The sequence below is a fragment of the Pinus tabuliformis genome, chromosome 8 (genome assembly GCF_031772625.1).
Source record: "Pinus tabuliformis cultivar Carrire ecotype Pingquan chromosome 8, CPIR1, whole genome shotgun sequence".
Lineage (NCBI taxonomy): Eukaryota > Viridiplantae > Streptophyta > Pinopsida > Pinales > Pinaceae > Pinus > Pinus tabuliformis.
In genome coordinates, this window is record NC_142294.1 from 572,887,809 (window position 1) to 572,959,897 (window position 72,089).

Genomic DNA, 72,089 nt, shown 5'->3' on the forward strand with positions numbered 1-72,089 from the left:
AAAAAATATAATAATAAATATATTATCATAAATTCATTTTTTAATTTTAAACTTTTAATTCAATAAGGAAAAAATATTTTCTTTCTCTTTATTTATGAAAAATAAATTTTCCCATATGTTATGAGGGATAAAATATATTATAGAAAGAGTATTCTCTATATTCTCTTTCTTTCATATATATATATATATATATAAATAGTATCTCTCTTTTATATATATATATATTCTTCAGATTATATATAAATTATATATATAGATATAAAAGAAAAAAAATACAATTTTATTAATAAAAACAAAAATAATTATATATTAATTTTCAAAATAAAAAAAACTCTTACACCTATATTTTATTATTATATAATAATAAATAAACTACCACAATTTTATTAATAAAAATAAAATAAAATATAAAAACTAATAATATTTTTAAACATAAATTTCATTTAATAATTTTAAGAAAAAAAAACTTGAACAAATATTTTTTTACTGATTTATTGCACGCCAGGCTATCCCATCTGTTTTTAAAAGACATTCACATCATAGATCATGAACATATTCTAAAATAATTCACTTTAAATGTTTAGAGACCACCCATATTCCAACTTTATTTTATTTAAAAAAATCTAAAAATAGTCTTGTTTATGTCGCTTACAAAAAATAATTCACTTTAAATGTTTAGAGACCACCCATATTCCAACTTTATTTTATTTAAAAAAATCTAAAAATAGTCTTGTTTATGTCACTTACAAAAATAGAAAAAGAAATGTGTAAAAATATTCCTCTAATCGATTATCATTGTAAAAAGATCCTACAACTAAATTTAATTAAATATCATTGTAAAAAGATCCTACAACTAAATTTAATTAAATATCATTGTAAAGAGGTCCAAATTCTAAAATAATTCACTCTAAATGTTTGGAGACCACCCATATTCCAACCTTATTCCATTTAAAAAATCTAAAAATAGCCTTGTTTATGTCACTTAAAAAATGGAAAAAGAAATGTATAAAAATATTCTTAGAATCCAAAAATATCATTGTAAAGAGGTCCAACTAAATTTAAATATCATTGTAAAGAGGTCCAAATGAAGTTTCTGAACAATTTCCTTTGGCATTCATTAAACTATTAATAAAAAATCTCTAAATATTTGAGACTTAAAATGTGTTATTGTAAAGGGTTCCAATGTGGTTTTTTCGGAGACATCCGATAAAATTGGAACGATACAGAGAAGATTAGCATGGCCCCTGGGCAAGGATGACACGCACAAATCGGGAAATGGTTCAATTTTTTTTGCACTTGATGTGCATAATGTGGGCGGTTGGTTTTCGCACCCCCACCCATGTTCAATTTCTGCGCCCGGTTGCTGTAGCAGCATCGATGGTGTCGTAATCTGCTTGATGATGTCGTATTTTGCTCGATGATGACGTCCGTATTTTGCTCGATGATGACGTATTCAACTCGCTTTGGCGATATTGTATGACGAATCTGCTCGCTTCGGCGATATATGTTGTATTATGATTCTTAAGCAGGAATTCTCTCCCCCACTGAAAAAAAAGTTCCAATGTGAAATTTCAACACTTCCTCTTCACATCTATTAAATTATTAATAAAAATTATCTAAATATTTAAATATTTGAGATTTTAAATATGTGAATATAAATTATTTGTTCATAATTTTTTTTAGCTAATTAACATTTTTGTAATCTATAAATCGATATATATAGAGGTTCCAATGTGAAGTTCCAACAATTTCTTTTCACATCTATTAAATTATTAATAAAATTATCTAAATATTTAAATATTTGAGATTTTAAATGTGTGAATATAAATTATTTGTTCATAAATTTTTTAACTAATTAAAATTTTTGTGATCCATAAATCGAATATATATATATTGAAAATCATATCATAAAAAACATGTGTACATGGTGTGATTTATCTTGTCTTAACCACATAAAAATCATGTGGACATAGTGTGATTTATCTTGTCTTAACCACACCGAAAGATTGGAAAAAAATCAACATATTTTCACCTTATATAAAATAAATATTTTCACCTTATTATAAATATTGTTTATATGTCTAATTTTTAGTATATTAAGAAAATATATAAATATTAACTTCTTTCAAATATTCATTTAATTAATTCAAAACTATAATTTTATATATCGTTCACAGAATCTAAAATAAAAAGAATAAGAAATGGAATATTGGACCTGTACGGGAAATAAAAAAATAAAATTATTATTTTACCTATAAATAACAAACTTACAAATAAATTGATTGGTATGATAAATAAACAATTTAAGATTTAAATATTTTATGCTTTATTTAATAGTTGTTTCCTAAAATAAAAAGATTAAGAAATAGAATATTGAACCTGTACAGGAAATAAAAAAAATCAAATTATTATTTTACCTATAAATACCAAACTTACATATAAATTGATTGGTATGATAAATAAACAATTTAAGATTTAAATATTTTTATTGTTTATTTAATAGTTGTTTGAGATGAATGCGGAGATCGTGGTAAGAAGTAGCATAAAGATTATGCCGTGCACGCCGTGACCACTCGGCTCCCTAATGTGTGATCATTTTTTAATTTTACAACGCACAGTCAGTGGCGACGATTTTGGATTCACAGAACAGAAAACAAGATCGTCAATGACGTATTGTTTTAAATTAAGAAAGCCGGATTGATCTGTAGTTGCCTGCACAGTCTGTTCAGACGATTTCAAGTGCCAGGAGGCATGGGAACTGCAGGAAGTCGGGAGATCGAGTCACAGGATCCGAGATCTGCGACTTCATGCGTTCCTCGCAAGGGTTTCAGCTTTTAAACTGCGAAATTCAGTCCAGAAACACATCATTGACTGACATTTTGGTTTTTCACCGAGCCATTGCCGGCAAATTTTGAGAAGATTTGCAAAAGGCTCGGGAACGAGTGAATCACGATGGGATCCAAGCTTCCGGCCATGAAAGGGAGGCTTTTTACCTTCGGATTGATATCGTCATGGTATTTTTCGAACATCGGGGTTTTACTGTTGAATAAGTACCTGCTGAGCAACTACGGTTTCAAGTATCCCATATTTCTTACAATGTGTCACATGACTGCGTGTGCTCTGCTGAGTTACGTTGGAATCGCGTGGTTAAAACTGGCGCCGATGCAGACGATTCGATCACGGTCTCAGCTTTTGAAAATTGCGGCTTTGAGCGTGATTTTTTCGACGTCAGTTGTCGGTGGGAATATTTCCCTGCGATTTCTGCCGGTTTCTTTTAACCAGGCTGTGGGAGCTACTACGCCTTTCTTTACTGCGCTCTTTGCCTACCTGGTGACCTTCAAACGAGAGGCTTGGATAACTTATGCCACGCTTGTGCCTGTAGTGGCAGGAGTTGTGATTGCCAGCGGAGTAAGTTCATTTCTTTTATATTTTAGGGACAGTTTGGCAATTTTGTTGATTTTCTGATAAAATAGGCATTGGTTAACTGCAGAGCATTTTTGTGTGCACATCACTGTATTGTATTTCTTCTCTATGCTGAAAATTTGGTAAAATTACCATATTATTTGTTAAAAAGTCTGATCTTCGCGCTAAACCAATCTACTAAGCCTAGCTTCTGTGATGACGTCTCGATCCAGTCAATATATAACATAACTTTAGGGCTACTTAATCCTGGTTGCTAAATTAATATGAAATTGATGTGATTCAGATGCTGCATTTGGCGTTGTTCCTTCAAGAAAGGGAAAGCCTAATTTGTCGAGCGACTATGCCGTTTCCGTGACCCTTTTCCTCTTTTATCAAGTTCTTTGCAGTCAGTCATCAACTAATTCGTCAAAGCAAGTTATCAGCTACTTGATCCACAATATTTTTACATAACGTTAGGGTTGTTTTAGATTGCTTACTAAATTAATATGAAATTCATCTGATCTAGGTGTTGCTCTGCACCATATTCTATCACGCAATTGGTTGAGACGGTTGAGACAGGGAAAACTAAATTTCTTCGGAGGTTATGCTGTTTGTTTAATCCTTTACTTGAAATAGCTGATGAGTTGCATCGAAAAATTAGTTGATGATTAGTTGCTATTGGGATTTTTTGTATCTGAAAACAATTGTGATTTAGCTGTAGCAATTGTTGCATCAATTTAGGGTTGCATTATATGAAATTTATTTGGTTTACATGCCGCTTTGGCCTGCTTTCTGTCAAGCAGTTTGTTGAGACGGGGAAACTAAATTTCTTCAGATGCATTGCAGCATTCGTTGATATTTTCTTTTGGGTTTTGTTTTGCCTCGCTGTCTCTTTTGCAGAACCTCTTTTTCAGCTTATGCTCTCTTTCTGCTTCTTTTCTTGGAGATACATTTAGCATTTTAATGGACACTATTATTTATTTTATTTTTGCAGTGGTCAAGAGGCTCGTAACACTACTGTTCACTTAGATCACTGTATTTTTTTTTCATTTGTAGTTTTAGTGGAGAGGCTCTTACCACTTGCGATGTTCACTTATATCATTTCACTTTTCTAGTCACTAGTTGACATAATGTAAATTCAAATTGTTTAGTCACTAATTGACATAATGTAAATTCAAATTGTTTTCTTGAAATAGCTGATGACTTGCTCTTCATCTGACGGAAAATTTAATAACTGCAATGAACTTCAATTTGCTATTATAATTCTATCATTCTGAAAATAGTTGTTATAATTTATTCAGATATATATGATCATACAAAATTTGCCGATCATGCAAAGTATGGTATCAGGTCCACTAAGCAGGAATTAAGTACTTTATAGACGATCACATAAAGGTCTCCAATCATGCAAATTTTGCCACCTGGGTCACCAGCAGCAACTAAGTGTTTGTAGTTGTAATAAGTTAAGTTGCCAATGAGAGTCATCGACATACTTTTGATCATTTACAATTGTTGATGTAGGGAGAACCAAGTTTCCATTTGTATGGATTTATTATGTGCATAGGTGCAACGGCTGCACGGGCTCTAAAATCTGTCCTCCAAGGCATACTGCTTTCTTCTGAAGGGTGAGTATTCTTGCCCTGGCCCAAAAACCATGTAAAATGTTTTGTCAACTTTTGGTTACAAACCTTATTTACTTTGATTTACATAGTCTCAAGTTAGGTTGTCATCTTCTTGACAAAGTTGTCAACTTAACAAAGTTAGCGATATATGGCAAATTGGCAATTGATATGAAGGTTATACAACAAGCCAACATGGGCTAAGTTAGATTTCTTCTCAGATTGGTTTGTTCAGTTAAGATTTGCTAAACGAAGGCTTCAAATCACGTGGTAATTTTTGTTGCAGGGAGAAATTGAACTCCATGAATCTGCTGCTGTATATGGCCCCAATAGCAGTTATGGTTTTGTTACCTGCTGCTCTTATAATGGAACCAAATGTGATGTCAATCACTGTGGCACTTACGAGACAGGACAAATTCATGGGATTTTTGCTCATTGTGAATTCTGCGATGGCCTACCTTGTAAACTTGACCAACTTTCTGGTCACCAAACATACAAGTGCACTAACCCTTCAGGTTTGCTATAATGTTTCTTTTTTTGTAGTAATTTAGTCCAGATAACATTGCATTGAATGGAGGAGCTTTGTTTATTTTTGGTATTCTTGTTTCAGCTTTTACATGTTGATTAAAGACAACTATTTAAATCCTTCTTGGTTTTCTGAAATTTTCCTTTGATAATAATAACTTTATTTTTTATTTATTTTTTTCGTTCTAGTTTGAATGCTTCTGGTCAACACAAGCAACACCATCCCACTTGGGATATTACAATGAAGCAGATATATCAGATATATATCCCTTGCTACAAAAGCTCCCTTTGGTTAAGTAGCCGTGGTTTGGGGGTATACCCCTTTTGCCAAATTCCCTAGGATTTGCACCTAGCTCCAATTGCATTAAACGGCTCACTTGTGATGGGAGATTGGCCTACTTGTGGGGATTTGAACTTTGGTGGAAGGAGTGACACCCCCCCACGCTACCAACCACCCAAGATCCCATTGACATAATTTGTAATAACAATATGGAACTTTAGTATTACTTAACTTTCTCATTTACATACTCGTTATTGTTTCTGATCTGTAAGTTGCATTGGATGCTAATGAACAGTTCGTCACAATAGATCTAAATGATATAACTGCAAATACAATGATGCTATATTATGCTGTGCTGTGATTTTACTCATGTATAAGTTTTTAACATATTTATTTTAGGGTAAAATACTGCTTCTTTAAAACTCTATTCATAAAAAAGATATGGTCAACATTTCATACAAAAAAGGGTGGGCTGCTGCACTGCATAGCATCATCCACAAGCCAAAGAACTGGCACAGTCTAGCATGCCTTGGGCTGATTAAAATTAGTATAATCCAGGCCCGCAAAACTTGTACAAAACCAAAATCATATGCCATATGCCAGATTTCTAAGTAATTGAAACGAAACAGGTGGCTCGAGGGCCAGATTCAGTAAAGACATTAATACTAAACAACAATGATGGCTCTTGTGTTAGGTGAAGGGTCTTGATATTCGGGATGGGGGCCCTTCCCAATGACATGTGGATCATCATTTTGTAGGTCAAGTGTCCCATCCACCCTTTGCTTGTTGCTCCAGGCCTCTATGCTATTAACAATATTAAAAACACATCAACTTATATTTTAAACTAGCTTAGAAATAACAATAGAACTACAATAGTAAAAACTCACCATAGATCACCATGGAAAGACGATATATCCTTGAGAAACCTGTGGGGGAAAACTCCTAGAAATAAAGGGCTGTACCTTGCTGCTATCATCCTATGGAGTAAATAGACTCTGGTCTAATATAGACTTCTATACAGTCCTGTCTGCCTCTGTTCTGTTATGTCTCTCTTTTGCATCCTCTTTTCTACGAAATATGAAAAAGGATGCAATAGGACTGAAACCTGTTTCTCCCCTTGGGGCTAGAGATTTTAGACTCCTTAGCTGTTTAGGGTAGGGTTTTGGTTCCTTGTTTTTCAATCAGGGTTAGGGTAATGGATCATCAAGAATCTTTTTGAAAAGCCATACATGGGAAAAATCCACATGTGTGAGTAACAGGGGTGACATTTTGGCTTGAGTTGCTGCTGTAGAATCTTCTTCCGCCTTTGTTATGCTCTTAAATCCCATTCCTAGATGCTTTGCTCAACAATGGAACAAGTACAATGCTAAAAGAATAAAATCCTCACCTCCTAGAATCTTCTTGAAAATACACACATGGCTAGCCCCACACATCAGTAATGGCGGCTGAGATCGCATCCACTTGGTACCATGATGGTCAACAAGGCTGGTCAAATTGCGAGAAATTTAACTTTCAGATGTTAACTTTGATTAAGGTGATCTTTACACTGTTGGAAAGGTATTTATGTGTAGAATAGTGTCAAGGGCTGAGAGTTATGACTGTAAATTTTCCAAACCCTAGGTGACTGCAGTCCTATGCTTTGTAATATTCTACTTAGAGAAATTCAAGGAATATCAAGAACATGAACTAAACTACAACAAACAATGGAACATGCAACTGGAAATTTTCACACATGCAGCAACAATTAGAACACCATTGAACAAGAGCAACAGTTTTGAGCCATTTTATTGCAAATAGTAAGCCAACTATGTACAAAATGAGATGGAACGAGTGCACCTGGGCTTGCAACAACAAGCATGCAAAACCCAGGTAGATAAGTGTGGATTCCCTCGCTGGAAATGGCTAGAATGGCCGTACGCTCTGCGCAGAATTTTTCTGCAATTGTTGATAGAGGAAATCTGCAATTTGGGGCCTCAAACCTGCTCCAAAAATTCTGCAAAATTAGGGCTGTGCTCCTCCAACGCCAAGCGACAAAACACATAAAGCTTTTGAGTTAATTTCGACTGCCCGAAATTACCCAAATTTAGGGCATTCTTCTCCAACTACTGGCCCAATGTCTAGCCCAGAATTTGTTGCTAAATCTCTGCACCAAAAGTCCTCCAAATGACTGGAAATATTCTGTAAGATTTCTTCCAGAAAGGGAGTGAAATTCCCGCCTTCAAATCCACCCAAACTCTAGATAATTTTTGTGTTACAAACTGAACCCAGAAATGCCCTGCGCAGGCCCTAGGAAGTCAAATTCGACCCTCACTGAAGCAAGGGTTTCCAGCTTTGCAAATCAGCCCAACATTTCGTCCTCCCTCAAGGATTATTCCTGCAAATTTTCAGGCTGTAGCTCCCTCTGAAGCCCTTGAACTGAGCTATATGAATTCCTGTCAATGCGTCCTCCTGAAAGCTCATGCAATGGATGTAAGGGCTCACAATGGATAGAATTCGTTCCTCCAATTCAGTAGGGTGACACTGTTGATTCATGAAAGAGAGTTGCGAATTCCTCTTTGAAATCCCTGTGCTAAGCAGCACTACTTGACTTGGCTCAACAGCACAAGCAAACTCTATATCAAAGATGCACAATCAAAAGAACCCCCAAAATGAGTTTTCTTCTCCTATATATAGATGCTGCCCCTTCTAATCCTTGTGGGCCCACTAGTTCGAACCCCTTCCTTGCCTTCTTCCTGATGTGGTACATCAAAATTAATTTGAGCCTCCAAACCTTTTCTCTTAAGTGAAACATTTAATAATTATCAAAATTGCAAAATTGTGAATTCACCTTAGCAAAATTTATTTGTTGGGGACATGACAGTCCTCCCCTCCCAAATGTTGCTTGTCCTCAAGCAACTGTAGTGCTGGATGCTGCAAAATTTGCTCTCCTTCCCATGTGGCATCCTCTTCAGGCAAGTCCTTCCATCTGAAAAGGAATTCCTTGATAGTCTTGTTCCTAAGCTTCTTTTCCCTTTCGTGTAAGATGGCCTCCGGTGTCAAAACCAAGTGCCCCTCATCATTCAGGGGTGGTAACTTTGTTGCGGCTGTCACTTGTTGCCCCAAAGCCATTTTTAGGGAAGAGACATGAAATACATTGTGTACCTTGCTTCCTAGTCGAAGATCCAACTCGTACGCTACCTCTCCTACTCGCCTGGTCACCTTGTATGGTCCATAAAAACAGGTTTTGAGCTTTCAACCCCCATTTGCTTCAGCGTGGATTGCTTATATGGCTAAAGTCTCAGAAAAACCAAGTCTCCCACCTCGAAGTGCCGCTCTACTCTGTCCTTGTTTGCATACAACTTTTGTTGGTTTTGAGCAGTCTGCAAGTTATCCTTGAAGGCTCTAAGGATATCTTGGCTTTCCTATATCCAATCCTTGGCCCTTAGGGTCTTGTTGTCTCCAAAGACCATTGATATGTGGTGTTGTAGCAATACTCCCTGAGATGCAGTCACTTCACCCACTCTCTCTGCTGTTTGGTCGCACAATTGCGCAGGTAGCCCTCCAACCACTTATTTACTATCTCTGTCTGTCCATCTGTCTAGGGATGGTAGCTCATGCTGGGGGTAAGCTGTGTGCCCATAAGGCGAAATAGCTCTTGTCAGAATCCTCCCATGAATCTGCTATCTCGATCACTCACAATTGTCTTAGGCAACCCATGTAGCCTAAACACCTCTCGAAAAAATAACTCGGTCACCTGTGAAGCTGAGTCTTTGGCTGGAATGGCGAAAAAGTGGGCGAATTTTGTCAATCTGTCAACCACCACATAGATGCAATCTCGCCCCTGAACTGCTGGCAACCCTGTAATGAAGTCCATCAATATGCTCTCCCATTTCCTCTCAGGAATAGGAAGAGGTTGTATTAGTCCAGTCGAATGAGTGTGCTCTCCCTTATTCCTTTGGCAAACATCGCACTCCCGAACATGCCTTAGGACGTCCTCCTTAAGACCTCGCCGAGTGAAACATTCTCTAATGGCCCTGTATGTCTTAAAGAACCTTTAGTGCCCCGCCAAAGGTGAGCCATGAGCTGCGCGCAGGCTCTTCTCCCTCAACTGTGAGCTTGGCACCAGATAAATCCTGTCCTTGTATATAACCATGCCCATCACTCGATACCTGTCATCCCCATGAGTACCATCCAAGATCTTGCATGCCTCCCGATCCTTGGAGTACTCCTCTGATAGCTGCGCTCTCCAGTCTTGCGTGATATCCATCAAAGAAAGTGTCACGGGCCTTCATGATAGTGCTTCAACCACTATGTCCTGCTTGTCCTTGACATACTCAATCTCAAAATCATATGCCTGGATCTTACTGACCCATTTTTGTCGTCTCTCCTGTAGGTTTTGCTGCTTCAAGAAAAATCGAAGACTATTGTGGTCAGTCTTCACCTTGAACCTATTTCCCATCAAGTACTGCCTAAACTTGGCCAACACATGCATAACGACCAACATCTCCTTGTTGTAAATGGAGTGCAACCTCTCATGTGGTTGTAACTTCCTGCTCTCAAATGCTATCGGAGGGCTCCCTTGTGTTAGAATTGCCCCAATGCCCTCTCTAGATGCATCACACTCTAAAACAAATGACCGTGAGAAATTTGGTAGGGACAAAGCAGGACAACTACTCATCACCCTCTTGAGGCGCTCAAAGGCCTCTTGTGCAACATCTGTCCACTCAAAAGCCCCTTACTTTGTAAAATCCATGAGGGGTGCTGCCAACTGGGAAAACCCCTACACGAATCCCCTGTAATACTTGCAAATGCCCAAGAATCCTCGCGACTCTGTCACATTCCTGGGCGTAGGCCAGTCCAAGATGGCCTTGATCTTCTCCTGGTGCACCCTTACCCCATCCTCCTTCCCAATCACATGTCCAAGGTACAACATCTGTGTCAATCCAAACTCACACTTGGACATTTTGCATAGTTGTTGCTCCTCCAGTATGCGTTGTACCTCCTCCAAGTGCTGGAGGTGCTTCTCCCATGCCCTGCTATATGTCAAGTTGTCATCAAAGAAAACTAGGACACATCGTCGTAGCTACTTGCAAAACACATGGTTCATGCAAGAGTGAAACATGGTTGGTGCATTGGTTAGCTCAAAGGGCATCAACAAGAACTTGAAGTGTTTGTAGTGGTGGCAGAAGGCAATCTTTGGGATGTCTTGCTCCCTTACCCAGAGTTGGTGGTACCTCGAGCACAAATATATCTTAGAGAAGTACTTAGGTCCTCTAATCTCATCCATCAACTCATCGATGTGCGGAATGGGATATCTGTTCTTCGATGTTCTCTTGTTGAGGGCTCGATAGTCTATACACATATGAAGGGGCCCATCCTTCTTCTTCGCGTATAATCGAACAAGCGAAGGGACTAGAATTGGGCCTAATGTGCCATTTTGCCCCAACCTTAGTAGCTCTTGTATTACTCTCTCAATCTCATCCCGATGTGTCTTGGGATGCCTGTAGGGAGTGGTAATGACTGCATGCACCCCCTCCTCCAACTAAATGGTGTGCTCAAACCCTTTGTTCGGTGGCCTGCGCGGTGGGATCTCCCCAAATACTGCATGATGCTTCTCTAAGAGAGCCAATATGTCTAGATGTGTCTACTGCGCCAGTCCCCCTGTCTCAGAAGTCCTCAACTCTAAAGGCCTCAAATCAGCCTCCATCCTATGCGCTGACAGCCTGACACTATCTGGGGTGGATATGAGTGCATCCCTCCCAACAATACCATTTTCCCGTCTGGACCCATGAACTCCATCTCTAACTTCTTCCAATCAGTGGTGACATGCCCAAGAGAATGCAACCACTAAACCCCCATCACCACATTGGTGTCGGGAATGTCAACTACAAAGAAGTGGTCCGTCATCGAGTAGTTCCCCATGGAATCTCTGGCGTTCTCAAACTCTGTATTTGGAAGGTGCTCACGCTCGTCCTCTCTACCACGACCCTTCCTCTACCTTTGCCTCTGCCTCTGGGTCGGTAAACTGCTCCACCAAATGACTCTGTCATCACCTGCTCTTGAGCCCACAGCTAGCCAAGAACATGCTCTGATGCCACTATAATATTCTACTTAGATAAATTCAGTGAATACCAAGAACATGAACTAAGCTACAACAAATAAATGGAACATGCAACTGAAAATTTCACACATGCAAAGACAATTAGAACACCATTGAGCAAGAGCAATATTTCTGAGCCATTTTATTGCAAATTGTAAGCCATCTGTGTACAATATGAGATGGAATGAGAGCACCTGGGCTTGCTACAACAAGCATGCAATACCTAGGTGAATATGTGTAAATCTCCTTGCTGGAAATGGCTAGACTGGCTGTACGCTCTGCTCAGAAATTTTCTGCAACTGCTGCTGGAGGCAATCTGTGATTTGGGGCCTCAAACCTGCTCCAAAAATTCTGCAAAATTAAGGCTGTGCTCCTCCAACCCCAAGCAACAAAACCCATAAAGCTTTTAAGCTAATTCTGACTGCCCGAAATGATCCATATTTAGGGACCAGGGTGTTCTTCTCCAACTGCTGGCATCGCGTCCAACCCAGAATTTGCTGCTAAATCTCTGCTCCAAAACTCCTCTAACTGTCTGGAAATCTTCTGTAAGATTTCTTCTGGAAAGGGAGTGAACTTCAAATAATTTATGTGCTACAAATTGAACCCAGAAATGCCCTGCGCAGGCTTTAGGAAGACAAATTCGGCGCTTGCAGAAGCAAGTGTTTCCAGCTCTGCAAATCAACCCAAAACTTCGTCCTCCCTCAAGGATTACTGCAAATTTTAAGGCTGTAGCTCCCTCTGAAGCCCTTGAGCTCAGCTATACGAATTCCTGTCACTAGGTCATCCTGAAAGCTCGAACTGGATGATGCAATGGCTGTAAGGGCTCACAATGGCTAGAATTCGTTCCTCCCTTTCAACTCCAATTTCTCTCCTAGGGTGACACTCTTGGTTCACTGAAAGAGAGTTGGGAATTCCCCTTGGAAATCCTTGTGCTAAGCAACACTAGTTGATTTTGCTCAACAACACAAGCAAACTCTATACCAAAGATGCACAGGCAAAAGAACCCCCCCCCAAAAGGAGTTTTCTTCTCCTATATATAGATGCTGCCCCTTCTAATCCTTCTGGGTCCACTAGTTCAACCCCTTCCTTGCCTTCTTCCTCATGTGGTACGAATTCCTCCAAGGAGTTTGATTTCGTTCTTCGGGTGGCCCTCACAATCCACAAACTCTTTAATTATTCAATTTTTCCTAGTGTTGGTAGCTTAGACATGTATTTCCATGAGGGTGTCTACTTATGGAAATCATCATTAAATGTATCCTATGCTTTTTCAGAAGTTCACTTTATTAATTAATTAATAAAGTGAACATTCTTTTATTAAAGTGATTTTTAATTAATAAAGTGACTAAAGTGGGTCACTTAATAATTTAATTAAAAGAGAGCCATTGATCTCATGGTTAGATCTCAATTGTTGAAGATTAGGTTTTTGGCTCATGTCAAAGTTATAAAATAAAGAGAGGGCAAAGGACAAATACACACTGGACATTCATTTCACAAGTCACGTGAGTGAAGGAGAAATCAACGATTTGATTTTTAGCCACTGGCGAGAATTTCAATAGTATTTCAGCAAGGAGAAGACGGCCAGTCTTTAGCAAGACAGAAAACCATTTAACAACGACGAAATGAGCAGCCCGAAAACCCAATAGATTAGTCTGTATCGCAACCCGTATGGATTTCGTACCACCGTATGAATTTGAGGGTAGGCTACCTTGATTTCTATGCAAACTGTAATTTTCAGGTTTGCTGTCTGTTTGATTAATTCTTAGAGCCAATTTTCCCCGTGAAGGAGCTCTGTAATTTTTTGAATGAAGAGCTGATCTAGAAGTGCAGAAATATTTGTGTACTATGTGATTGTTTTTCTTGTTTTCTGCTGCATGCAAAAGTTAATATTACCAACAAAGTAACTAGATCTAATCCGTTTGCTTAGATTGCTGGTTTTAGGATATTTTAACATGGTATCAGAGCTCCATATTTGAGAGAAAAGCAAATCGATAATTTTTAGGTTACTTTAACGTTAAAGCTCAGGACAACCATGTCAGTAACCAGTGCGAAAGTTGATGATCGACATGATGGGGTTTCAAATTTCTTGCCATGGAAGGCAAGAAGCTCAGTGATCTTGAAGGAGCAAGATTGTGGGAAGTCATGTCCAACTCTCCAGCTCCAAATTGATTCTGCACTACTGTAGTGAACAAATCTGAAACTAAATTGTAACACCAAGACACATAATTTCTCTACTCTTTTGCAGCAAAATAGAATATAATTAAAAACACATTAACACAATACAATAACACAAAATTTTCTAGGTAACCCAATTGGGAAAACCCTTTGCTTGTTTGAAAATTTTATTGATAGAAATTTGAGCAATAGATCTCTTACAGTACAACTGTTTCAATTATAAAACAATCTTGTTCTACCTCTGTTTGTCCTAAGTTTGAAACACCTTGCAAGAACCCTGATATGCTTCCTAAATCCTTGCACATAGTTATTTAGGAATTAAATCCTAAATCCTAACGCAAATCCCAAGGAACTCTCTTCTATCAATCTGCGCACAAGCTTCTCCTCAGTACGTCCTTCCCACACACACAAGCTCCTGCACACAAACTCATGCTCTCTATTGTCTTGTCTCATCAACCTGTGCTCATAAAACGATGAATCAATTCTGTGCCTTTATCCTCCTTATGAGCAATTCACATCAATTAAATTTGGCAAGTTTATTTTTGGAACTCGGTCTTGTGATTGACTAGTTAACTGAGTCTAACTGACTCATGTAACTCATCCTAGCCACAAATGACCATTGAGACTTCTAACTCGCACTAGGAAACAAATAACTGAGCCTCCAACTAATCACATGAGTTAAACTGCTTCATGCACTCATCCTAATTTTTAGGAACTCATCCTAACTTATAGGAATTCGTCCTAATTTCTAGGAACTTGTGCATGCTAAGGAAGCACTGCTTGTGGTCTCTTTGACTAATGCACAAGTCAAAGAAGACCTTAATCTCAACTATTTTCAACAATATGCTTGCTTAGATCGTTGGTTTTAAGATATTTTAACAGAAACATCATTCCAAGTACCAAAAAACCCTCTAACTGAGCTTATACAACATGTTGAAGACCTTGAAACGACAGAAAACTACTGTATGACCTACAGGACAACTTGTATGGTATGTTTGTACCATTGTACGATTGTACAAAACAATGTGAACCACTGTCTTGTACTGCATGTGGCATGAGAATGCCTTTTCCTTGATTGCTTACTCTCTCTCTCTCTCTCTCTCCCAATTGCTCAATTGTGTATAACATCCTCTACTTTTCCTTGCCTTTATAATTTTAGCGAAGAATCTGGTTTTAAGATTACTCCCAGTATAAGTACAATTTTAGAGTCAACTGCTAAAAATAAAAATTTCACTTTTTTACTAAAGTGAATTACAAAATAGAATTACTTTTGCAATATTGGAGTGAGTTTTCAAAATAATATTTTAAAAAAGATATCTAATTACTTCTTGCATGTTCATACTGAGCATATGCAAAAGTTCCTATTCGAGCTATAATTCTCAACACTAACCCCCAAAAATGCCATTTGATGCCTTAACATGGCTTTAAAAGGGTTCAAAACCCAAATCTTTTTTGTGGGATGTGCTAGTAAAATGGGCTATGCAAGTCAATTTCTCCAATTTTTCCACCCTCAAAATACCAATATAGATGACAATTTATATAATTATCCATTCCGGATCATACCTACCCATTTAGGGAGGATTTTGGCCCTCAAAAGTTTTTGCTAGATGAGGTGAGGAATTTTTTCCTTTACCTTCTACCTAGAGTACCATTTGCCTTCTTTTCAACTTGAATTTTCCAGAGGTCATGCTGCCGCTATCTATTGGTTCTTCACTTTTTTGCAAAATTGTATCTTCCACCAATTCTATTTGAGCTTCTGGTTCTAACCTCTCTAAACTAGGTAAGACCTACACCTTGATTTCTTAACCCAACATGGAAGGCTCATAGAGTTTCATATTTTCCACATTCATTACCGAGGAAAGGTGCATATATGGAGATAGACTAAGTATGTAGGTATTATCAGCCTCCTCCTCCATTTCCTCACAAGGGTCATATTGCAGATAAGATAAGATAATTATATTAATGTTCAACAAATGACCACAAAAGTAGATCAATGGGACTGTTGAGTATAATGATGTCAATACAAAGTAGGAGTACTACGAAGTCTCCTATGTAAAGAACAAAAATAAAGTAGAAACAAGTCTATATGTGAAAACATGAGAAAATCCTTAGATACAAGTGGGGGCTGCCACAATGGGACTAGGTCATGATATGCTAGATCTACTTCTAACATCAAAGGCCAAATGAAGAAAAATCAATATAGGATGATGCCTTGAAGAAGAGCTACGGGAAGGTCTGGACCGTCTCCTGCGTTGTCACCTGGACGCTATAACTTGTTGCTGATGTCTAGGTGATCTGATTTGCTTGCTAGTAAGGGATCTGGTTAGGCGACGTCTCTGAGGTCTCTTAGCAGGGAGAAAGGTCTCTTGGATCCACACATATTTAGAGCTAGAAGTAATGTTATCATTAGCCTATCTCTTAGTGCCCCTAATGTTATCATTAGCCTATCTCTTAGTGCCCCTAATTGATGGGAGCATTCTAAACAAGGAGGTGATTTGCTGAATAGGATCTGACATAGGAGGAGGTGGAGAGTGTGGGTATGAAACCTGAGGGACTCCTACATGTAAAGGGATAGACATCTCTGGTCTGAGTACTAGAAGAAATTGGAAAGGGTCTAGGTCCACTAGAACAAGCAAGGAAATCTCCCACAGATTTCATAATAAACGGGGCAATGGAAGATGAAGTGCTCCTTTGACTCAATCGCTCATATATGGCATAGTTGGCAGATCCTAATTTGTCTGGTGGTTCATCTCAATCCATAGTTATTGACATCCAACTCTGAAATTTCCTAAGGGAATTCAGACGGCATGCATCAAATGGTGACACGTTTAATGGGGATGAACAACGAGTCCATTTCTCAACATCATGAAGTGCTCAGCATAGAAGGCCATTTTCAGACGTAACCCACATTGAGGGTTTATCCAAGTGACATGTACATATTGCCTGTAGATATCCCCACAAATGATTGTATTCATCTTTTGTTTGGTTGGTAAGAGGTAGCTAGGTGCACATAAGGAATATCAAAATGGAGGAAGCCAGTCCAACATAATACCTAACTACCAACAAAAGTAAGGAGATCTAAGACTCAGATGCACCAACATGGACACCGATCTGAAGGACTAGTTGCTATAATGGATATCAATGAATGGTAGGCTGAGTATGGATATTTGTCTCGCCCCTTCGCTGTATTAGCAAAACTCAGAACACAATGTAGAAGTGAGATGAGATAGAGCATTGCCTTAAGTCAGAAGGTCTGAGCACCAAACTCTGCAAGGATGATGGGACTATTTGTTTGCATCAAGTGAAGCGATGAAAGAAGATGGTTTTGGTCTCCTTACTGAAGACCTAATCAGACTCTAGTAAACTGGGTCCCCAAACCTCAGATCCATATAGAATTGTGGAGCGGACAAGAGTGTCCACGAGGGACATTTTGGATGATTTGTCCTGAAAGTGATGTTGAAAATACGATATCTCTAGAAGAGCCAAGGACTCATAACCCTTATTGATTCGAGGCTGAAGTGCATGTCGCAAACTGAAGCGAAGACCTGTGAATAATACACCTAGATAAGTATATGTGGTGGTGATTTCTATCTCCTCACCTTTGAAAAAGAAGTGGTGATTAGAGAGAACATTTTGCAATGCGTTGAAGATTATTACCTTAGCTTTACCCAGGTTAATTGTCAATTGGTGAAGATCATAGAAAAGGGCCAGGGCATGCAATTGTTGCAGCAATTCATCCAAGGATGAGGCTATAATGACCACACGTTTGCAAACAAAAGGATAGAAATCAAGAGATGGTGTAGAAGACAACCATTACCATCTTGATGTTTTCAGTCAAAAAGGACTCCAACTTGTCAATGAAGATCCCAAATAATGTGGGGGGACAGGGGACAACCCTTATTAACGCCAATAGTACTCCGAATGAAATATGATAGGCCATGTGTTATGTGTAGGCGATCAAGAACTGACTTGTATAGAGGCATGATAGCTGATAATAAGGTCTTGGTAATGCCAATGTCTATAAGTCTCTGGAATAAAGCCTCCCTAGGGACAAAATCAAAGCTTTTCGAAAGTCTACAAACAATACTAAAGTTTCGAAGAGTGAGATGACCTTCCTTGATGATGGCCTTGAGTGTAAGGCTGTGATCAATAGTTTGGTGCTCAAGTAAAAAATTGGCTTGTCCTCTAGCTTTGAGATGTCTCTGTTCAAGCTTCCTAGAGAGCTTCAAGTGGAGAATTGTAGCATAGAGCTTCGAGAATGTGTGGCATGCCATGATTGTCTTGTAGTTATGGGGATTGGATGTGTGTTGGGTGTATGATGTGATGTGACCATGCCAATGGAAAACTTGTATGGACCAATTGGTTAAAGAGATCATCCATGTAAGGAACTATAGGATGAAGACTATGTTTAAAGAACTTTGCTCAGAAACCACCTTCTTACCAAGATCCTATAGCCTCTTCAATTGCAATCAAACTCTGTATTCAATTGCAATCAAACTCTATCTTCCAACTTGAATGTTAGTTTTGTGTTGTTCACATGGGGCATTGTACCTTTTGTGTGACTTCTTTAGTGTCTCCTATAATAGCAAATGGATTTGCCTAATCTTTCAACAAATTTCTCAGCTTTCAATGTTTCTCTTGTGATGTTTTCTGTCACTCCTCTTTGCTGTCCATAGACAACATCCAAGGGTGAAGGCGACAAATACCTAAAGCAAGTTGCAAATGGGGACTTACCAATAGAAGTGTTGACTACTTCTATTTGCCCATCTGTTTGTGGATGGAATGCTGTAGATCTTTTCAACTTGGTGTCCATCTTTTCCCAAAGTGTTGTCCAAAAGGCATTGAGAAACCTAGTATCCCTATTTGAGATAATGCTCCTTGGTATCCCAAAGTGAATCTAGAGCGTTCATACTTGTTTGTTGCTTCGTGTCCTTTGATAGTTTTTTTACAAGGCTTGAGAATGCATATGTTACTGAATTTGTTAATTACGACAAAGATATAGTCACGTCCCTTCCTAGTTGTTATCATACCACCCACAAAATCCATGGAAATGCTTTCCCATGGTCAAGTAGATATAGGTAAGGGATGGTATAGACCTTGCTTTTTAATTTTGGGCTTGCTAGTACAACAAATTATGCATCCTCTAATATACCGTGCTACATCTTCTTGCATTTTAGGCCAATACACATACCTTTGTAAGTTGGAAATTGTCTTTTCAACACCAAAATGGCTTGCAACCTTGGAGGTGTGAGCCTCTTTGATAAGTTGCAATCTTTCACCTTTAAAGACACAATGGTGTCTATCTTGTAGAGTAACTCGTTCTGGAGATGATAGTCTACCTTACTGTAACCTTCTTCTACACAAATTTGGCCTAGTAGTGGTTGAAACGCCTCCTTAAAGTCCTCATCTTCTATACATGCCTCTTTGTATGCATCATGGTTAAAAGGTTCCACATGCATAAGAATTCCCACAACTGTAATCTTGGATATGATGGCATGGAAAGAATCCCTGAAAATTTATTAGTGTTGCCTTTCTTATATTTGATGTCTGGATGAAATTGCTGCAAATACCCAATCCACTTGTAGTGTCTAGTTTGTTGAAGCTTACTCTTGGCTAGAAAATACTAAAGTGGCTGGTGATAAGTGTGCTAATGATTTCGTTGCCCATTGGATAGTGCTTCCACTTCTTAACAACTGGAACTGGGACATAGAGTTACTTAATCATTAGTAAGGTAGTTCATGACACTCCAATAAAACATTTCAAGATGATAGCATATTGACTTACCTCCTTGCAACAAAATTGCCCCCGTAGCGTATCCACTTGCATTCATCTCTAATTCAAAAGGCTTTGGCAACTTAGGTAATGAAAGGATTGGTGCTTGGCTAATTTTAAGTTTCAACATATGGAAATATTTCTGTTGATTCTTTCCTCACTAGAAACTCTTACCATTGGTTGTTTTGACATGAAGTGGTGAATCTACTACGAAAAAGGATGTTATGGATTTCTATAGGCATTGTTCCAATAAAGCTCGTGACTTCAGTGGCATGTTGATTTTCCGGTGCTAAATTAGACAAGCAGAATTTTCTGCAACTGATAATTACTTCCAATGATATATTATATTACTTTAGCACAACCAGATCATTATTAAGTGGTGATTATACTTAGAAAATTCAACTGTAAATGAAACAAAAACTATAGAGATCACAGTAGAATAACCATGCAAAGTAGAGAACAAGATTTTACCCTGGAAAAACCCAACAATCTTTTCTTAGGAGAAATTGTTCAATTCAACAAAAGTACAATCTGATTTTTCATTCAAACTTGGTCACATAGAGCATAGAATCAATACAGGTCAAACTTGGTTAAACAGACTCAAATTTGTCCTTCCTGTTTCTGCCCAGAATTTCGGTCAACCTCAATCAACAGACCAAAATTTGGCCTCCTGCAGCTGCCCAAAGGATTTGGTCAACCTGCCCAAAATTCAATCAAACTGCCCAAAAATTTCTCAGTCAAACAGTCAACTGTTGTGGCCACATGTGCGAGGTAAGATATTGGTCAATGCTGGTCAAATTCAAGATAAACTCAGTTTCCTCAGAAATTCATCTCTCTTAGGAAATTCAGCCTCTTCCTCCCGTGTGAGAGAGAGAAATGTTTGTTGTGTGTGAGTGATCAAATGAGGAGATCGATTGCCCTTTTAATAGTGATGTAGGGTGCCCCAAGTGGTGTGCCCTTATGTTGGGCTGACTTAACTTTTGGAGGCAAATTTAAGTAAAATATCTTCTTTTTAATTTTTCTTTTAGGGGCCGACCTTAGTAGCTGGGGAATACCTTCTGTAGCTACCCAAAAAAATCAACATGACATTGGTAGGAATTGGCCACTTGAGGATGAACTCTATCTTCAAAGGATCTATCTTGATAACAGGCCCAAACATGTCAATGATTTCTGTGCAAACTCACATCTTTTCAAGTTAACCAGTTGTTGATGGTTTGTAAGAGTCTCTAACTCCTCCATAAGATGAGAGATGTGCTCTTCCTAGGTAAAGCTATGAACCAATTTTTTTTTATACAAACACACTATCGCAAATGAATGTAAATAGTGGTGCAATAAATCATTCGTTAATTGCATAAATGTAGTTGTTGCACTACATAAACCAATAGGCATGAGGAACCATTTGTATAGACCTTGCCTTGCCTTGAAGGTGGTATTCTAGGTGCCTTTTTTTTCAATGCGCACATGGTGGAATTTTATTTGAGATCCAACTCGATGATGTGCTTGGCATGCTGCAACTAGTCTAACAAATCATCAATCTTGGGGTAGTCGGTAATCTTGGGGTAGTCGGTACTGATTCTTAAGTGTGATCTTGTTTAAAGCTATGAGTCCATATACATTTGCCAAGTTCCATCCTTCTTGGACATTGTTATGATAAGTGACCCGCAAGGTGAGGTGGTTGGTCGAATTACTACTTGCTTCAGTAGCTGCTGTAGTTGTTTCTTCACTTTGTCTGCTTCCAAAGCAGATTGTCTATACAACCCAATATTTGGTAATGGGGAGTCTGGCAACAACTGTATTTTGTGCTCCACTTCCCTCTTAGGTGGTATCTCTTTAGGGTCTTGGAACAATTCCTCCAACTATTGTTTTTGTTTTTTAGTATATCCCTCCAAGGATGCCTTTATTCTTAGAGTCTTATTGATTCATCACCCAATTGATCCTTGGAGATGATTTAATTTTTGGCTTGGTTGGCATTTACTAGAGAGATCTTGGATTTACCTTTGTGTGCGTTGATGATGTAAGATTTCTCATTTTTCATCAAGTGGCACTAGTTTGCTCTTTCGCATGAAGATCACATTCATATACATGTAGGGGCTTCCAAACACTACACCACACGTGTCAAGGGGTACTACATCTAACTTCATTTCACTGATAAAATCTGCACTTATAACAAATTTGATCTTACACTATATCGTGACCTTGAGCTCTTCATCCTTGTTTGTCCATCCCAATGGATATGGGCTAGGATGATCATGAACATCCAGCCCAAATTGCTGACCATATTGGTTCCTATAAGGTGGACTTGTGGATTAGAGTTTAATAGAGCATCCTCCTTGGTCTTTTGACTTGGATCTTAATGTAGAAGAGTTAAGTTGTATCCTTCTCATCCTTGTGATGAAGGCTACTCATATTCACCTCCTTTAACATTGAGGTGCAAACAATATTTTCATTGACATTTGAGCTGCTTTCTACCAGGTTGCTTGAATATGCGACTAGCAGATTCATCTTCTTGGCATCCTCCTTACAATTCTTTCAGTGAAGATCTAGATGTATCTTCCAACACTTATCTTCAATGTGACCATTGATATTACAATGGTTAAAGTGGTTTAGATCCTTGCGTTGATGTGTAGTCTTTTCTCTTCTTGTCTTTTCCTTTTCACTTGTTCTTCCCCTCCTTGGAAGCATCTTGGTGGTCTTTCTATCTAGAACCACTTGGTTGTCCTTTCTTATGGCCTATGTTCTATAAGTATTATGCTTACACACATGCCTCATTGAATTTCCTTGGTTTTAAGAGCATCACTTGCTTTTGCAAATGATTCTGTAGCTTCCCTAGATACTCGAGGATAGGTTCTTGGGGAGATACCAAACATGATTACATCTTTTTGAACTCAGTGGTGTACTCTTGCACACTTTACCATTGCTTGAAGTGATGCTAACAAACCCATTGTTCCTATACACACTTAGGGTAGAACTGGGACTTGATGAGGGTTTTAAAAACCTCCCACTTAGTTACTGTGGATCACTTTCTAGCCTAAGTGTCTTTGTGTGGCCTTCCCACTAGGTTAGTGTATGGCCTTCTAGTTTTAGTCAAGCAAATGAAATTTTGTGCTCTTCGTCTATATTATGGACACTGAAATACACTTCTAAATCTTGCAACCAATGATTCAACCTAATAACTTCAGTCTCGCCTTGGTATGGCTTCATGCCCACTTCCACTTCCATTTTAAATAGAGGTTGTGAAGTAGTGATGACACTGGAACTTGGTTGCTCTTTATCGAGCTCTTTTTCGATTCCCTTTTTGGGTCTTCACTATCTCCCAATTTCTTAGCCGGTTCAACTTAAGAGTTGGAGCCACAAACAACCTCATCAAAAGGTTCGAAGTGGTTTCCTAGATTTCTAATGAGGCCATGTGAGAGATATTAGTGACTTGCTCTTCCAACCTCGCTTTCTTTTGTTGCATCTTGAGTGTTGTTATGAATAGACTCATCTGCCATGTCTAGGTTTTCGCAGTTTCCTCCTTAAGCCAATTCTTGGATCTTGCAACTTTCCACAAATACTTCAAAAAAACTTGCTTTGATGCCATATGATCTGTAAATTGCCATAGATGTTCCACTGGAAAAGTTCATCACAATAGATTGTTGAAATCTTTTATCTGAAAAACCCTAGGTAACTTTAATGCTAGAAACCTTTCAAAATAATAATTTTCAAATCCTAGAATCTACAGACACATTGCAAAAAAATAATAACATCATGTCAACAAATGTGAACTCTCAATCACATCTTGGTCTATCCTAAGTAATAGGACACCTCCAACTAGGGGTTCGTATCTATATCCCATGTATTAGAGATAGACATGCTAGGACATGTGTCCTATGTGTTCAACTCTAGAAAAGATTTTTTCATTGCTATTTTCTCAATTTTAGTTGTATGGAAAGAGCTTGCACAATCTATCAATGTGTAGGTGAATAGTAAACTTGGGATTTGAAGGGATTCCAAGTGTTTTGTAAATGTTCTAGTTTAAAAAAAAATGGATCTTTTATATCTTGTGTCCTCAGGTGATGCAATTTAACATCTATTTTCTTTTAAATACAAAAAATTAGAGAATACATTGCATTAGCTAAAACCCCAAGAACTTGCTAACCAACATAGTGGTGTGTTCTGCATCTCCTTTATAGAATAGGGAGTTGATGGAAATACAATGTATCTACTCACATGTATGAAGTGCTCAAGTTGACTCATTCAAATCTCTACCCTAGATTAATCACCTAATGTGCCCTAGCTACATGGTTAAGTGTGCAAAGGGGTTGGATCCAATGGTGGAGAGCGGGGAGTTTTTCACCAATGGGCTATTGAATATGTAACTAGATTCAGTCTTCATAATGACATATGTAATCATGATTTTATGTATTTAATTAAAAGAGAAAAATCAATTTATTATTGTTATTCTTGAGGCATGGGTTTCATGCTCAAGGGAGATTTAGTTTTAGGTCAAGCACCCATTGAGTGCTTCTAGGGCTTGTCATTGAGTCTACAAGTCAATTGATTCATTGTCATGTATGAAAGACCCTTTTGGGCCTGTTACATATTGTAAAGAAAATTTATTTGAGTCAAAAGAAAGAAGACCCTCCAAGACCTTGTCATGGTGCAGAGATCAAGTCGACCTACTTGAAGGGACAAGTCGGCCTAAAGATAGCAATTCACACCCCTCAAAAGCCTATAAATAAAAAGGAACTCGACCTCATTTGGACACACTCTCAAGCAAGTTCGATCCCCTCAAGGTAGAAGCTTGAAAAGGACAAAGAAGAACAAGATCGGAGTTTTGGGCCTCTCTCTCTCTCTTTTGTTAGGGTTTTTACAGTTACTAGGCAAGATGAAATTCTGAAGCTGCATCGAAGTTGTGAATCTGCAGCTAGGTCAAAGCCGTGAAAGGTCGAAACTGTGAATGTGCTAGAGAGGTCAAAGTTGCAGTAGAATTTGCTAGTCGAAGTTGCTGAAGAATTTGTTTGAGGTCGAAATTGCAGTAGTTGCTAAGGAACTGCTAGAAGGAAGGCTCGTTAAGGGAATTGGCCTTGGAGGGTCTTGGTCAAGGGTCATAGGTCTTGGAATTTGTTAATTGAAGATTCTATAAGAATAGAAGAATTCTTGTGGGTTTTCCTCTCAAGTGGAGAGGTTTTGGCCCTGGCTGATCGCCTATATCTTGTGTCCTTTTGTCTCACTGTTCTTTATGGTTTGGTAGTTGTTTGATGAAAATAACACAATAATAATTAAGGTGAAAAAGAATCTAATCAAGATAAGCAAAAATACATCACAAGCAATTATCAAAGTAAGAGAAATCACATAATCTAGCTGCCCCTATATTTCTCAACATGGTATCAGAGGCAAGGTGACAAGACAAGGAAAAGGAAGCTAAAAGAAGGACACTCAAAGGCTGAAGCACTAGAAGGACTATCAAGAGGAGTATTAATAAAGTTCAAAAATTGACATTGTACCATCAAGAAGGCATTCACAAGGACCGAGTACAAGCAAAGAAGACCTCAAAACCCTAGTTTATCAAAAGAAGGGTTTCTCACTTGAATTTTTGTTGGAAGCTCACACATCATCATCAAAGAAGATCTCAAGGACCCTACTTAGAAGGACTACACTTTGAAGCATCTCGAAGTCTCTACATTCAAGGGAAGCAAGAAGAGGTGTTGTCATCATCATCAAGGAATCAAGGTGATCTCCCTCTCTTTGATCTACCTCTCTTTGAAGGATCACTTTTGAAGGAAGACATCTTCATCAAGAAGACATCTTCTATTATCAACATCGTCATCAAAATCAAGAAGGCATCAAGTTGAAGATATTGTTATCATGGAGCATCTTCACTTGACAAGTACATTTATATTTATGAATGAATCTACTATCAAAATGACTTCATTTTGCAAGGAAAGAAACAAATTGGTTTGGTCATCAAACTTTATTGCATGGAAGAGGAGGATAGGTTTGATCCTCATAGAAAATGAAGTTGTTGAACACGTTAAGGGACTAATTACTAATCCTCCAAAGGAAGAAACTCAAGCTCTAGCAAAGTATATGAAAAGGGAAGTAAGGGCTCAAAGGATTCTCATTGAATCCATCAAAGATCTCCTCATACCTTATGTATCAAAGTTGGAGACATCAAAAGAAACATATGATAAACTAGTAGAATTATTCTCCTTAAGTATTGCTGGAGAAGTGATATCATTAAGACAAGAACTCTACAAGATGAATATATCAAAGGAAGATGGAATGGCCTCATACTTTATGAGGGTATTAGAAATAAGAGACCAACTACAAGAGTTGGGAGAAATAATGTCTGATAAAGAAATGACCACCATAGTGCTCAATGCACTACTCGAGGAATGGGGCAACTTTACATCATGGAAAGAAGGAAGCTACCCCATTCAATGAACTTTGGTCATTGTGTAAAATTGAAAAAACCAGGCTGAGGGAAAAAATCAATTTGGAATCAAATGAGCAAGCACAAGCATTTGTTGCCATGGCTAAGAAAGGAAAATTTGGAAGGTTTGGTCCTCAAAAAAGAACAAGAAGGATATGTCGAAAATCCAATGTTATTGCTGTCATGAATATGGGCACTACAAGAGAAATTGTCCTAAATCCAAGAAGGACAACAACAAAAGAGGAAGGGAAGAAGCCCATATCACCGAAGAAGTGGAAGAAGCTAAAAAGAAGAAGTCAAAGAAAGAGGAAGTAAAAGATCTCTACTATGATTGAGATAATCTCCTCCACTGAGTTCTTTTCAGTTTTTGTAAAGTATAGCTATCATGGTAGGAAACATTAGAAGCATGATAGGATGCATCATTTTAGGAGATGGCATCATAATAACATACGATTGAAGCAAGAGCTCATAAGAAGCTTGAAAGATAGTTGAAGTAGAATTCTATAGCAGTCATCAAAGGAGCTCTTGGTAGCCTCACTAAAAGCATAAGTAATACCTATGGGTAATAGAATATCATCTAGCATAGAGTTCATCATACATCATCATCATTAGGAAGGAGCATTTACAGGATGAGGATAATCAAAATCCTTTGTTGAAATCTTCATTAGAAAGTTCACCTCTCTTGCAAGAAGCAAGTGTATCACTGAGATTTCTACCTTGTATGGGATTCATTGTTGGATGTTGATATGGTGACAAAGGAATGCAACATGTCGAGATGGTTGAAGTACTCTCAATCAAGAAAAGGAAGCTGCTGAAGGAAGCCTAGATGACCAAAAGAAGGAAAGAGGTATGTATGCATGTATTTAATTGAGTCATGTTGTCATATGGTTGCATGGGTAAATGCTCTATCTCATGAGCATGATCAAAGAAAAGGGATCTCCTCCTTTGGAAAGATGCATGAAGGCATGGCTCACATATTGACTAGATGAAATCAACATAATATGTCCTTGTGTGGAATATGAGGTGGTTGACAAAGATAAAGGAACTATGGATGGAAGTTCCTAGGGAGCAATATGTGAAGAAAGAAAGAAGAGATCGTGAAAGATGCAACTATGGTCACATAGAAAAGGAAATCAACATCCGATGACTAGAAGAATTGGCCATGACATCTCCATAAAGAAGGCATGAAGACCCTGATAAGGTCTGAAAATAAAGGAGAAAGTCTTGGGGAGATGTGCTTATGAATGTGCGGGATATTGTTATTGCAAGCAAGATGTCATGATGAAAGGCCATTAGAAAAGGTAACTTTGATTTGATGTTCATTTTTATTTTTGAGCAAGATCTGGATGGATTGATACAGGGCTACCAAAAGAGAGTTGTAAATGACACCTACAACTAGCACTCATGTGGTTGGATGAAAGATCCTAAAGGAAACATGACTTGGAAGAGGTAGTTGTATGAAGAAAAGCCAAATGTGGATTAGAACATCACTTTCTGATAAAGAAAAGGATGACATGACTAGCATGGTTCGCGAAGGAAAGTGATGGATGGCCGATGCCCTACGAAGAAGTCCCAAAAGATGAAGACTCCATAATGTTGAAGATAAACTTCATGACATCAGAAGAAGGTGCCGCACAAGCAACTGATAGTCCCATGATCTCCACCTAGAGCAAAAAGCTGTTGGACGCAAGTCCTTGGTTAAGAGGGAGTTTGGACAAGTCCTTGAATGAGAGGGAGCTTGGGTACATTCCTTTTATAGGAATGAGTATATCCTCCCTAGTTGAGAGGGAGAGATAGACACATCATTCTTGTCTTCACTTTGAGAAGAAAGAAAGGAGGATTGGGTGAGCATCTGGCATCCAATACTCATTGAGGATGAGGTAGGGCATCGAAGATAAAAGTAGTCAAAGAGGATGGATATTCTTTGAGGATTGGGAATCCAAGATAAGAATAGTCTTGGAAGGATATACTCTGTGAACACTTGGGTGGGGTATGTACCTTGAGAGACAATGATGATGGTGTCTATAAGTTAATGGTCTCGCCACCATTGTGCTCTGATCTTGTGGAGAGAGAGTTGTTAGTCAAGGCGTTGCTATGTGACAATGTTGGGTGATATGATGCTAAACAAATGGGTTACCAATCCAACTCTTCTTATGAGAATTCTTTAGATTGAGAATGTCCAAGTAGCTTGTATGGATTATGAATACTTCCATAGTTAAGAGGGAGTGTTGAAATATGTAATTAGGTTCGATCTTCATAATGACACATGTAATCGTGATTTTGTGTATTTAATGAAAAGAGAAAAATAAATTTATTATTGTTATTCTTGAGGCATAGGTTTCATGCTCAAGGGAGATTTATTTTTAGGTCAAGCACCCGTTGAGTGCTTCTAGGGCTTGTCATTGAGTCTACAAGTCAATTGAGTCATTGTCATGTATGAAAGACCCTTTTGGTCATGTTACATATTGTAAAGAAAATTTATTTGAGTCAAAAGAAAGTCCAAAGACCCTCCAAGACCTCGTCATGGTGCAAAGATCAAGTCGACCTACATGAAGGGCAAGTCAGCCTAAAGATAGCAATTCGTACCCCTCAAAAACTTAGTGTTCCACGGGGACGCGTCCCCCAGGGTCGGGTGCGCGCACTCCTCACACCCCACGCACCCGGGACGGGGGGATGCCTGGGGAAACGTTTCCCCACGTCCCCCTTTTGGGGAGATGTGGGGAGACGTAGGGGGGACGTTTCCCCAGTGTGGGGGATGCGAATCCCCAAAAGGGCGTCCCCCCTCAAAATGGGCTATGCGTCCCCCCTTAAATTTGCTTGTAAACAATGATTTATGACAGGGGATACCTAGTATTTGATCATATTTCCCTACTAATGCTATGCAATTCATGGTAGGATTCATTTTCATCCTTTTACTTAAATTTTTAACATTACCATGAAATGACTCAGGATGTTTGAGAGTGGTTCCAACCTCATTGGATTTCATATGGAGAAAGTAGAATTTTAGATCTCACTCAAAATCTAGCAGACTTAACAGTTTTTCAGGAATTCATGATTGGATGGCTTGCAATGTTTCCATTGCATTTTGTCATGTACAAGAGTATGGAATTAGTATTTAATCAAGAGCACAAAGCCGTCTGTGTACTTTAGAGTGACTTTTAGACTCATGACTCCACTGTTTTTGAGTTTTAGTTATATCAATTTACTATTCCTGTCTTCAGATATCAATATCTATTATAATTTATTTTGCTTAGTACTAATTAGATTCTAGAATGATGAATGATGAATTTTAATTTTAAATCAATTTAGATTCTAGAATGATGAATGATGAATTTAATTTTTAAATCAATGTTGATTCTAGAATGGTGAATAATGAATGATGAATATGGATCAGAGTATTCCATTATTGAATCTCGTGGTCTATGGATGAATCATGTATGTATTAGTAAGGATGATGAGTATGGATCAATGTATTTCATTACTTAATTCAATTATGTATGTATCATTGTATTTATGCTTTAATTATTGAATATGATTTTGAAATATAAATATATATATTAAAAAAGGAAAAAATTTATATACCCTGACGTCTCCCCGTCCCCCCTAAATTTCCCTAAAATTTGAGGGTACTCCCACACGTCCCCCTTATGCATCTCCCCGCACCCGCGTCTCCTTGTCCCGAAGTTTTGGTGGAACATTGCAAAAACTTACAAATAAGACAAAACTCGACCACATTTAGATAAACTCTCAAGCAAGTTCGATCTCCTCGAGGTAGCAAATGGAAAAGGACGAAGAAGAAGAAGAAGAAGAAGAAGAAGAAGAAGAACAAGATCAAAGTTTTGGGCCTCTCTCTTTCTCTCTCTCTTTTGTTAGGGTTTCTACAGTTACTGGGCAAGACGAAATTCTGAAGTTGCATTGAAGTTGCAACTAGATTGAAGCTATGAAAGGTCGAAACTGTGAATCTGTTGGAGAGGTCGAAGTTGAGGAAGAATTTGCTGGAGGTCGAAATTGCAATAGTTGCTAAGGAACTGCTAAAAGGAAAGCTTGTGAAGGGGCTTGGTCTTGGAGGGTCTTGGTCAAGGTCACAGGTCTTGGAATTCGTCAATTGAAGATTCTATAAGAAGAGAAGAATTCTTGTGGGTTTTCCTCTCAAGTGGAGAGGTTTTGGCCTTGGCTGATCACCTATAACTTGTGCCCTTTGTCTCACTGTTCTTTATGGTTTGGTAGCTGTTTGATGAAGAGCACAATAATAATTAAGGTGAAAAAGAATCTAATCAAGATAAGCAAACATCACAAGCAATTATCAAAGTAAGATAAATCACATAATCTAGCCGCCCTTAGATTTCTCAACATGGGCAAGGCTCAATTCCCATGAGGGATTCCCTGGAGCCATGGGGGCACTTTGATGGAACATTTTTTGGATCAAATCCCACCCCCATGTCCTCCACATAATTTTATAGCCTTCTTGTGGGATGATTGAGTGGTTGGCACAATGGGATGTTATCCCCTCTCGATTTCAAATCCCACGAGGGGACATCTTTGCTCTGTTGTGATGAGGCTCAAGGAGTAGGATCCCCCATCCTCGTGGAGTCTCAGATCTTGCTAAGTCATAAATTCCTGGTATATCTGACATACAGGCTATTGGATAGACTCTTGGTTATAGTGGCAACAGTTAGATTTGATCTTGGTCCTCCCCATATTTCTCCAACGAGTTACTGGTTCACCATGGTAAAAAAGAAAAGAAAAGAAAAAAAAGGTGTCCCTCAACTAGAAAATGAACTAGGGCATGCAAGCATGCATCCCCTTCTTGAGAAGTGTGCTTTCTACTTAAATTGGAATCTTACCTATGCAAGGGCCTTAGGCAACCTAGTGATATGTACCCCACTCTACGAACAAATTGTGTATGCATTCTAAAATTTATTTGAATTGAAAGTTGAACTAAAGCACATTAGGAATTGTTAATTTTGGTGCAGTAAAATGGATTTAGCTGAAGGTGGAAAAACTATAAATATACTGAAATTCGTGTATGCGTGCACCCTCTACTCTCCTACATGACTATGCCTCCTTCACACTCAAGTGTGCATAGGAATCGAGGCAAACTATTGTCATACTACTATGGTATGAACCTGCAATAAATGCACCCTTCCTTTTGTCGTCTGGGCCTATTTGCTAAGTGCATTCCTAAATGCCAAGAACACTATCAGAGCTAAACAAGGTAAAATTTTAACACGACTATTCATGTTCACCTCCCTTTACATTGTGGTACAAGCAATCTTTGCGTCTACATCCAAGTTGCTTTGTATTTGATTTGGGTTTTTCATGTTCACCTTCTTTTGCACTATGGTACAAACAATCTTTGTATCTATATCTTAGGTGCTCTCTATTTTATTCCCCAAGTCCATGCGTAACATATTATTTTTGGGATGCTCCCTATTACAGTTCTTTGGATGCAATTTAGGATGTAGCTTCCAACACTTCTCTTTAGTGTGATTATCTACTTAACAATGATCAAATGGTTATTTAGATCCCTAGGTTTATGTGCAGTTACAACAATCTTCTTACCTTTTTCCTTCCACTTCTTCTTTCCTCCCTCCTTGGAAGAGTCCTACTAAGCTGTTTGCTTTGAACTACTTGGCCCTCTTTTTTTCTTGCTCATCTTGAGGTATTTTGCTTATACATAGTGTTCATTTGTGGATTTGGGCTTGAAGAGCTTTACTTGGCTCCTTGACTGTTAACGTAGTCCACTCAAGTGCTTGTTGACAATGGTAATGTTCGTGGGGGGAATTCCTAATTGAATGGCTTGTTTTTAAAATTTTGTGCTTTGCTCTTGTGCACTTTGCCCTTTGTGGTGCCAACAAATCACTTGGACCTCTTCACACTTGATGAGATAATCTTGGACTTATTGAGGCCTTTAAATAACTCCCACTTAGTTATTGTTGGATCATTCTCTAGCTTAAGTGTTTTTGTATAGCTTTCCCCACCATGTTTAGGCATGTCCTTCTAACATTAGTTAAGGAAATGCTATTTTATGTCCATTGCCTACTTTAGGGACGTAAAATAAACTTCCATTTGTTGCAACCAATGATTCATTTTAACAACATCTAGCTCTCCTTCATAGGTCTTGATATCCACTTAACTTCTACTTTGAACACATGCTAAGAAGTTGGGTCATTGGAGCTCCCATTTTCTTTCCTTCGCTCAACCTTTTTTTATATCTTTGGCCCTTCTTCTTTTCATCTCTCATGAAAGTTGCATTACTCCTTGAAGGGTCCAAACTTACTTTCAAGAGTTGCCATCAATATGGCCATACTCTTGGAAATGTCAAAAACTTGTGATTCTAACTTTGCAAATCTTGCGTCTGATTCATTGTTGGGGTTTTTCTTTACATTGATCCACAATGCTTGAGGATCAAGGCCATTTCTTTGTGTTACATGTGCCAATCTCTGGATCCACAAGGTGTAGTTCCCATGTTGAAAACCACAACTCCCAATGACTCCCCAAAAAAACCACATTGGCACCATATGATCTGTACGCTGCCTTGGATATTCCAATGGATAGTTTGTCACAACAAATCTTATTTGTACTATTGCAAATATAATGATGTTATGCTTTGTCACGTAGTAATTTACTTATGTACATAAGTAAATTACTAATGGGAATGCTCTTGGAAAGTACAAGGATGCAAAATTTATGGGTGAGTTGTTCATTATAGTTATTGAAGATGTCGGTGTTGATACTTGTGTGAAAATTGTTACATGTATTGCACTTGTTTGTAAGAATGTTGGCATGATTGTAGGAGCTAGATATCATAGTGGAAAAAGTCTCGATAAAATCGCGATAACATCAGGGACTTGCGATTTTTTGAACTCGCCAATGTTATTAGCTGAGTTTTTCACGATTTTTTTTCAAAAATGAAAAACTTTGGATTTAATCATAAAGCTCGGGATAAAATCGGGAGTTGATCCAAAAAATTGTGAGTGAGGTGCGAGGCCACGTATAAGTTAGGAAAAGGCCAATTTTTCCACTCATTTTGCACTCTAACCTTTGTGATTCGTGCTTGTGGAGAGAGGATGTGTTTGTCACTGCCCAAGAGGAGGAGATTTACTAATTTTGTGAGGTGGATTCGGAGGCACTAGAGTTGGAGGAGGTAGTAGTTGCAGGGGAGGGAGAGGTAGAGGAGGAGGAGGAGGAGGAACAAGAGGCAGAGCAGGAGGAGATGACACCATCTAGGATGGGCAACAACAGAGGGCAAAGGCAACCTCCTATTTTTGCTTCTAGAGGACGACATAGTCCATTTGTAGCTGCAGGTGCAGGGCCTTCTTCCTCTAGAGTAAATGAAAAGCCGTTCCCTATTCCCGTAAAAAGGGGTAGAGGAACTTAGTGATTGATTAGTTTATGACATGTAGATGACTCACGATGATGAATCATGATATACATTTATTATATCTTTTGTTGATATTTTGACGCTTGACACTATTGAAGAATGTAACTAGGTTCGGTCTTCATAATTGTACTTTGAAGTCAAAATGTAATATATTTGTCAAAATAAAGCAAAAATATTTTTATTATTATTTTAATTGACTTGTTAAAGCATGGGTTTCATGCTTGGGTCAATCGTTATAGGTCAAGCCTCCATTGTAGGCTTTAGGTTATTGTCAAAGTCAATTTTGTTTGAAGACTCTTCCATCCATCAAAGTCTCCTTGTTGTCGAAGGACTCATCATCAAGTCGACTTCCCTCAATAATCTCATGCCGGCCTAATACAGTGACACATCTCTTCATATGCTCATGTCAGCTCATTTCTATATGGAAACAACCATATATAGGAGTATGAACTTTGCTCAACAATCACAGAAAGCAACTCGCAAAAAATTTGATAGATATGTTTCAGTACTACTTCAGAATGTTCGATGCTATTATACGAGCTCGGGTTAATTACAGAGATGATCTTGCTGCACAATTTCGGTGCTATTGCAGTGACCACATCTCAGTGATGTTACAGTGGACATATCTCTGTGCTACCACAGTGAATGTCTCGGTGCTATTATAGTGATGAAGTCTCAGTTCTTCAGTATCTCGGCGCTATCACAGTGATAAAGTCATGATGCTAGTGCTATCACAATGATAAGGTTTTGATGCTAATGGATAAACTTCGATGTTATCATAGTGGACATATTTCAGTGCTATCTCAGTGAGTAAATTCAGTGCTATCAAACAAGGATGGTTTAGAGATCATTGCTATCTCCAGATACAAGTTCGGTGCCATTGCAAGGATCAAAGTTTGAAGAAGAATGATTGCTACATGAGCAATAAAACTGAAGAATGACAAGGTTGACTTGATGGATGGAGGTAGTCTCGAGTCTAAGTTGTAAGGGTCTTGGTTGTCTCATCTTGAATCTACTGAAGGAAGAATTTTGACTGGATTTTCCCCCTAGAATGGGGTTTTGCCCTGGTAGCGTGCCTACATCTTGTGTTCTCTTCTATTTGTTCCTTGGCATTAGTCTTGAATCTTGATGATAAGAAAAGATAATTGAAAGAACAAATAATAATAATGAAAAACATCACAAGATAATGTCATAATAAGAGAAATCGTGTAACTCTCACACTTTGGATTTCTCAACAGAGACTGTGTTAGGACTCAAGATTCAGGGCTTGATTCACTATTGATATGTGATGTAGCACGAGACTTCTTAGACATCTTATATATTAGTTTTCTTTTCATATTTATGTGGCAATGCATTTATTTGATGTTGTGGATACTTTAGATGCTAAAAATATAAAAATAAAAAATGAATATTTTCGTACTTTTTAAATATTGCCCAGTTTTTGTCGATTTTTCAAAAACCTTCTGACTTTAACGACTTTTTCAATTTTTGGACTTTTGCCGATTTATTCATGAGGTTGACTTCTTCCACATTGAGATATACACATATTTTGGACACTATGAATTTAGCACTTAAATCTATTGCTTTAGATCTAACATGGATGGAAGTCTTACTGATAGTGCATGCCATATATACAATTTTATACAAACTATACCATTTTTATTGCAATTTATAAACAATACATATATCTATCATTGTTGAAGATTGCAATACTTGGTTTGCCTCCTCATTCATAATGTTTAAGAGGTTGAAGTCGGTCTAGATCGCTCTTGGGGCCCCATGGTTATTTTAGAGTTTTGGGCTTTTTTGGAGAAAGATAGATCAAACTTAAAAAAGGTCAAGGATACAATGTTAGATGATGGTTGGTGGAAGAGGGTAGATCTTACCATTAAGATCATGGATCTTGTCATTTCTTTGTTGCAATTTGCAAACATGGACCAACCCATCATAGGAGATGCTTATTAGGGGTAGGATTCCATGATTGAGTGCGTGAAGATCATCATTTTACAAAATGAGTGCCTTGAGTATGGGATGAAAACATAGATCTTATTCACCATCATATGTGATATTCTTATTGCTAGGTGTGATAAAAATTGCACACCTTTCCTTTGCTTGGCTCACTTGTTGAATCACAAATACTATTGTAATGATTGGCTCGATGGTGGACTTTCATGCAAATTCCCTCCTCACATGGATGGAGAGATTTTGCTAGGGAGGAAGGAAACATTTAAAAGGATATATCAGGAAAGAGCATAGTCTGATGAGGTGGAGAGGGCTTCTTAGAGATTTCCACTAGCACTAGGAGATTTGGAGGTTGTGACGTGCTTATGCTATGTGGGAAACTCATGGGGCAACATGCCCTATTCTACAACATTTATCCATGAGGCTCCTCTCTTAGGCTACTTCATCATTGTGTTGTAAGAAGAGTTTGAGTACATATGGGAATTTGTACAGAGTAGGTTTGAACAGTTCAAGGTATAGACAATGGTGCATGTACACTCTTGTCTTTTTATAGGCAGAAGGAGGAGTGGGTGAAGGGAAATGGGATGTGTTTCTTGATGATATGGGTTTGGACAACAGTGTTGAGTTGGCATTAGCCAACATGGATCTTAATGAACTAGTGCTAGAGTTTGTCACTTTTGATGTTGCTGAACCTCTTTCGGCGTCATCCTCAACACTAGATGTAGATCTTGGTTTGGATATAGAGGAGGAGGAGGAGAACGGGGAAGAGAGTAATGGCAATGGTGGTGATTTTGATGATTATGGTATGGGAGGACTACTCATAGTCATGAGCTATGAGATTCTTCCGTGTATGTTTCTAGTATCTACCATATTTTGCATTTAACACTGGCATTCCCACCCATAGTATCTTTTTTTTTTCTTTTTCTTTTTTTGTGGGGTAAGCTAGAACCACATGATTTTGAAATGGTAACCTTCACACAATTGTTTTATGCCCCATGGGCCAGCTATAGTATCGCTTACTAAGTGTATATGTAATATATTTTGATTTTGATGACTTAATGAGAAAAGTGCAATTCATGGTTCTAATTTCATGTTTGTTTGTCATTTGATTGTCATTGATTTAGCAACAAGTTGTATCAATGTTTTGTAAATGTTATAGTTCCCACAAAATTTAGATCTTTATGTCTATATTTCACTATTGTAACGTGTCTCCTGTGTCTTACCCCGTGTCGTGTACTTGTATTTCCGTGCCTTTGTGTCATGTGACTTAAACATATGTAGTAGTAACAAGAGTAATAGCCGTTGACAAGTTCAGTGGAAAAACTCAGCATTGGAGGGAGGGCTCTAAGGGGTCTTCTTCTCACTCTAGGATCAATGGAAGCACTTTTGGGAAAATTTGCACTCCTTAGAGAGTGTGCTCTTGGGTGCCCTTGGGTTTGCTCCTAGGACTGCTTTTGCAGATTCGGGAAATCTGCTGGTTTTAATTTGTTTTATTTTTATATGTTGGCTGTTCTACGGTCACGCCTCACAGTCTTAAGGAAGATGTAGACCTTGTGAAAGCCCTAATCCCTATCCATTTCTTCTTGCTTTTCCCTTTTCACAAGAAATGGGCTTTAAGAGGTTCAACGAAGAACTTGAGGAAACCAGTTTTTTGAGAGCTTGGAGGTGTGACTGGACACTGCAGAAAGCATTTTTTTGCTGTTAGAGAGTCAAAACATCATGGAAAACTTTCTTTATTGAAGAAAAAGGTTCCAGGAAGGGTGTTTTTTATTAACCTGGAGCTTTGAAGAGGTAAACTCCAAGACTAAACTCTTTTTGTTTCTTTGTTATTTGTCTTTTCTCTGTCTTCTTTAACTTCTATTTTCTATTCCTTCCTTCCCTTCTCAACCATTTGGGGGTTTCACAGCTTGCGGTGGTGCACATCCTTGTGGTGGGGATTCTGTTATTGATCGATATAAAGCAGCTATTTCTTGTTGCAAGAGGCCACAAGAATAGACTTAAGTTCATTGCAGTGTTTCAGTTCATATTTTGTAAATTAGGCAAATAGCCTATTTGATGAACATTGTTCTCTGCATTTTGTAACTCTGAGTCACAATGGCCTATTTTATTTCATATTCTACTCCCTGCTATTTAGTTTATAACCTAGCAACTACTAGATTGTTGTTGTTATCTGATCCATTTCATTCTACTTCATGGTTTTCTATTGTACCTACTAGATGATCGATGGTATTTGGTTTTGTTACTAAATGGTCAATGCTCTAATCTAGGCAGTGCTTGATGATAATAGTAACTGTGATAAAAGTTCTTTTGTTAACGTTTCAAGGTTTGGTGTTAAGGATTGAATAATTTTTGTTCTAGCTTTTTTGAGCTTCTAAATATGGTTTCAGCTTCTCAACTTTAGGAGCTTGCTCTTTAAGAAGTACCACTACAACTTAAAAAGATGCAATATTAACTTGAGGGAAATCAATAATCCAGAAAGGGAAGGTTCATAGCCAATGTTGTTGTGAATGTCTTTATTGGAAAGGCCTTTAGAACGATGTTGCAATTATAGCCATCAGTATTCCTTAAAAGTTAAATGTCTTTAATAAGTAGTTCAGACTGTCCAAAGACGTTAACTTAATGGTAGCTAGGAAATGCCAGGGGACTGTTCCTCATCTGTGGAAGAGCTCAAAATAATCTCTCAAAAGTTGTTTGGCCAGAAAAAACTAAAAATGGCTGCCACAGATGCTTGATGAAATTGTTTTCTTCAATACCATTTTCAGAGCTTTATGGAGTTTCAGTGCTCTACCTAAACTGCAGCTGTCATAACGATCAGGTTTCTCAAATTTTGATCTTGGTTTGATCATGGTCATTGATGCTGATCTCTGAGAAAATGACAATTCCTGAGATTTTGGGAGTTTCTTCACGTTTTTGTAATAATCTTTGTTGTTCTTTGGGGTTTTCCACGTTTTTTGCCTGTCAGTTTGCAGCTGTTTTATACCCAGACCTGGGATTATTGGAACTAAATTACTGAATAGTTTGTTCTTTTGTTTTAAGAGTTATATTGAGTAAAAATGAGTAAAATCCTTGAGGTTATTTGATCTTTCAATAATTTTGTGTACAGCTAGATTAAAATTTTAAATAAGTGCCTGTTCTATCTGCAGTGGAGATTAGACATACGCTGAAAAGGAAATTCTAGTAGTGTGAACTCTCAAAGCATTTTATGCAATAAATTATTATTGGGTCTCTCAAGGGCAAGAAGCTATTTGGTTATCATGAATGTTCTCCTTGCAGGGTGCCTGGATGCATTTCTGGAAACAAGGGGTATCAATGTCTTTGTGAGGGCTGCACGTGCTAAGTGAATTCTGTGTCACAATTTTCAATCGTGTCTTGTCCTCTGCATTTCATAGTGGGCCTCATACTTTGTAGCTCCCTCTGTTGCTCAATACTCCGTAAAGGCTAAAAATGATGTTGAAAAAATTGGACATGGGAATATCTCAGCAGACATCAAGAAATCAAAATATTGGAAAACTTGGGAAAAAGGTGGAATGACTGGAATAAAGTTGAAAAAATTGAAAAAAATCAGCTTGGGGAATAAAATTCAAAAAGATTGGAACATCACCATTTCCTTGGAGATTTTTATGACACTGCCTAAAACAGAGGTATCAAAGTGTTCTTTTCGGCGAATGGGTTGGATTAGATTCATCATCATGCATGTTTCTCTATTGATAGTCTGCACTCATAGGTCCAGACATTCCTCCATTCTTTACTAGATCCATACGTTGAAGGTTAGATAAGAAGCTGGACAATCCATTCAACAATGCCTGGCCATAATTTTAAGAGTGTTGGTATGTACACAAATTTATAGCTTTTGCAGTAGCTTTATCAATGAATTTCTGTGGACTATTACTTGCGAATGATAGGTTCTGTTATCACACTCTCATTCACAGAGATAAGGGTTTGTAGCATTCGCCGGTCTTCATGTTGGGGAGCAAGTCTCAACTGATTGATAAATGCCTGATATCTTTCTAATGCTGACATCTGAATACCTCTCGGGCCATAAGTACTAAGATCTTTTGGGAAGCATGGTTCAAGCCTATTAATGAGGTACACCAATTCAAGATCGTTTAGATATTGGCTTCGCTTGTTTACTTTAGAGCACTTCTTAGAAAGTAGGAAGCCTATGATTGATGTTTTTCCTTGTAGTTATAGGGCTGGAAATTTGAAATCCGATTCAATTTGGGATGTACTCCTGCTTCTAAAATGCTCAGTTGACTCCCAGTTCATATGGATCATTTTAATTGTCAAAATGGCAATGAAGTCCATATGTTATCCAGATTCGGAATTGAGTGGAAATTTTAGGAGAGTATCTGGCTTCTTCAAGCAATTTCCTTTCATCGAGGGATCCATTGATTGCTTTATAGAATGCCAAACCAGATATTTGACATGAGAAGGTGGCATTGCATACCTTGCAGGTCTTTTTACGCTTCTCTGTAATTTTCTTAGCCCTTGTTTTATGGCAATGTTGGATGACTTGATAGAAGATTAAGGTTATGGAGATGTATGTTCTGTTTTATATTCTTTTTCCTAGGAAATTCTCACAGGGAAACTTCTAGTCGCTTCCATGCATTTGTTGGTCTAGTGCAAAACCCTTTAGTGTTGGTTATGGTGCCTGACAGGGGAGGGAATTTTAGTAGTCGAGGGAATTGAACTGGAGACCTCTTGTACGCTCAAAGCACTCAACCACTCATGCCAGCTCACTGGGCTACTATGTTCTGTCTTTATAGATGTGTGTGTGTGTTTTACTTATATAACATAGTGATGGAATGATGGTTGTTTATCTTAGAATTGCATAGTTGATGCCTTTTCTTGTGTGCTACTGCATTATGAACATTTGTGCTTCATGCTTATGAGATTCTACTGCTACCAACTATAATGCTTTTGGATCTGCTGGATTCATTGATGCACAACATTCAGTCTCACTCTGTTTTTAGTGTTTCGTACATCTTCTTCGGTGAATGCAAAACTTTTGAAGAAACTGCACAGATCAGAATCTCCAATAAATTTGAATTGCATTGCGAGCATTCTTGCATACGTAGGCTTACATGGTAAATAATGGCGTGATTCAATGCAGGTACTTGGGAATGCAAAAGGTGCCGTTGCAGTGGTGGTCTCAATATTATTATTTAGGAATCCTGTTTCTTTTATAGGAATGGCTGGATACACCCTTACTGTTTTTGGTGTTGTGCTCTATGGTGAATCAAAACGTCGATTGAAGTAAAATGCCTATATTTACATCCAGGTGCAATAATAGGGCATGTGCACTTGGAATATAGGAAGAATATTTCAAGAATTAAATCTTCATTCTTGTAAGAAACATTCGCGTTTGAGTAGTGAACAGTATTCTTTGGTAGCTCAGAGATAGTATTGCTGGTGTGGAACTGTATCAACATGACTATGGGAAATGATTGAAACCAGGACACAGGGAACTTGGTTAGGAAGGTTTTTCAAGTTACAGCTTGTACTCTCTGAGTTATCCAACATTAAACTGAGACCAACATTTGGTCCTGAGGTATTTTAACATTCAAAGCATTGATTTCGTTCTGATACTGCGGTGCAAGACAGTGATGTTGGTTGCAAGAAGCAATAACATTTCAGTCTCTGTGCTGATGGTGTTTTGCTTCTCATCAGTGAATTGTAATCTGTTTTGCAACAAGTTTGGAATGCCATTCCTTTTGTTGTTAACTATGTGGAGGAATGGGCACCCGGTTTTGGGCAGAGATGGGAAGTGATAGTAGATACTGTATGGAACTCTTGCGATGTATTAGTCTGATGCAATTCAGGTTATATTCACTTTGCCTCCTCGAGGCTGTGTTATCTGTAATAGTTTAAAGTTGCCACTGACACGGAAGAGAAGGAAAATTGTGAAAGTGATATTTCCTTGTGTTACTTATTCTATGAACTTCCATAACTAGATTTTCATGTGTTTATTTCGGCTATGCTGAGAAACTATCCTTATTTCCTATACCTTTTGTTCTGGATTTCAAAATTCACTGTTATATCTGTTCTTAGAAGTCATGATGGTTAAAACATAAGAGTACCGAAGGCCTTGACACTCAAAATACAAATAAAGCTTGCACTGCATATCTTAGTATGCCTTTCAATTGAACTATTTCTGCAATTATTTTCTCCATTGTCCTTGTTTAGTAAGGGACATCTCACTGTCTGTTACTATGGATTATTTAAACTAGTCTGTCTTTTTTTCCATATGTTTAAATGAGATTCTTAAAGTAGCTGAGGAGGTACGTTAAATACACTTCAATAGAATGCTGCAAAACACATCTTGTACATGGTTAGGTTGCACAAAATGGTGCTCTAATTTGAGTTTAATTTGAAGTTCTTAAGATTAAGCTTTCTATTTTGAGGACTCGTGAGTGTGGTATTTAGTTCAAACTGACTTGCAATTAATATGATATGTTATAAGTCATGATTCGCTTGAATCTCAATTTGGCAACTTGTTCCCATGCTTATTGAACTGTTATATGAACGGAACATTATGGTCGTTCATAGCTTTTATAATGTTCTAAGAAGCAATAAATGAAAGGAAGAATATGCCATGAAGGTTTTTAAAAATAAATCGTCTTTACTTTCATAATATCATGGCATAAATTTGTGATCGAGTATTGAAATCTTACATGTCTAGACAAAAGAAAGCATGCCATTTATAAAACTTTAATGAAAAACTGTTATCATCTAATATTCAATGGATTAGAGCTATGCAACTAGCTTGTTTATTTGTTTATTAATAATTTAATCTTTTTTATATCTAATTTAGTTTCTGCATAGAGATGTTTTATGCCGACGTAACATTGTGAGAGATGGCAATTGATATAAACTTTTTGGGTTGAGGGATGTGTTAGCGGGTTTAAATATTTTCTTTTAGTTCAAAAAGGCTCACACCCTATGGTTGTTGTTGTGGAGGCATCAGACTGTGTGCATATCAATATGGATATTTGATTCACGCTTTTTAAAATCTCTGTGACAGCTTGCTTATATCCCATGGTTATAGTTTTTTGCATTGAACTTAAAATTTGCAGACTTTGAGATACTTGTATGTCAATTATTGGATGTCGATCAGTTGCTGAATAGTTTTATGAACAGTATAACGTTCTATTTGGCTAATGCATTTCGTCTATGCAAGGCCAAAAAATTGATCCGGTCAAAGTATAAATCTTGAAAAATTTGATGTCTACTTTCCCTTTTCCGCCCTCTTCCCATCACGAAATAGCTCTTCCTTTGGGAGGGCCTATGGATGGAGATACTAGTCAAAAGTGGGAGGAAGGTATTGGAGTTCATGTTATGTGTTTTTATAGGATAGCATAGTACTCTACACTTTGCATCACAATGAAGATGATTATGTTGGCTGTTTAGCTAACGATTCTTTATTTTTTTTGGTAAGTTTTTCATTGATATTTCACAAAATTACAATGTCCATGAGTTTTTATCTCTTTGTGGCCTATTGCATGGGAAACCAAAACTTGTCAAGCATTAGTCAAAAATGATTTGTAGGGTGGAGCACCAGAGTACAAAGTATTAGAGCTTCACCTATAACAGGAAAAACCAGTGGAGAGTATGACAAGATAATAGACTAGAGTTCTCAACTGCATGCATGGAACAAACAAGAAACTACAAAAGTATATAGCTGTCCTGTAAGTGGGAAAACTAGCTAATAGAACAACAAGATAACCAAAGTTGTAAATAGTGAAAACAAAGCAACAAATATGAAAACCCCGAGAGCCATGAAGATAGGGAAGTGCCCAATTCTATGGGATGGTTTGCATCCTTGCAATGTGGTGTTGTTGTTGGGCCTAGAGGCAAGTCTATTTCTAGGCGAGCAAGATGGCCCTCGACGTCCAACAATAACAACTTCAATTCATTTAGCTTGGTTCAAGATATTATCTTGAGCATCTTGGTGGTCAACCAACACTTTTCCTAGACGCTTCTTTTCATGCCAATATAAATCCATTGTATACAAGTAATCATTATGTTTGCCTCTGGTGTTTTTAGTGTCAGGAATGCAAGCAATGATACCATCTAGAAACTCCTTGTTCAAAATTCCATCTTTCATGGCAAACTTTGTCCTCTTCAACATGAATTCTTGACTATATCTCAGGGGGAACGTGGGCTTGATAATGACACAAAAACCTCAGTGTGGAATTGAGCTCGTGAGCCTCCAACACTACCATATATTTAGCCACCTCGATTGTTTCAAGTGCGTTGGTGAGTCATTTTTGTTGTGGAAAGGAAGAGAGAGGTTTGACTATGAAGTCCCAAAATTGAGGGACAAATAAAATGTACCTTGCACAAGATATTAAGGCCACCTTAAAATATGAAAACAAATTATGCTACAACTTGTAAATTCCCCTTGGCTATGGACAATTCCATTGTGTACAAGCCCAAATAAACTCCACAATGAAAGAACACAATGAAAGAGCACCATATTAATGATAAAATTACTTATTTATACATATGCAATCTAGGTACAAGACATGTGTGTCTCGTTGACTTATTAATCGTAAAAACGGAATGTAAAACTAATTACATATCATACAATATACCATAACAATTTCGAAGGATTAGTTAACATTACCCCCTTAATTTGAAGGGACATCTGACATGCCGAGTAACATTTTGAACTTTTCAAACTTTTCACGTCCCAGTGGCTTTGTAAATATCTCTGCGATTTGCTTTGAAGTAGGACAATGTGTCAGATGAATAACTTTGGCTTCTACATACTGTCGAATCAAGTGATATTTGGTGTTAATATGCTTGCTTCGATCATGAAATTTGGGATTCTCGGCCAACTGAATTGTAGAAGAGTTGTCGACGAGTAGTGGAGTTGAAATCTTTTGTTTCTCCTGCAAGCAAGTATTTTGCGAAACCAAATGATTTCTTTTGTAGTTTGAACCGCTGCAACATATTCGACTTCGATGGTAGAATCAACAGGAGCAGATTGCTTATGTGATTTCCCACTGATGGCTGTTGAGCCAAAACTCATCAAATAACCATAGGTAGAGAATCCATTCTCTTTATCTTCATCAAAATCAAAATCTGAATAGCCGATGAGATGAAAATCTACAACTTTGGAATATTTGATGCCATATGTTCGAGTGCCTTTCAAATACTTGAGCATTTGCTTTGCTGCATTCCAATAACCTTCACATGGCTTATGCAAGAACTTGGAAAGTATCCCTACAACAAAAGCTATGCAGGTCGAGTAGTAGTTAGAAATTCAAACTTCCAACAAGTTGTCTGTACTTTATTGGATCTTTAAACATACTTCCTTCAATGGAAGTAAGCTTCAAATTCTGCTCCATATGAGTAGCAATAGGATTACAATCCCACATCCCAAATATATCCAATAGATGTCCAATATACTTTTTGTGAGAAATGAAAATATATTTGGGTTTTTGATCAACTTCAATCCCTAAATAATAATGCAATAAAACCAAATTTGTCATGTCAAAAACTTTCAATAATTCTCTTTTAATGGACGCTATATAATCATCATTGTTTCTTGTGATCATCAAATCATTTACATACACAATCAAATATACAACTAACTTTCCAATTTTCTTAACAAAAAGAGTTGCATCATCCAAATTGAATAACTTATAATTCAACTTAAGAAGGTGTTTAGTTAACTTTTCATACCATGCACGAGATGCTTGTTTCAATCCATACAAAGCCTTATCTATTTTTCTATCTTTTGCTCTTTTCCTTTAACAGAAAAACTTTCTGGCTAAAACATATAAACATCCTCTTTCAAATAACCATTCAAAAATGTTGTTTTAACACCCATATGATGCATCTTCCAGCTATTCTGAGCTGCAAGAGAAAGAAAAGTTCTAATTGTGCCCCATTTTGTTGTAGGAGAAAATGTTTCTGTGTAGTCAACGCCTTCCTCCTGAGCATAGCATTTTCCTACAAGTCTTGCCGTGTATTTATCAAGCAAACCATCTGCTTTGTATTTGATCTTATATACCCATTTGCAACCAATGGGTTTGACACCTGTAGGAGGATCCACTAACCTCCAAGTTTCATTCTTAATAAGTGCATCATATTCCTTTTGCATTGCATCCTTCCATTCATCACAATTAGCAGCTTCTTCAAAACAATTAGGTTCGCTAATTGTACAATGATTGAATTCACAGTCATGAGAAACATTACCTAAATCACCTTTAGAAGACATTCCTGTTTCAAAATCATCATACTTGCTTGGAAATTTTCGAGCATGTGTAGATCTTCGTAAAGGTTGCTGAAGTGGTTGTGATGGTTGCTCATCTTGAAAAACAGGCTCAAGAACAGGCTCTTCAAGAGCAATTTCTGGTCCTGCAGAAACATTACTATCATCCAAATTTTCTTCAGCAATAACATTCTCATGAGTCAAAGATGGAAGAACCACAAACTGATCCAGAATGGGAACCCCCCCTTCAGTGTGTGGAACAACATTATCAGATTCAAAGTAGAACTTCTTAGATGCAAATTTCTCCAAATGAGCTAGTTGTTTATCAACAGTGGAATTACTTTTATCTCATTCAAGGAAAATAACATCTCTCGAAAGAATGAACTTCTTGTCTATAAGCTTTGGAAGTAGCATAATATCCCAAAAAAATACATTTGCAACCCCTAGCACCTAACTTCTTGTGCTGATGTTTAGGAATTAATGCATCACATAGAGAACCAAATGCTCTAAAATGTTGAACAACAGGGAGACGATTATACTACATTTCATAAGGAGATTTATTATTGATGACATAAGGACAACGATTGCAAATATAAATTGCACAAAGCCCTGCGTCTCCCCAAAACATCAACTTAACATTCTTAAAGAACATCATAGATCTAACCATATTAAGCAAAGTTCTATTCATAGGTTCTGTGACGCCATTCTGTTGTGGATTGGAAGGTATGATAGTCTGATGTTTGATTCGACTGTCCTTCAAGTATTGTTCACAAATATGAGAAGTGTACTCGCCACCATTATTAGTGATGAAAATGCTTATATTATGTTGAGTTTTATTTTTAATCATCAAATGAAATTTTTTAAAAACATCAAACACTTGTGACTTATTCTTCAACAAATACACCCAACACATTCTCGAGTAATCATCAATAAATGTCAGCACATATTTATTTCCATTTGCAGTTGCAACAGAGATAGGTCCACATAAATTTGAATGTATGAGACCTAATTTTCGTAAAGATTTGAAAGAACTATGAAAAGGCTGTTTACAATGCGTTCCTATAATACAAGCATCACAAGGTATAATATTTCTTGGAACTGTCATAAGATCTTTAATACCTTTTTTTTTTTTCCATAATTTTGATGCTGCCATAATTGATGTGACCAAATCGATCATGCCACAACAAGCTGGGAGACATGATATCACTTTGTTGTGCCAAAAGAACATAATTTTCACAAGAATTAGTAGATGAAGTACAATTTAATTTTAAAAGTGTACCTTCTTCCACACCAGTCATAACAACTACATGATCAGATGCGCTTCTTATTTCGATGATGCCATCAAATATACGAATAGAATGATTTTGCTGCCAAATATGGATAAGAGACATCAAATTTCGCTGAAACTGTGGAATATAAAGTACACCCCGTAGAACATAATCTGCAAAATTCGGTATCTTCAAACGAATAGACCCAATGTCAGATGGTTTAATTTGAGACTTGTCAACAAAGTAAATAATACCATCAATATCATCACTGAATGTTTCAAAAAAATCTCGCCTAAAAGTCATATGACAAGTGGCTCCTGAATCCAAAATCCAACTATCTTGCTATGAATAAAACGCAGTGTTGAAAACATCACTCATATTAAAATTACAGTGAACAACAATGTAATGTGTAGACTTTGAGGATTTTCCCTTATCTGGTGGTGGTTGATCTTTCTTTTCATTTAATTGTTCTCTCCTTTCACTGAGTTTCTCTCAAGGGATTTTACATTTAGTAGAAGTATGACCAATTTTACCACATCTAAAACATTTGATAGTTGGTCGATCATTAAAATTCCTTTGTTGTTTGTCTCCCTGATTATTCCCCCCGCCCCCCGACCTCTATAATTTCTCCTACCATGAATTCTACTACTTATATCACCTTTAGAAGTTTCAACATAAGATTTTTGATCCTTTTGTGCAAGGCACAAAGTTTTTACATTAGAGTTAGGTGGAGCCTCTTTCTTCCCAAAGTCTTTTTCTCTCTCAACTATTTTGCTTACTAGTTTATCATATGTAATGTCTTTTAGTTGTCCACTAGCTTGGAGAGATTCCAAATAGTTTGAATAGACAGGGTGAATCTATGAATAGTTTGAAATGAATTTTATAAAAGCTGTAAGTTGTAAATCTATTTTCATTCTAGTGTCTTCTATATCATGAAAAATGGCTTTTATTTCAGAGATACTTTTCAAAGAATCATTATCCTTCATCTCCAAATTAAACAACTTTAACAATCACTGAATAATTTCGAGTTATGAGTGTGAATCATATAATTCTTTCAACCTTTTTAGTGCTTCGAATGCAGTACCACAAGAAACGATATATCTACTTACCTCTTCTGTCACCGATGCAGTTATTAACGCATATGCCTTATTGTCCTTTGTCTCCCAAATTGCACGCTGCTTCTCATTATTAGGCGGTTCTGGTGCAATTTCTTTTCCATTACTATCTTTCTTGCCTTGACAAACTTCCCACAAATCGTTAAAAACAAGGGCACTTTTAAGATTTCTAAACCACTCTTGATAATTTTATTTTCCATTAAAAACAACTCCAACTATGGAAACTATTGAAGTCATAATTGTTAAGTAGCCAAATATTCTTCAAATCCTTTCAGATTCAAAATAAATGCAATACTTCTAAAAAGATATAAATTCGTTTCTCTTCTTGTTTTAACAAAGTTGGCTTTGTGGTTTAGTGGTAAGTTTCAAAAATAGCCTAGTAAAGAGCTAAGTTCAAATCTTATTAGCCTCCAAAAATAAATTTTATTTTACCAATGGCTTCTTAAAAAAATATGTATTTCAAATCAGTAGAAAATTGGCCACCAAAAAATATATATCATCACCAGAAAATTGGCCACCAAAAAATATATATCATGGCCAGAAAATTGGCCACTCTTCAATTAAAAGTTTTATTCAAGCCACTTAAATATATATACTTCATTTTAAGTATTCTTCAGAAATTTATTTGTTGCAGTAAATATAAATAATATCCTTTAAAAATTTTACTGTCATTAAATTCCTGTTTACTGCGTAAGTGGAAATACTATCCTTCAGAAATTCTTGTTTATTGCCGTAAATGAAAATACTATTTTTAAGAAATTTCACTGTAAGTAAACTCCCGTTTGATGCAGTGAATGCAAATAAAGTCTCCCAAAATTAAAATAACAAGTGACCCTTAGATGCATGGAACTTAGACTTTTAGCAAACAATCCAACAATTATTGGTACCAGACTTAGTATTGGAAATTTTATATTCTAACTTCCAATGATATATATATATATATATATATATATATGCCACTCAATTTTTCCAATGATCGTTCATTATGACTGAAAGATATGAAACTTATAGAGAGTCAATAGTTTGGGCATCCCACTGCATTGCTCCACTGAATTAACCTTATGCTGCACTCTATCCACAGTGTTCACGCTCCGCGTCTTGTTTGCGCCATAAACTTCAAATACATGGGGTTTAGAAACAACTCAACCAGGGCTTTGATACCACTGTACAAGCCCAAATAAACTCCACAATGATAAAACACAATGAAAGAGCGTCATATTATTGATAAAATTACTTATTTATACATGTGCAATCTAAGTATGACACAGTTGTGTCTCAGTAACTTATTATCCGTAAAAACAGAATGTAAAACTAATTACATGTTATACAATATACAATAACAATCCCGAAAGATTAGTTAACACGTAGAGAGTGAGAGAAAAGCCAAAAAAAACATCCAAACAGAAATGATAAAAAAAGGTTTTGGGCGAAGAGTCACACTCAATAGAAAAAATAAACCAAAGAAGATTACCAATTTGAAAAAGAGAGCATATTCAAGAACCCAAAGATAGTTCTCTCCATGAAAAACCTAGAGGTGCGAGAGGCACGAGTAGATTTAATGCATGTCAGCGTGTGAGGTGATTCAGTGCATCACATTCTAGTTATTAATTGGCGGTTAAACTGGTGGCACATTGGAGGCTATCACTTCCTGGAATTGAGGCCTCCCTCCTCGTTACCACATCTATGTGGACGATGAACACCCCATTAAGGACCTAATGATCATTTATTCAAAGTTGAATATGCTTTTCATACATATATATATACTTCAATGATTTTGGGATCATGAAAAAATAAAGATATTTAGGTACTTGTTTTCTTGTAGGATAACGTATTACTCTACACTTTGCAACATTATATATATTTATGCTGATTGTTTATGCAATGACTCTTTTATGCAAGTTGAAATTGCTTTTCATTTCTGCTTTTTGAGATCACTTTGATCTGTTTGGGATCATGAAAAGGAGAGGGATCTTTGAATGAAAATGCTTTCCCATATAAAAGGAAACGAGGGGTTTGAGTGAGTTTATTTGAAATGGTGTTTCCTTACATAGAGGGGAAGAAAAACTATGGAATGTGACCATTGTGAAACCTAAAATTCATTAGGTTGGTTGTACCATAATCAAAAGTTATTATTTTATCTTCATTTAATATTTATAAGCATTTAAATTTTTTATAATCTTTACAAAATATTTAGTAAAGAAATTACATATTGAATGCTATTTTTGACGAAACACATAATAAAGAATGATACTAACTATGATAATATTTATTTTAAGGTATGGCCATATTAGTGAGTTCTATATTTTTATTCATTTTTTTTGTTTGTTTTTTATTGTGAGAATAAATTTTTGACAATTTGAATATGAAATTAATTTCATTATATTTTGTTACATAAATTAATTAAGAATATTTCTTTCCATTTGGTGGTGTATTTATGTTATATTTTTTAATATCTACTCAAGTTTAGAGTTGTTTCAAGAATGTGGTTTTTCCCTCTTACATATAATTTTAGTTTTATATTTAAATGTAGGTTAGTGTGAAGAAATGACTTCATCAAATGAAAATTTGCTTAAATCTGGTTGAGAAAGATATATGAGAAATACTTCGCTTATACAAATTAGAAAGTTTAGAGACCCTGAAACCTAATTGAGTGGATGCTAAAATATTATAGAGTGTGTCTATGGTCCATGGCATTTCAACGGGGATGCCCGGAAGGTGCTTTTAGTATACTTGAGAATAATTAAATGTGTAAGTTAAATGAAGACAATGAAAAAACAAATGCTAATGATCTATGATTTCTATCTTAGAAAGACACTACTTTATTGAGGCTAGGCTTTGTAAGCTTAATATGACAATCAATTAAGAAGGTTTTATTTTACATATTGATAATATATTTATGTTTAATGCAAAGAATGGTGTAATCATTTGGTATCCCAATACATTATAATTGTTAATATCCATTTGAAATCGATAATATATGTTAGTTTTCAAAGACAAATTTTGTCACATATTTTGTTGATAAGTTTCATAAGTTTGTTGAGATATTTTATTTCATTTCTTGACTATAATTTTGGTCATTAGACATGGGGTGGCTTCAACATTAAGAATGATTGTTTATTGTGTTTTCGTTTACCTCATTTTGTTCCATTTCATTTGAATTATGTGATACAATTAGGCCTTAAATATTACACGGAATTTAAACAAGCTTTATGGATTATGTTTTAAAAACTGATTTAGTTTAATGATATTTTTTTTGGTTTTTTTCCCTTTTATTCTCCTTCATTATTTTTATCGTTATCATAAATATATTTTTCTTAAGTGATGCGTGAATAACTCCTCTGATGTACTTATGTGTTGGCTAAACTTTCAGTTCCATTTGATTATTTTTTAATAAACAAAAAATATTAATAAAATTATGATTTCAATTTTAATCTTATTCAAAATATTGTCATCAATAGCTCATGTAAGGTTTTTGAAAAATTATGCTTATGATTATAGAGATTAATATTGGTTTATATATAATAGACTTTGTGGTAGTTAGACATAGCCATAATAATTATAAAGATACAAGGCTTCCATAAGACACACACAAAAATATATAAAATGGATAATGATTGCTATTCAACATGATTATGTCTTTGTATAGTGCTTGAAACAATGGCTCACAATAAATGGTCACAATCTCGAGGATTAATTTATATAACTATGTTTATTTGTATTATATAGTTATTAGCCCACGAGGTCTTGGATAGACGATGATCAGGTGCTCTGTTAAGGCACTCCTTGATGTGAAGTCACTGGTTGCTCTGTTAAGGCACTCCTTGATGTGAAGTCACTGGTTCAATTCCCTGCCCCGATTGGGATGATACATTGAACAGGATGAAGATGTAGTCTTGCAAAGTTTACAGAAAAACATTATATAATTATTAATATAAGGTATATCACAACCACTAAAAGATGGAAGGAGTAGAAATATATTTATCAAACTAATGAAAACTATGACCTCAAAATGATATCTTTGACCGAAAAAAACCATATTTTATTTTGATCCCACTTGTTTGAAATTATGGCATGGACAATCAATACCATCGCAAAAAATTAACATTCAATGGGAGAGTAGATTTCCATAGTTCATATTGAGAGATTTTTTTTTTTAAGAAACCATGTAGAGGATTTTCAATCTTGTCCAGTTTCTTCCGAAAAAATTCTCCCAATTAAGATTCAAATCGAAAATTTATGTTTTAATAATACCAATTTTATCTTTTAACTTAAAATTATAACTTAATTGAAATCGCGGTCTTGAAAATCCCTATTATTGCAAATAAAAAAAATCCTATTAAAAGAAAAATGATATAAAAACCTTTTAAATAAATAAATAAATTAACATATGACCATTTAAAAATAATAAAAATAAAATAAAAAACAAAACAATACCATGCTTTAAAAACAACTGAAAAAACAATCTAAGAAAACAAAAATAAAAAAAATTCCAATAAGAATAGGTAACTTCAATTATTATACCAGATATAAATTTTCATAAATGTTATTAACGGACCAGATACAACATGTTTACGAAGACTTAAATCCATACAACTGAGGAAACAAAATGTCCACAAAATCGCTCAAATTAATATCCTTAACAATAAAATAAAATAAATTGAAACCAATTATATATATATTGTGTTTTTAAACTCTTTTTCTCAAATTGTGTTAACCTATTTTTAAAATAGAAGTGATTGTATATTTTCAAAGCGGTAATTTTTCCCCTTTAAAAAATTGTTCAGGAAGGTATTTTAAAAAAAATATGTAAATTAAAGAAATACAAATGTGAAATAAGAATTTTCAATTTAAAAATTAGTTTTATATTTTTAATTTCTATGGTGGTAGTTGTTAGAATTACAATTTTAATTATGTTGTAATTTAATTTTAAAAATCTAAACATTGTAAACTTTGAAATGGGAATTGATTATGTTACCCGTTTTATAGAGATAGTAAAAAAGTGACCCAATTTTGAAAATGGGTGATGCAGAATACACGTTTTTTTTAGAGCATAGTTTTTGGCACTATACATTTTTTTTTATGTACATTGCATTTTAGAATTGTAGTGATTTTGAAGATGATTTAAAAAAGTGGTAGTTCTACACCATATCCTTTTTTAAAAGTTTTAGTTTTAGTTTTTTGTTTTGTTTTGTTTTTTGTTGTTAGTTAGTTAGTTTGTTTGCTTTTTTGTTTTTTTTTTTAATCTATGAAATGTAAATAATTATTTTATAAATTTAATAATTTTGGAAGTGGTTTTCTTTTTCATATCTTCTTGTTTTTATTTTTTTTGTAATATGGTTTTTATTGTTTTGCGTATTTAAAGAAGAAGGTCGATATTTTGAATTTTCGATATTCTACATATTTATACATCATTAATTAATTTTTCAATTCACATGAAATAATTGTCTCTAAAAAACAATATTTTTTAACAATTCACATAAAAATAACAATTTTTAACATAAATATAACTAAAAAACTACACGTTTTGATAATTTTTTTTTGCTAGAAATGACATGTCAAAATCACAATTTTTATAGGAAAATTTTAACTAAAAATGGTTAAATAATAGTTTTTTAATGAATTTCATGTCAAAATAATAATAATAATCATTTTTATTTATTTATTTATTTATTTTTCAAAAAATAATGATTAACTTAAAAATTAATGTGCAAATCACATAATACAAATATTTTAATTTTTTTTTTAAATCAAAAATTAAAAATTAATTTTATTTATTTATTTATTTAAATTTTTATTTTTTAAATTATATATATATATATATATTTTAATTGGCCGTGGCACACCTGCCCCTCGGCCGCCCGTAAATTTTTATTTTTTAAATTATATATATATATATTTTAATTGGCCGTGGCACACCTGCCCCTCGGCCGCCCGTGGTGGTGGGAGAGCGGAGGGGCCATGGCCCTTTTTTTATTTATTTTTTAGATATTTTAAATTTTAAATTAAAAAATTAAATTTCTTTTAGAAAAAATTAAAAATTTTTTAATGATTTTTTTTTTAACAAAAGAAAAGAAATTTGTTTTAAAAAAAACAATTTTTTTTTAATAATTTTATTTATTTATTTATTATTATTGTTATTATTATTATTTTTTAATTAAAAAATGTTTAAAATTTTATTTATTTATTTATTTTTAAATAAAAAATGTAGGTTTAATAAAAAATAATTAATTTTTACTTATTTATTTATTTTTTAAATAAAAAATACACATTTCTTTATAAACTGTAAATGTTTATTTATTTTTTTCATTTGGAAAGACATATATTTTACGTCATTTTCATAATAATAATATTATTATTATTTTTAATAATTTGAGTTTATTTTTGTTTTTCTTTAATATTAATTTTACTAGGTTTTTTATTTTATTTTATTTTATTTATTTATTTATTTATTTATAACTAGTTTGTCTTTAATTTTTATTTTCTCTAATTATTGCTAATGTTATTGTTGTTGTTGGTTATTTTTATTTTTTTACTCATATATATATATTTTAATTTTAATTTTTTCCAAATTTTTTTATTATATATATATTTTTATATTTGTTTTTTTAAGTAATCAACATTTTAATCCTAATTTTAGTAGTTTTAATCTTTGTTTGTTTGTTTCTTCTTCTTCTTCTTCCTTTTTTTTTTTTTTTTTTAAATCTAGTTTTTAGTTCTCTGTTATTTTGTTTATTTATTTTTTAAATTTTTCTATTTTTACCTACTTAAATTTTAGTTGTTGTTGTTGTTTTTTTTTTTACAAGATAGTGTTTTTTTTTACAATTTATTTGTTTATAATTTTATTTTTTTTTTTAAGTTTTTTAAATCTTATTATTAATATTTTTTTTGATTGATTATATATATATAATATTTTAATTAATTAATTAATTAATTAATTTTTTTTAATTTTAATTTTTTTGTTTTGTTTTGTGTTTTTTTCATTGTTTTAATTTTAATTTTGATTTTGATTTTATTTATTTATTTTATTAATGTTTTTCAGGGTCATGATAAAATATTTTATGCTATTATTTCAAAATGTTGAAATTTTACTTTTGAAAAAAAAGTGTTTTCCGAGCGTTAACACTTTTTGTTTTGAGGGTGTTTTTTGGACAATTTTTGCACCAAAAATTGGTTTCACCGCTATTTTTAAACATGTTGAAAATTTACCCAAGAAAAAAAAGGTGTTATTCTAGCATCAACACTTTTCGTTTTTAGCACTGTTTTAGATGTTTTTTCGAGGTTTTTTTGCCAGAGTTCCCGTTTTGAGTTTATAGTTCCCGTTTCAAAGTTTACATTGTTTATAGTTGACACTATTTAAAGCATCACAATTCAAGGGTTAATTTCCCATAATGGTATTGGTTGTTAAAGTTAGATTTTAAACTAGTCACAATTTTAACCATCCCCTATACGCCAAATATGACTTTTAGAAGAAAAAAACTTTGGAGAGTTTTGGTTAAGTTGGTAACTTTGTTTAAAGTAAGTATGTCATACATCCCTCATGCATTAGTGAACTTAGTGAACAAGAAATATAGGTTTAACCAACTTCCTGCAAACCAAGTAGAGCATAAAACTTTGACAAACTTAACATTTGTTAGAGGCTTGGTGAAGATATCAATAATTTGGTCCTCAATGTAACAATATTCAAGATGAATAGCTTGATCTTGAATCCATTATTGCATATAATACCAGTGGATTCCAAAAAGCCTAATGTTAATAATACATCATATGTTGTGCAATATGCATAGCACTTTAATTATTATATTGGAGAAAACATGGTTGCTTTTATCAAATTCCAAATTCACCTAATAATATTTGAGTCCTTATTTCCCATTGGCCAACAATGACAACATGCTTATACTCAACTTTAGCGGTAAAAAAAACAATCATGTACTATTTTCTCAACCAAACAACAATACTTAAGTCAAAGAGATAAACAAGGTTTGAAGTATTTTTTTTACATCTCTGCCTCTTATCCAAGTTGTGTTGATGTATACCACCAAGGTAGCTTTATCCCCAAAAGAGCATTGAGCCCCAAGTCGATAAGTATTCTTCTAGGTCTTCTTTTTTTCTTACATATATGAAATTATGGGTTTAACTTGATTATCTGTTCCTTTAGAGTGCTTTTGGTTCATCATATTTTCTTCTCAACTTTAATGCGATAAAGAATGTGCACTCATAAAGCCTCATTGCACATGACCCTTTGTGCACAACCTTTACAGATGTTTCATTGATATTATACCCACCCATGTGCACATGACCCAAACTGAACTACTATTCTCATATCAATGTGGGACTCCAAATGGCTTCTCTAACACATAAATCAACACTCAATAAATTGCATTATATCAAATCTAGATTCTTTAACTATGTCGACATGACCTTATGGTTGGGAACCTTATGCACATGCCATTCCAAGTGATCATAGTTGATTGAGTCTCACCAACTCTTGTGAACAACTTAAAAATACCAAACATGTATAATAGACTAATTTATGGGAATATCAAGATTTTGTTTCCTTGTTTGGCATCTTCAAAGCTAATTTTATCACTTCTAAATCATCGGGAACCTTTTCACTTGACTCGTATAAATATTTATCATTTCTATGCATGTCATCAATGTTTGATAGATTTAATTTTTGATCATTGACCACCATCGAGCTGTCAACAATGCTCATCATATCTCAAGGCACAACAATTTCCTAACATGACTTCAATCATGCCATTTCTTTTAGCTCATAACTTTTGTATCGATAATAGAGCTATAATTGGGCTAATTCCTTGTGCTATTGTCACACTTTGGTTGAGATTGTTCATTGTTCCTATTTTTAGTGTTTTCACTTCTATGCTTTACACCTACTCTTTTGAGTAAATGTCATATTGTTATTAACTACATTACCTATGGCCAATGATGTCCTCATAACATATACAAATTGATTTTGCACTCATATCTTACATTAGCTAAGATTTTCCTTGATTGAATTTCCATTTACAATAATTTGTTTCTATGTTGCAACTAACTTAGAACGATTTCCTTTGTTGTTTTTTTGTTTTAGTGCAACCAAGTTGCATTGCTTGGCCAATCTCACTATGGATTGAAGAGCAGTGCATAGTTAGTTGTATTAGAGCATATACACTCTAACTTCCATGCCATACTCATAGGTAATCAATTTTGAAGACTTTTAATAATAGTGTATAACGTCTATGTTTTGTTTCAGTAGGTTACGAGAAAGTGAATGCATGCATGGACATGCTTAGAGTAATGAAGACATGGTGTCGATTCTACTCCCCCAAATCATCCACACATCACAATTGGAGATGGTAGTAGGTAATTCCGTTGATTCTTCCATACTTGAATCCAAGGTTTTGTAGTCCATGATTAATGAATCTCTTCAAAAGTAGTGTGAAGAGATGATAAGTTCCTATATAGATATATTATAAAAAGTAGTGCCTTAGAGTATGCTTACATGATCTAGCAATCATTGATCAATCCCATTCAAAGGTTGAAACTCGTCAAGGTGTTGATAAAGCATAACTCCATTAATTCTATGCTTGGATATAAGGTTGTGTAGTCCATGATTAAGGAAGCTCTTCAAAAGTAGTGTGAAGAGATTATAAGTTCATTTATAGACCCATTCTAAAAAGGAGCTTCTTAGAGCATGCTTACATCTTTTAGCCATCATTGATCAATCTCATTCAATGGATGAAACCCTTCAAGGAGTTGATAAAACATAAGATCCCATGGTTTGAAGGAAAATTGATGTTAATGCACTTATTGAATGGTTTGGCGCCCTATAGACATATTTTGACATTGAGAATTATGGTGATGCATATAATGTTAAGCTTACAACTATGAATATGTCTTTGATGACCAATGCCTTGTGAGAAGCTAATAACTAGCAATGCAAAGAGAATGATGAGCTAGTCATTACATATGGGATGGAAAGTTATCAATGTCAAGTGACACATGATAAGTTCCACCCACTAAAACATTGTGAATATTAACACATGCAATGCAAATAATTGTTCGATTTCTATGATCAACATATTGACGATTACATGGGCAAAAAGAGGTTGTACAAGTAGATTACTAAGAAGATAGAGTTCTAGACAATGGAAACGCTAGGGAACATCCTTATATTCACACACAATATTTAGGGGAAGCAAAAGATTATGTAATGCATAAACTCTCCTGGTGATTATCATGAACAAAAATGCAACACCCCTATGGCATGCCAAGAATTTCAAGAAAGAAATTTTACATAACCTAGACCAAACTACACAACTTGAGAATTTATTTTCCCTTGCAAAAGAAAGATAGAGGAGTCATCTCCAAGAAAGACAATAATTAGTGTTGCAATTGCCACAAGGTGTTCAAACATGAAAAGTTAGAATGAAAGCAATTTTAATTTATTATAGAGAATATTACAAATCCTTTTACATAGTCTCATGATAAGAGCAATAAAATAACCACCTTGCTCTTGAATCCTACATTTCTTCTATTCTCATAGTGAGCATAAAATCAACTTCCTCATCATCCATAATTGAGCTAAAAGAGGAGAATGGGAATTTGTTCCAAAGCTAGATGTGGGTTTTTAAACAACCTATTCCTTTCATCATTTATGATTGTAGTTGGAAGAATTTATCTGCTTGTAATAGTTCAATAAATGAAATTATAAACCTAAACCCATTGACAAATTTTGATTATGAAATAGCATAGTTTATAGAAGGGACTACATATCAATTGCTAATGCAATTTTCAATACACAAATCATCCTTGGAAAGACAAAGTGAGATGTGATGTTGCATCTTCAAAGATATGCAATGTGTTGGGACAACCTTACTTGTGGGATCAACATGAATATGATGAACTGCAACCTTGAACATTGTTCACAACATCAAGGGAACGTTATTTCGCGTGCTTGAGGTAAAACCCAAACTATATATCTAGTGTTTTTAGAAAAAACATTTGTAAATTGGTTAGTCACACATGTAGTGCCCCACATTTTGGCTCCTTAAACCTAGAATGCCTTATGTTTTCATTATGGTTTGAGTCAATTTTTTTGCTGATTGAAGCTCGTTTTACTTGTCAAACAATATAAATCTATGTGTATGTTTGTGTATATTTGCGACATGTTATCCAATACTAGATTATGGTTTCTCTTAGGAATATACGTTTCTATGGGATGGTGTTTATTTTGTTCAATTTCATATTTATGTATGCATGTTTTCAAATGATGATGTAGATGTATGTGATTGATACCCTGATACATGATTTTATGTGTAGATATTTATGCAATTCTAGTGAAATATGTTATGATGTTCATTTTTATATGTATTGATGAAATAGCCTATAGATTGTGAAGTTATATGTGTCTAGTGACAACGACACAGTTCATTAGTTTCAATAGTAAGAAGTCTATTTTAACTTTTATTAGGTGTTGTGATGTTTTGTTGCTAGGGAAGCGTATCATATAGGCTATATGAAATTTTCCTAAGTGGTTATTATTTGGGTGTATATTGATATGTGGGCTATGGATGGTGATGGCTGAGGACTTATGGTAGGGTAGGCTATGGTGTTCCTTGATAGTTGAAAAAAAATATTTAGAGCTATATACATAGAAATATAACCATGGAAAGCAAAGAACATGGAAACAAAAATAGTGAGAAAACCCTTATTGATATTTATAAGTAAGAGCAATGTTTACTTACCTCTTCCAGGGGTCAACCTCCAATTGTGCATAGCTCCAGTACAATAATATTCATGTGGAAATCAATTACATAACTTATACTACTACATATAGTTTCTAATTGATTGAAACTCTAACCACCTAGTGTACCTACTTTAATCAAGCCTCAACCATTAAATATCGATCCTTCTTTAATGAATCCAATTCACATTTACTAATTTCATACTCTACTACCTCATGGGCCTTATTTAGTATATGTGGTCCCAATATATAAGTATAAATTGATTCTCCTAACTAGAGGAGCTAGGGTAGGACCCTAATGCCCTCCCTATTACAAAGTAGCATTCTTAAATACAAAGATGAGGAAATTGGTGGAGAACCTCTATTGGTTCTAATGTGGAATAATTGGGTTGTGTATCCTTCTATTGGATAAAAAATTTATAGGTAGTAATTGATGAAGATGACACTTGCATTTGTATAAAATGGATTTGGGATGCAACCAAATGGAACCCTCCTTGTCTAGTTTGAGAATGATGATTTGAAATTTGTAATTGGACTTAACCACTTTGTACAAGCATGATACACGAATGACTGGGAAGAGCTTAGAATGGTTGAATATAGCCACTTGGTAATCCAATGAGCTTATATGTTTGAGTATAATATAGGGTCCATTAAATTTATGGGTGAACCTCTGGTGGCTCTTCTCCTTGAGTGATCATGTTTGCTTATAAAAATGGAGACAAGAACACTTTATTCCCTTCTTCAAAGTAGTGTTTGGAGGGATATTGATTGGCTTGTTGCTTTATGCAGTTTTAGGCCAACACCAAATTGTCCTTGAGGGTTGTACGTTAGCATGAGTTGCCAATGATCTAGGTGGATGCCAGTGAATCACCATGGTCAATACTTGTTTTCTACTATTGGTGGTTTATAAGTGCATGGTTTTGGTAAACCATGGTATCCAACCATGATATCTAGAAGGTGGGAGAAAAAAAATATAATTTTACAATTAGATTTTACCATATACATCCATTATTTAGTTTTTACCATTTGATTTATGGTATTCACCCATGTATTTTTGTAACCCATGGTATTTGAAATATAACAAAAGCGTATGACTCTAGGTAAAAAGGCATCCGTAAATAATATAAATATGGGCCTTCACCATTGTAAGATCCATGAGTTTCCCATGATGTAATATTATGATATTTTTCCATTTAATAAAAATAATTAATCTCTTTTCATATTATTATTTCCTCTACATTATTTTCTATGCACTTGTGACATATTTTATTGTGATGATATTTTGTCTCATTTCTTAAACAACTCAGATCAATGGTATCAGAGCAATCTACTCCTTTTTGTTACCCAATGCATGTCCCATGAGGTCAAAGTATAGATAGTTGAATCTCAAGCTTTTTTTACTTGAGGAAAACCACTATTTTAAGCCCAAGAAACCTCCCATGGTGGAAGAAAAGTGAGATGACGAAGCAAGAGATTCTATCAAGTTGCTGCTTGAAGAAGCACTTGTGCAATAGAGGAATGAGATGATGGAATTTTTTCCTAGATCCTTCAACAACTACCAAGAGTGACTGAGGTGCCTTCAACAAGCAACAATTTTGGAGGTGCGACACTCTCCAAGGTACACGTTAACTTTGATATCCCCTTATTTGAAGGCGAAATTGATGGAGATGATTTAGAGATATGTTTAAATATGTTAGAAGGATATTACTCTATCCAATTTATTTTCGACAATGAGAAGATCACCTTCATGCTCCTAAAATCCCTTCCCCATGTCATAGATTGATGGGAAGGTTACTGGGAGAGATACGATGAAGACAAGTTTGGGATATTCAATGCAATTTCCACTTAGGCCAATTTTTTTTATTCCCTCAAGGAGGAATTCCACCCTATAGGGAACCATGATAATAGATACATGAGATGGACAACTTTGTGACAAGAGAGAAACCATAAAATGCTAAAGTACACCAATATTTTCCATACCTTACACTAAAAAATGGGTATCAAATACTTTGAGTGTCACTTAGATTAGAAGTACTATAGTGACCTACATAGGTACATCCAAATAGAGATGGATTTCCTAGACATATCCTCACTAGTAGCCTCTTATTGATATGCTATCAAATTACAAAATAAATTGAATTAAAGGAATAACCTGGATTTCGGGTCTACAAATCCATTGCCATAGAAGCCTGGAAAAGGAGGCCCTAACCCACAGAACAAGGGAAAAATCAAGGAGATCCAACCTCAAGATAACTAGCCCAAGTCACATGCAAATAAGGGTATTGGGAAGTCGAATAAGTACACTAGAATGTGGTGTGAGTTCCACAAAAGCCCTTGGAACAACACTAATGAATGTTGCTCAAAACTATTATCATTGTTGGTTGATCTTAGAGAGAAAAAAATATAATCTGGCTCATATTATGATTAAAAAAAGGATAAATGAAAGTGGATTATTGATGTAGAACCTAGTGCTACCATCACAACCACACAAATCCAACCAGAATAATTAGAGGTCCGAAGGAGGGGGAACACCTCTTCCATTCACAAATGCGGGTAAAGGGGACCCCACTACATGTCATTATTTATAGTGGGAGCCAAAAGAACTTGATCTCAACCAAGGATGTCAATATATTGAAGTCGTTGATAGTTCCATGCCCCCAACCATATGTTAATGCTTGGTTGAGCCATGGAAGAGACATTCATATATTTGATCAATGTCGTCTATCCTATGCCATCAAGCCCTTGAAAAATGAGGTACTATGTCATGTTTCCTCGAATTTTGTGATGTTCTTCTAGGACAACCTTATATGTGGATATTCCATGCTGTTTATGAGTCTCAACCTTATAGTGTCATTGTTACTTTGGGGGATCATCTCTACAAAATACAAGAAGTAGTTCCAACTAATGGAAATTCATTATTCTCAACCAAAAAATGCAAAGTGGTAGTCACTCATATTTCCAAGTTTGTCCTCTCCATGGTTCTGTCAGAAGGTGAACAACAAGTCAATGCAACCATCAAAATTTCAACACAAGATCTCTAAATAAAACAAAAACATATGAAAAAGCTTGTAGAAGGGTACATAGACATATTCACCTCACCTACAAGGGTGTTTCTACACTTCCAAGTCAAACATACACATATATGGGATGATAGCCTTCCATATGTTCAACATAGTTATAATAGAGCTCTCCGCAACTCTCTTTTTAGACATGTTAAAGGTTCCAACTAGAAACCTCCATGGATGTCACTCTTCCGACTGCATATTCACCAGCAATTTCATCCAATGTTCAAGTTGAAACATATAAAGCAGTCAAAATTGTTGAATGGATCCAACACCTACAATAACAACTTCATGATGTCTTGCGAAAAATGAATTCCAAATACAAACAACGACATGACCACCATTTGATTCCAAGCAAGTTTAAAGCTACTGTAATGGATCAAATCATTGAAACCAAGACGAAGGATACACATCAACATAATATAAAACTCTACCAGGTTGTCAAAGCAAGGTAGCTTCTTCACTAAGGTAAGTGGCTGATCAGGAGCCAAATTCAACATAAGTTTCCCCATATGATGAGGGAACTTGATGTAATGGAGACCATTGATTCCTAAGGAAGGAGGACTAATCCAGGTGGATGTCAATGAATCAACATGATCAATAATTGTTTTCTATTGTTAGTGGTATATAAGCCCATGGTTTTGGTAAACCATAATATCCACCCACAATATTGAAAGGTGGAAGAAAACAAAATAAAAATCTAATTTTACAATTAAATTTTACCATATACAACCACTCCTTGGTTTTTACCTTAGTAATTTATGGTATTCGCCCATGGTTTTTCTTAACCCATGGTATTTGAAATATAACAAAAGTTCATGACTTTAGGTGAGAAGGAACTCATAAATAATACAAATATGGGCCTTCACCATTGTAAATGCGATGAAGTTTCTCATGATATAGTCTTATGAAATTTTTAACATTTAATAAAATAATTAAGTTCTTTTCATATTATTATTTCCTCTACATTATTTTCTATGCACTTGTGACATATTCTATTGTGACAATATTCCTTCCTCAAATAGCTTGAAGCAATCAAGGTTTTGTTCACCTCTTGATCCTTAAAGAGGTTTGGTAAGTATAAAATTGTTGAGAGGGGTTGTTATCCTTATACTAACTCAAATGGGATGATTTTAGTAGCACCATTATATGTGGTATTATACCACCATTAAACCATGTGTAACCACTAGACCCATTGGGTTTGATAGTTTGAGACAAAAAGACAAATAAAATTCCAGACACTTATTGAATTCTTTTCATTTTCCATTCATTTGGGGGTGACATATTATGTTGACATTAAAAGGGGTACCTTGAAACTAGAAATATTGTTGTTAGAAATTTATAGTGAAGGTGTGATCATGTTTGGTCAAAATTGGTTTAGGCAAGTTGTGGAGTTTACAAATATTGTCCATGAATACTTTTGCTACCATGAAGACCTTGAATGGGTGTTGTAAGGCACATGCATGAGCATATTTAGAAAGTGTTTGGTATGTGTTATATTCTTTGCATGACTAGCCCCACATGAAATTTGTTTCACTAGGCACAATGGGAGGCGACAACTCCGATGAGGAGCCCCAAAGGGCCCATTAAGCAAAAATCAATGGATATGTTTTTATCGAGTGGGATTTCTTGGTATGTTTTTTCCTTTTTGCAGTTTCGTGGCACATGATTTTGTGGTCCATGATAATTTAATTCCTTTTAAGGAACTACAAATGTTTTCTAATCCAAAGTTAACAGATTGGGGATTTATATTGTATCAAACATTACAAAGAAATATAATACAAAACATTATTTCTAGCTTTCCTAGTTTGGGTCTTCAAGGTAAAAACATTCTGTTAAATGAAGGGCGTGTGTGTCTGTTTGTGTTTTCATTCACAACATTGCATATTTTCCATTGTTATTACAAATCTATGTATATCAATTAATTATGCATGGTTAAAACCTAGAGAAATATGACTAAATGGTTAAAAGCTATAGTAAGATGATCAATGACTAACATTATTACTAATTGTTGCTTTTTTTTAGTAACTACATAATGAATTGTTAGAAATGTTAACCCACATAATGGCTACATGATTTAGTATTTCCCCCATAGGCTATTGGAAATTGTTACATGCAACCACACAAAGTATGGATGTCCTTCTTCATGACTTCCCAAAAGAATGAATAATAAATATGTTCACATGTTTTTAAATCTAGAAAGATCCATTGTGGGAGAGGAGCATAATCCATATAACACTTTGTAATTAAGTTCCAAATATAGACTAAAAAAGTACACCTTTTATGTGCATCTCATCATTCTACCATGTGTATCGTAGATGTGCATGTGGGTCACCTTATAGCTAGTGGATTTTGTGCACAATCTTGAAATTTGTTGACCATTCTTGATGAGTTTCTTGCAATCAATTTGGAAATGGGAAATATAATACAAATAGGGGACCTTCCTGCTGATCATAGATCCTAGATAAAGCATCAACCACCTTTCTTATAGATAATATTGTAGTCATAACCTAACATTTTAGTGACTCACTTTTGCTACTTTATGGAGGAAATCTTCTCTTCTAGGAATTATTTCAAGATACGATGGTCACTTTTAGTTTAGAAATCATGTGCTATCAAGTAAGGATGGCATCTATTAGTTACATGAATAATAACCAATATTCCTTCTCATAAGTGGATTTTTCCAAGTTTCTATCACATAATTTCTTAGCAGTGAAGGTTAATGGGATTGACTCTTGCATTAACACTACCCAAATATATTTTTCATAGGCATCACATTTCAAGGAAAGAGTCTTATGGAAGTTGGGGATGGATAATAACAACGTAAACTTTGAAATGAGATTTGCTACAATTATCCATTTTGTTGAGGTAGCAAAAAAATCAACCGATTTTGAAAAGTGGTGATGCAGAATACATATAATTTTTTTCAGCGTAGTTTTTGAAACTTTTAAATTTTCTTTTATTTTTATTATTTTATTATTATTATTATTATTTATTTATTTATTTATTTTATTTTATTTATTATTATTATTATTGTTATTATTATTATTATTATTATTTTTTTTTTATGTACATTAGTTTTTAGAATGTTAGTGATTTGCATGCTGATTTTAAAAAGTTTGATTCCGCATCAGGCCCTTTTTTTAAAAAGCTTACTTTTTGAATTTATTTTTTCTAATGTATTAAATGTGAATATTTATTTTCTAAATTTAACAAGTTTTGAAGTGGTCTTCTTCTTCATATTTTCTTGTTTTTCTTTTAATTTTTGTTGTTGTTGTAGTAGTGAGGTCTTTATTTTTTTGCATAGGTAAAGAGGAAGGTTGATATTTTAAAGTTTCGATATTCTACATATTTATATATCATTAATTAATTTTTCAATGCACATCAAATAATTTCCTCTAAAAAACAATAATCTTTAACAATTGACATAAAAATAAACATTTTGAACATAAATATAACAAAAATTACACATTTTGATAATTTTTTGCTAGATATGACATGTCAAAATCACAATTTTTATAGGAAAAATTTAACAAAAAATGGTTAAATGATAGTTTTTTTTTTTATGAATTTTATGTCAAAAAATTAATAATAATCACAATTTTTTTCAAAAAATAATGATTCACATAAAATGTAAATCAAAAATCACATAATACAAATATTGAACATATAAAAACATTAATTGAATACATATTCTTCTCGTAAAATGTCAAAGTCAAAACATTACAAATATAACTAATTAATAGTTACAAAAAATGAGCTTGATTTCTAGGTGTAACTTAAATTTAATCAATAATATCACGTAATCCAAACTCTTCATCCTCTAGAGTTTCATCATTGTCTTCTTCCACAATATTTTTTGCCTCAGTTTGTTCATTTTCCTCTTCTGATGGATCTTTGATGTCTACGAATCTCCAATGTATGCCTTTCCAATCATTCCATCTAATGGTGGTTGAGGTTCCTCTGCCTTTTTTGCCACACGTGATTCATTGAAATCCCCTTTTCTTAACCCAATTTATTGCATTGCATCTGGAAGAAATTGAAGAGCATTAATTCTTGCTGAATAAATTTGCACTGTACTGAGTCTTTTTCAATAACAATGCAATTTCTTCCTTTTTGTAGGCAACATGCTAGTGTTGTACCTAATTATCAAGCACAAAAGAAATAATGAAGTAAATTAATATAATGATATAAAATTTAATAAAGAAGATATTGAAATTCAATTCTATATAATAAAACTTACCTGAGCCTCAAAATAAATCCAGAACCCAATCTCCTTCATTTGAACATAAGTCTATAAGATAGTTAATCAATGATTGTGGTTTTTGATAAATGTTAACTATGTCTCCTTTGCTTCTTTATTTTCATATGTTAGTTTTTTTACAACAACATCATAAACTATTACTTGGCTATGACTCTTTCCATCTACCCGATTAAGAAGCATAAGCTTACAACTATAATCTTTTGTCCAACTATCAATATGGATGAACTCACAATCATTTATAATTGGTTGATCTTCATGGTTAAGAAGATTTGACTTTTTCCTGTAACATGAAATAGTAAAGGTTCAATTAACTTGTACATAAATGATTTTTTTAACATTAATCAAACATACAATTTCAACATCTTACCATGTAAGCTGCATCCTTGAGTTTGTTTTCCCCTTGAAGCTTGTCAATAACATTTCCAATTGTGTGTCTGAATGAAATGTCACAAATCTCCATAATGGTGATGATGTGACTTCTAAAAATACCACAACCACTTTACTAAGAGCTTGATAAGTATAAGGGTCACTATCATAGTCAATGTTTGGGATATTGAAACCATGGGGAATATCTGCAATAACTAGGGAATAATCCCTTTTAGGTATGAGTTTAGCAATGTCTTCACAATCACCTTTTATTATTTGATATTGAATAGTGTCAATCCCATTCTAAATGAAATGATTAAGACTTAGATCAAGTTCAACATTCCTAAGATGTTTCTTTCTCAGTCTTTCGATCTTAATTTTTTCAATAAATATTTTGAAACTATCTGGTGCTCCATTTGCATCCTTCCTCATCTTTAATAAAATAAACAAATATATGTATATGTTATAAAATAAAAATAGTATACAGATAAATAAAAATGAATGTTATGTCTCTATACTGCTAGTGTAACCCCTATTGTTATTAGTGCAACCCCCTTATTATATTATTGTGCCCATGTAGTCTCCATATTGTTATTATTTTTTTTTGACAAATTCGGTTGCTATTATAAATCTGAAAAAAGGAGGGAGACTGAGCTCCTGAAGTACATGCTGAGGTGCCAAGAAGAGCTAGGGAAGAAGGAGTTACAACTTAGAAAAAATTCCTCCTTAATCCCGCCTCTTGGGCTTCTAAAAACCAAAGACCAAAGGTAAATCCTAACAAACTGCAGTAGTAAATAACAACATTTACAAAACATATCAATCTATATTACTGTGGCTGATGTGTCGAGCAGTGGACTCTTCAGGTTTTTCGTCGGCGCCGACTTGCTTCAAGATTGACAAATTTGTTGGAGCTGCGTTTTTCTTTTCTGCTGTTATTCTGCTGTTCCGTTTTTTCTGTTGTTCCTTTTTTGTTGTATTTTCTGCTGTTCCTTCAGGAAAAAGGAATAGCAGAAACCAAAGGTATATCGGATGAGTTGAGATGTTGTTGCTGAAATGATTCCACGCCATTGCAGATAAGGCAACCCAGTGATCTGGCACAAGCTTTGTTGGCTTGACTGTCAGCAATTTTATTGAACGATTGCAAAACATGATAGTAGCGCACCGTCTGATAATCTGCTGAAGGAGGGCATTGGGAAGATCCCTGTTTTGAACCATTGCATTGAAGACTATCGCCGAGTCTCCCAATATCGTGACTGTGTCTATACCAAGCTGCCCAAGTTGGATAAGACCTTGGTAAAGGGCCAGAGATTCTGCTCTGTTATTGGAAGTGTGGCTGAGACCCCACTCGTATGAGAGTATGTTATCCCCATTAGCATTAAAAATAACTCCTCCCACCCCTGCTGCCCCGGGATTCGACTTTGAGGCCCCATCGAAATAGAGATAATGCCTATTACTATTTTTAAGCCAACCTGCAAATTCTTCCTCTTTTAGCTTGATCTTCCAGTTAGGGGAAACATTGTTGTTTCTGTTGCTAGCAGCGTTGCGCTTCTGATTGCTGGTGTTTTGGTCTAACAAGTGTCCAATGAAAATGCGTTCTTCTATGCTGAGTTCACTGACATTTATACTTCTCGGATTCTTAATTGAGATGATCTCAAGGGAAAGACTCCTTGCCTTGGTGCAAAGGCTTCTAAAAGTCGAGTCCTTATGCTTAAAAACCTTCCGATTTCGTGCAAGCCAAATATTCCATAGCATATTGTGGGGAAGAATGTCCCAGACTCTCTTCACTGTGTTATTTTTCTTGTGCTGCCAGGGGTAGTTTTTTTTCCATTTGTAAATAATTTCTCCTATGGTGTTTTGGGTGTTCCATGGGATTTGATTGTTATGAGACAAGCTCCTCCAGCAGTTGATGGCAAAAGGGCATTCAATAAAGAGATGATGCATTGATTCTTCAGCAGCTAAGTAGTTAGGACAACGAGAGGGGCCATTAATTCCTCCATTTTGCAAATTTTCGGCCGTGAGGACTTTCCCTTTGAGGAGGGTCCAGAGAAAAAACTTGATTTTTGGAATTTCCTCAGATTTCCAAACCACCTTCCAGTGGTGCCAACTTGGCATGGGGTAGCTGATGTTGCAAATATAATGGTGAGCAGCTTGGATGGTGTAAGAGGATCCGGATGGGTCCCAACGAAACCCATCAAGATCATTCTTTTTGACAGGGGCTATACTGTGCAAATGGGATTGAAGGACAGAAAGACTTGCATTAAGATTATTGGGTATGGCTGGGAAGGCCCAACCTGACCAAAGAAGGGTGTGAGGATCCCATTGGGAGATCTGGTCCAGGTAATGAATGCCTGTTCTTTCAAAAAAGTAAAGGATAGGGTGGACTCCCCCATGTCTGTTTATTGGTTGCTGACCCATGATTCTGTCTGCTCCAATATTGATGCTTGCACCTCCCTTGGGGATTTTTGAAGTATTTTGAGCGATTAGTGGAATTGCTCTCTTGCATAATCGCCAAATTTTGGAGGATTCTCTATTGGGAATATCTCGATCAAGAAGCTGCTGTCTAGGAAAATTGAGGTATTTAATTTCCAGAACTTTTTTCCACCATGCTGGGAGTCTAGTAATGAGTCTCCAGACAATTTTGCCTCCAAAGGCTAAATTGAGAAATTTAGGAGATCTAATTCCAAGACCTCCTCGATCTTGGGGCTGGATCACCTGCTTCCAATTAATCAAGTTGAATTTCTTTTTATCATTTCCCCCCCCTGCCATAGGAATTGGCGAAGGACGATTTCCATTTTGTTGTGGAAGGAGGCCGGAGCTTGAAGAAGAGAAAAATGATATAGGGGGAGAGAAGATATACTTGACTTAAGAAGAGTGAGGCGACCAACTAGGTTGAGCAAAATAGATCCCCACTGCTACACTTTTCTTTTCATTTTGTCGACTACTGTGTCCCAGACTTCTGCTCTCAAAGGTCCAACACTTACAGGCATGCCCAAGTAAGAGAAGTGAGTCCAATCATACTTGCATGTGACTCCAAAGATGTTGGCGATATTGTGAAGCACCTATACTGTTGTGTTCCAGCCATATATGCAACTTTTCAAATTATTTATCATTCCACTAGAGTAGCTCATGTATTTGTCAAGGAGAGATTTGAAGCGCTTGGCTATTGTGGTGGAGGCCCCTCCAATCAGCAGGGTGTCATCGACAAATTGTGAGTGATTTATGTTCTTGACCCCGTACCCAAATTTTATTCCTATGATTAAGCCAACCCTTCGGCTGAAGTCCAATGCTCTGCTAAAGGATTCAACCATTAGAATGAAGAGATAAGGAGAGAGGGGGCAACCTTGCCTGAGGCCTTTGGAGGATTGGAAAGCTTCTCCAGGTCTGCCATTTACAAGAGGGGAGATCCATGGCCCAAAAATGCAGGCTCAAATGAGGTTGAGAAAGCGGTCATCAAATCCCATCTTCTTCAAAGCTGCCAAGAGGAAGGAGTGTCTCACTCTGTCAAATGCATTGGCCAGATCAAGCTTGAGGATAAACCCTTCCTCATTTTTGGTTTGACTCGAATAGATGGCTTCTGGCACAAGTAAAATGGAATCAGTTATTTATTTGTTGGCTAAGAATCCCCCTTGATTTTCAGAAATGAGAGAAGGGAGCAAAGGCTTTAGGCGGGTAGCAATGATTTTTATCAAGATTTTATATGAGGAGTTAAGGAGTGATATGGGCCTAAAACGAGCAAAGGAAGATGGCCTGTTTTCTTTGGGGATGAGTGCTAGATGAGTAGCATTGGTATATCCTCCTATTTTTCCTTTTTGTTGGATCCAATTGAGCATTTTTGTCAAGTCCTTCTTAATAATTCCCCAGAATGCTCGATAAAAGCAGATGGGAAAGCCATCCGGTCGTAGGGCTTTATCAGGTTGAAGAGTCCAGATTGATCTCCTGATTTCCTCCTCATCTATCTCCTTGCTTAAAATGTCATTCATTTCCCTGCTTATCTCTGTTGGGAGTTGCTGCAGTAAATATGTATAATCCTCTGCTTCCTTTGTTTTAGTTAGCAGGTCTCGACAGTGATCTGTAGCAGCTCTTCGAATGGCTTCCTGAGTGCTTTGTCTATCACCTTCTGCATCTAGGATGGAGCTAACATTATTCCTTATCTTTCTGGCTGTCATTTGCTTGTGAAAAAAAGTTGAGTTCCTGTCACCCTCTTGTAACCATAATTGTCTCGATTTGAGCATCCATTTTGTTTCCTCTTCTCTATCAACTCGGTATAGCTGTAAGTGGAGTTCATTTTCCTGCTTTTTTTCTCTTGGGAAAGGCCATTATCCTCTATTTCTATTTGGATACTCTCCAGATTGTTCTTAATTTCCTTTTTTACCTTCTCTGGTTCTTGATACTTTGTTTTAGCCCATTCTTTGATGGCTTGTTTGGTTTTCTGT

At 35.6% G+C, this 72,089-nt stretch overlaps 1 protein-coding gene and 1 non-coding gene across 2 annotated transcripts; both read left to right on the forward strand.

The window, feature by feature from the left end:
* Nucleotides 1-1,187: 1,187 nt before the first annotated feature.
* Nucleotides 1,188-1,290, forward strand: LOC149236765 (U6 spliceosomal RNA). Its single transcript, XR_016246772.1, has one exon. It is a non-coding gene; the product is annotated as a U6 spliceosomal RNA (small nuclear RNA).
* Nucleotides 1,291-2,517: 1,227 nt separating this feature from the next.
* LOC149236766 (putative sugar phosphate/phosphate translocator At3g11320) lies at nt 2,518-41,782 on the forward strand. The gene is made up of 4 exons (XM_089372493.1): nt 2,518-3,408; nt 4,924-5,027; nt 5,308-5,536; nt 40,724-41,782. The coding sequence occupies exons 1-4, from the start codon at nt 2,953-2,955 to the stop codon at nt 40,868-40,870; spliced, it is 936 nt and encodes a 311-aa protein (XP_089228619.1). The 5' UTR covers nt 2,518-2,952; the 3' UTR covers nt 40,871-41,782.
* Nucleotides 41,783-72,089: the final 30,307 nt, after the last annotated feature.

Coding starts and splice junctions, on each gene's coding strand:
- LOC149236766 (XM_089372493.1), top strand. CDS start 2,953: ATGGGATCCAAGCTTCCGGCCATGAAAGGGAGGCTTTTTACCTTCGGA. Junction 5,028..5,307: donor ATACTGCTTTCTTCTGAAGG/GTGAGTATTCTT, acceptor TTTTTGTTGCAG/GGAGAAATTGAACTCCATGA. Junction 5,537..40,723: donor CAAGTGCACTAACCCTTCAG/GTTTGCTATAAT, acceptor GATTCAATGCAG/GTACTTGGGAATGCAAAAGG.